General features: G+C 37.2%; 8 protein-coding genes and 1 pseudogene across 9 annotated transcripts; 2 read left to right on the top strand and 7 right to left on the bottom strand.

Annotated features, from left to right (window-relative positions):
• Positions 1-408: 408 nt before the first annotated feature.
• On the bottom strand, positions 409-4436 carry LOC137743263 (mediator of RNA polymerase II transcription subunit 13-like; annotated as a pseudogene).
• Positions 4437-6153: 1717 nt separating this feature from the next.
• LOC137743324 (uncharacterized) lies at positions 6154-9213 on the top strand. The gene is made up of 11 exons (XM_068483192.1): positions 6154-6459; positions 6564-6594; positions 6724-6737; positions 6828-6878; positions 6986-7055; positions 7372-7441; positions 7546-7613; positions 7752-7875; positions 8220-8259; positions 8553-8620; positions 8939-9213. The coding sequence occupies exons 1-11, from the start codon at positions 6226-6228 to the stop codon at positions 8949-8951; spliced, it is 783 nt and encodes a 260-aa protein (XP_068339293.1). The 5' UTR covers positions 6154-6225; the 3' UTR covers positions 8952-9213.
• Positions 9214-12717: 3504 nt separating this feature from the next.
• Positions 12718-15028, bottom strand: LOC137741483 (mitochondrial dicarboxylate/tricarboxylate transporter DTC-like). Its single transcript, XM_068481189.1, has 5 exons — positions 14744-15028; positions 14348-14409; positions 13618-13958; positions 13227-13387; positions 12718-12991 (listed from the first exon to the last, which is right to left on the bottom strand). The coding sequence occupies exons 1-5, from the start codon at positions 15005-15007 to the stop codon at positions 12935-12937; spliced, it is 885 nt and encodes a 294-aa protein (XP_068337290.1). The 5' UTR covers positions 15008-15028; the 3' UTR covers positions 12718-12934.
• Positions 15029-17859: 2831 nt separating this feature from the next.
• Positions 17860-19395, bottom strand: LOC137741822 (mitochondrial dicarboxylate/tricarboxylate transporter DTC-like). Its single transcript, XM_068481536.1, has 3 exons — positions 19097-19395; positions 18346-18560; positions 17860-18241 (listed from the first exon to the last, which is right to left on the bottom strand). The coding sequence occupies exons 1-3, from the start codon at positions 19389-19391 to the stop codon at positions 18185-18187; spliced, it is 567 nt and encodes a 188-aa protein (XP_068337637.1). The 5' UTR covers positions 19392-19395; the 3' UTR covers positions 17860-18184.
• Positions 19396-23519: 4124 nt separating this feature from the next.
• On the bottom strand, positions 23520-26720 carry LOC137741821 (mitochondrial dicarboxylate/tricarboxylate transporter DTC-like). Its single transcript, XM_068481535.1, has 6 exons — positions 26454-26720; positions 26105-26188; positions 25551-25612; positions 25004-25365; positions 24014-24228; positions 23520-23909 (listed from the first exon to the last, which is right to left on the bottom strand). Exons 1-6 carry the CDS (start codon positions 26568-26570, stop codon positions 23853-23855), a joined length of 897 nt encoding a protein of 298 aa, XP_068337636.1. The 5' UTR covers positions 26571-26720; the 3' UTR covers positions 23520-23852.
• Positions 26721-34130: 7410 nt separating this feature from the next.
• On the top strand, positions 34131-37285 carry LOC137741742 (tubulin alpha-5 chain-like). The gene is made up of 5 exons (XM_068481463.1): positions 34131-34369; positions 35255-35469; positions 35554-35753; positions 35958-36466; positions 36774-37285. Exons 1-5 carry the CDS (start codon positions 34257-34259, stop codon positions 37084-37086), a joined length of 1350 nt encoding a protein of 449 aa, XP_068337564.1. The 5' UTR covers positions 34131-34256; the 3' UTR covers positions 37087-37285.
• A 1773-nt stretch (positions 37286-39058) lies between these two features.
• On the bottom strand, positions 39059-40339 carry LOC137741565 (ethylene-responsive transcription factor ERN1-like). The gene has a single exon (XM_068481261.1). The coding sequence runs from the start codon at positions 40154-40156 to the stop codon at positions 39314-39316; it is 843 nt and encodes a 280-aa protein (XP_068337362.1). The 5' UTR covers positions 40157-40339; the 3' UTR covers positions 39059-39313.
• A 1239-nt stretch (positions 40340-41578) lies between these two features.
• On the bottom strand, positions 41579-50093 carry LOC137742085 (uncharacterized). Its single transcript, XM_068481830.1, has 20 exons — positions 48712-50093; positions 47937-48140; positions 47224-47328; positions 47018-47083; positions 46760-46924; positions 46293-46367; positions 46055-46209; positions 45557-45692; positions 45413-45482; positions 45177-45304; positions 45031-45087; positions 44231-44416; positions 44008-44100; positions 43728-43813; positions 43572-43638; positions 43414-43480; positions 43198-43334; positions 42797-42888; positions 42606-42672; positions 41579-42146 (listed from the first exon to the last, which is right to left on the bottom strand). The coding sequence occupies exons 1-20, from the start codon at positions 49936-49938 to the stop codon at positions 41982-41984; spliced, it is 3348 nt and encodes a 1115-aa protein (XP_068337931.1). The 5' UTR covers positions 49939-50093; the 3' UTR covers positions 41579-41981.
• Positions 50094-52184: 2091 nt separating this feature from the next.
• LOC137742133 (uncharacterized) lies at positions 52185-60625 on the bottom strand. Of its 2 annotated transcripts, none has more exons than XM_068481894.1 (20): positions 59201-60624; positions 58616-58819; positions 57808-57912; positions 57630-57695; positions 57336-57500; positions 56845-56919; positions 56605-56759; positions 56074-56209; positions 55927-55996; positions 55718-55845; positions 55567-55623; positions 54669-54854; positions 54485-54577; positions 54208-54293; positions 54056-54122; positions 53896-53962; positions 53681-53817; positions 53377-53468; positions 53187-53253; positions 52185-52797 (listed from the first exon to the last, which is right to left on the bottom strand). In XM_068481894.1, the coding sequence occupies exons 1-20, from the start codon at positions 60425-60427 to the stop codon at positions 52633-52635; spliced, it is 3348 nt and encodes a 1115-aa protein (XP_068337995.1). In that variant the 5' UTR covers positions 60428-60624; the 3' UTR covers positions 52185-52632. The 2 variants fall into 2 exon arrangements, 1 of the variants encoding a protein (XP_068337995.1); XR_011069362.1 differs by having other exon boundaries at positions 52744-52797; positions 53351-53468; positions 59201-60625.
• Between the last annotated feature and the right edge of the window lie 323 nt (positions 60626-60948).

Genomic DNA, 60948 nt, shown 5'->3' with positions numbered 1-60948 from the left:
TTTTTATCAAAAAACGTGAGCTATATCACGGTTTCTTAGCGATTTTGCAAATTTGAAAAAAAAAAAAAACGTCGTAAAATCAACTTGCTTTCACCTTCACTTTCACCTCACCGTGGAGTCATTAAAATTCATGTACAAGTTTTTGGTATCATGTTGAGAAAGATTACTGTATCGGCTGGTATGGATATATGACAACTAAACCGAAATTTGAGAGTATCATGTTGCAGTTGCAGTGCCCCTTTCCTATGCTTCCCGTCTATTCGAGTCTTGTCACTGCGCTCCCAAACAACGAGAACGCACATATAACATACATGTGACATAATCATTCTGCAATGAACTGTTGTCTTTTTTGTTTAGGTCGTAGGTTCAAAATCTCATGTGCCAAAGTTTGTTGTGTTGTCGAATAAAAATAAATAAATCGAAACTCTAATCACGCCTTGATTTATTTGTTACAAACTATTCATGCAGAACAAGAGGAACACATTGATAATCTCCCTCCCAAGTACCTTAATCTTCATATTAAACTGTCCTTCCAACTGTTCATATACATCATGATAATCTACCTATTTCTTCCCAGGCTGCCTATTTTCGTTTACATCCATTTGGAAAAAGATGGCTATGAATTAGCAGGCTAAAATTACATCTAGAAATCCCCAATTTACAAAAATCGTCTATAGAAGTACTACACTGTCAACTTTCAGGCCTTCGAGAGTTCACTTGGTCATTTCATACCTTAACATATATATATTTACCAATAAATGGCCAAGTGATTACCCGCGGTCTTGATTTTACCCCCTCTAAGCCTTCTCTTGATGCCTGGACAGCTCCTTATCAGCAAAATGCAAAAGCCTCCTCAATCTCAAAACCATATCGCAATGAAATGGCAGTGCAGTTCGCCTCTCTAGGTACACTGGACTCACAGTCATCCATGAGAGTGCATGAAGCTCTGCCGCCAGAGATTCCAGAATGACATGAATCTCAAACTCCAACTCTCTAGCTTCCGAGCTTGGACTCCTTCCCGCTTGTTTGGTATTACCCCTCATGAGTTTGTCTTGGCTAAAGCTATTGCCTCCATAATGATCAATAAGACTGACCAAAAGAGATGAAGGCCATTCTTCTTTGCTCCTCCAATCTCTCCTCACAGTAGGTGCAGCTTTGGAAACCACAAAACAAGTAGAAAAGGGGATAGCAGAGCCTTTACTGTGAAGGAGATGGGCTACTGGAGGTGATTCGGCAGTGAGGCATGTGGGCAGCTGAAGAGGTGTTGGCGGGAGGAATCGCATGCTCGGTGATGGGATCAGAATGTAAGAAGCAGGTTTGGAACCAAGAGACTTCACGGGTGTGAAGCCTTCCAGATATGCTGCGGAGCCCACACCGACAACACCTTGAGCTCCTGCACAGAACTTGGAGTCAATATTATAATCAAACTTCACATTAACTTCTCTGATCCGCTTGGCAGATAAATAAATAAAAGGTTTGAAGTGTCTCAGAAACAAACTCGCGTAATTTAGATAACTAAACTATTTCCATAAGACATTTTCTCTTGTTTATGTTGATCTATAGAACCCTGGTTCATATTGCATAAGAAAAAGTCCCAATTATTGCTGTTAGCTTTTGTTCTAATACTTCTTTTTCCCTCTTTTTTTGAGACACGCAAAAGAAATAAACAAAGAAGAGGAGCACTTTGTTAAGCAAACGGAAAGATGCATATGGTGCTGTTCCGTTCAGTTTAAAACTATTATCCCAAAAATACTAACCAAGTTCATGTATTGGGCCTTAAAGAATAAAGCATCACCATCATTATGTAATATTAGTTATTGGACAACAGAATGAGGACTGGAAGAAGTAACTGACCCGGAGATTGTGTATCTGCTTGAAAAATAAGATGCAAAGAATGATCAATTGCAATTGTAATAAAGCTGATACTTTGCACCCACTGAATAAAACTCCTTGAGCTGTCCATTAACTGTGTGCCCACGAGCTGCTTTCTGACAGAAGGTTGTCCTAAGCCACCCTTCATATATCCAGATATTTTTTAGTGAGAGCTGCCATACAGAGGGCCAGGTGAAGAAGGTAGGGTTCTTTCTTGAATCATACTCATTTCCTGCTGTTGCATGGAATGCCCTTACTACTAGCAGACATCCCATCAGACAGAGATCGCCACAGTTGCAAATTCAACACCGATACCAATTTGAGAGTAGTGAATAAAAGCTGTGAATGAAAATTCACAGCATCGGTGAAAGTGATCTCAACATACAAGATGTACAAATAATAACCAAATTGATTGCAATTACCAACAGAAAAAAAGGTTGACAAGAATACCAACTGCATGTGGGCACTTCATCTCATAATTTAATTCTCACCCATGTAACCACTGTATCTCACATGCAATTGTCACCCTAAAATCCCTAATATAGACTTCGTCTTCCATCACAGTTCATCTTCAAAAATTAAAAATCTACTCGATACATTGCAGCTTTGTAACCGCACCAACACACAACTTCAACTTTAAAACAGAAAACCATAAGAACTTTGAAACGTAAAATGATGGGAATGAACTCAGTATACCTTGGTATTCAAGTTCATAGAAACTTCCAATGCGTGCAATCACAAAGTCCCTTGGCTTGGCAACACTGGTATCAGAAGAGCATGCCCGCAATATCTGACAGCCTTGCTGCAGAACTTGCACAAAAAGGCATTCCAACCCCTTTGTGTCTTGTCTACTGCTGATTCCACCAAAGGGGAATATGTGGCTATCAAGTAATTCTCCCCTTGAATCTGTCCAGATACATATTAGCCAACGCCAATCCTCTGTCCATCCATAGCAACAATGTAGGCTTGGAGTCTTATCTGGCTCAGATCCATCTTGGGAGCCCGATCCAGAATCAGCATTTCCACCCAAACTTGTATTCGGCAGAAAGCCTCCACTACTGTCATCTGACAATGGCTTTGAAGATTCTAATGATAAATTACCAAAAGCTAAAGGTGACAATGCACGCTCTAGAGAACCAGGTTCCACAAGAATAAAAAGCGGTTCAAAGATGTAGCGAGTCTCATCTTGAGGAAAAATATCTCCAATTCTGTTGGGATCACAGCTTACTGCTCCACTTCTTGTTTGCCATGAACTATCCCAGCCACCAGTCCTCAAACTAGCATCAATTTCACCCTCTCTTGGAAGGGAATGCCCATTAATTCAAGAGCCAACACAATCCTTCCACATCCCCGGAGTGGTAGAAGGCATTTGTGTGAGGACAGTATGGGATCTACTGGACAGTGATGATCATTGGACCACATCGCTAGATGGTCCTCGTGATATTCGGCGAGCCTTGTTGTAAATAGTAAAAGCAGTTTCCTTGAGAATTACAAGCTCATTCAGTGATGAGCTTGTAACTTTAAAAATGGCATCCACTGTCACAATTTGCAGTACCAATTTAGGAATATTAAACCCAGAAAGTACTAAAATATTTGATATTGATGCTTCATCCACTGTTGCTGAATAGCTTAATGCCTTGGAAACCTGACTGTGCCATAGAGATCTCTTTTCTCTGGCTGATTGGAAAATGACCGATCCAATAGCAACAGAAGATTCAACGACGGTCTTTAGAACTGGAATAGGCTCAGGGAAGGGGCACACAACATAAATCACCTGGATACAAAGAACCAACATAATATAGGATGTTAATCACAAGCAGTTAAAATAGTTTCATTACTATCTTGAGCAATTAGCAGAAAATACAATTTTCAAATAACCATAAAAGTAAGGTAAATTGAGTTTCCAGCGTACTCAGAAGAGTCCCAAATGAATAAGATAGAAAGCTTTGCAACTTAGGATAATCAGAAATTTATCCAAATATAGGATTGACATGAAATTTCCATAATCAGGAAAGGAAAAGAACACGTCTAAATACAACAGTAATTGAAGGCCTACTTTACTCACCGTTGAAGGACCACTACTTCCTTCTTTTGCATTTGTGGACAAGCAGTGACCAAGTTTCAAAGCTTTGAGTGCCTCTGAGAGAGACTTAAGGTAGCTTGTCAGGTCCCAGCCATTTGAAAGAGAAAGAAAATAATCACCTATTGAGCCCAGAGGAGATGCATTTCTGCTTTCTATCTTCATCGCTTGAGGGCAATCAAGTAGGACAAACCCAGGAGATGGCCTTCTCCCAGAGTCCACCTCCATTTGGTTCCCAACAGTCTGGAGTAAATGAGTTCCCAGTTTGCATGTTTCATAAACTGGAGAAAAGGAAGCAAAAGGTAGAACTTAAACACACAGATAAAAAGGGGAGGGGGAAGAGATCATGTGGAAGACAAATATTTTTCTCTTTCTAAACGAGAACACCTGAAAGCACAAATTCACCATAGATAACTGAGTTATGCACAAGCTTTTATTTTCCATTCAAGTAATAACTCCGAAATGTCTCTTTGAATTCACACATTTTCAGGGGTTAAATATGTTGAGAATAAACTCAAAAATGAGATCAGTGTTGTCTTTCTTCTTTTTTCTCTTGCAAAGCTATCATATATAACAGCATTCAAGCCATGATGCAATGCAAGTATGCCATATTAAGAATAAACTCAAAAAAAATGAAACTTTAAGAATTCAAAGCTAATGAAACAAATGAAGAGAACAGGGGCAAATGAACATACGATTTTGAAAATATTCGTCCACATTCCTTTTGAATATGATGGTAAAGCTCCAAAGCTCCTTGCCCCTCAGCTACTAAGTGCCCTTCTTTTATGATACTAAACTCGTATCAAATCCAATCCCCAAACATCTCTCATCTCTGCAAATAATACCAAATGAAAATTCATACACGTTTTCAACGCAGAGAAAAATATAGCAAATTAAGAAAATTGTTTCCACGTAGTGATATATGTATGCATGTAAAGAGCTACAAACCCTAACAACCCGTCTGGTGGCAACATATGGAGAGGGAAGCAAAGTGAAAATTTCAAATTTCAGATACAAGCTGCAAGATTTAGTATGCTTCTCCTTCCCAATTCCGAAGACTCTTGGCAGCGGAAAGATGGAGAAAAAAAGGAAGAAAATTTGCAATAGAAAATAAGCGTCCCTTGTGTGGTGTTTGGCTGCCGGGAAAATTCAGTCGGTGATTTTCTTTCAGAGGGTTTTTCTTACTCAAGTCTCAACAGTCCAAGTGAAATGAATTTTGTATCGATTCAAGTAGAAAGGATTATCGTGCGTCGATCTCATTCGGATCCTATTCCGCACTTATTCGGACAGCTGCGCTAGAAAATCTGAATTTTTGTCGTCGTTTGTCCGACACCTAATGGGTTAACGGTGCGGATCCTGGTTGGTTCGTTACCGATTGTCTAATTCAGAGCTTTGCACGTTTGTACTCTAAATAACTGAAATGCCCAAACTTGCATTGTTCATTTGTACTCCAAAACTTTAGCTAGTTATGCAATAAAATAATAAAGACAACTAACATTTTAAGTTCGACAAAAAATATTTTAAAGACAACTAACATTTTAAGTTCGACAAAAAAAGTAAAAAAAACTAACATTTTAAGTTGAGTGTTGTTAAACTCACTTTATTGTCTTATCATTTTATCATCTTATAATAAAAATGTTAATACTAATTTTACCTTGTAAAATGACAAAAGGATTGCCGTGAATTTATAAATGGGTTATGAGGATGAAATTTGGGAATTGCCGTCCTAAGGCTTGGTCGTGGAATTTGAAAGGAAGTTGAAATGAACTGACGATCTGGGATGATTGAATTATAGAATTCTAACCAGAATTAAAATCGGAAAGGGAGGTTTGGCGGTAAGTTGAGATGCGAGTGTGCTTATCATCACTCTAATGTTTCATTGGATAAGTTTAAGCGTGGTCCAAATTTAAGTTAGCTGTAAAGCGGTCTAAATTTAAGTTAGATGTTCAAAAAGGTCATACAATGAGTCATTCAGTACTACGATCTGATAGTATTTCTTTTCATTCGAAAAGGAGAGGTCTTAGATTCGAATTTCGTAGATGAAAAATTTGATATCAAATTAAGTTGTTCATTATGTGACTTACCCGAACTCTCCTTTCCCTTAATATAAAAATACCAATGTTCTAAAAAAAAAAAAAAGATCATACGAGGTGAAATAAAATTTTCCTATAAATAACCGTTCACTTTCAGCGTGGGTTTTCTGCCGCGTAGCATAAACTCTCACTCTCTCAAATTTCCCAATTTTTTCTAGCAGAAAAGCAAAAATTAAAAAAATGCACGCACTGGCAAAGCTGTGCAAGAATCTCCCTCGCCCTCTCTTTCTCCTCGCTCCGAGAACCTTAACCACCCTTACTTCTTCTTCTTCTTCTTTATCGCACTCACTAACCTCACCGGGCTGTGATTCCACCATCACCCACAGCACCAACACGTGTTTCACCGGAAGAACTCTGCTTCGCTCTCCTTGGTCCGCCATTCAACAACGCGGAGCCGTCGTCCACGGCGGCGATGTAAGTTCCTTAATCTCGTTTAGGTTTTTCGTGCTATGAATTCGACTATTTTGAGTTGCAACTGTTGTTTGTAATCATGGGTTGGGTGATTCGTGATTCTGCAGGTAAAACCTGGAAATGTCATTGCAAGGAATGGTGGGTTTGGAATTTCATTGGGTTTAGTTTGAATCTCGTTCAAAGTTTCAATTTTTACTAACCAAGTTTGTGAATTTTGAAAATATATTGCATTGCGGTCGGGGTTATGGTTTGCAATACCTTTTCCAGATCGCATTTACCAGGTGAGTTTGCTGATTATCTACTTTAATGGTGATTAGTGTTGTTAATTAGTATTCTGGAGTTTTATTGATGCATAATTTGTTGTTATATAGGTGTTAAAGGCGGATCATTCGCATGAAGGAAGAGGAAAAGCGGTAGTTAAGGTGTTTTTCTGACGTTATCATTATTAGGGTGTTGGTCACAAGCTGTGATTGTAATTTATGTTTTTTTTTCAATCATGCTGATATCTTAAGCTGTGTTTTCGTTGCAGGTGGAGGTTCGTGATGTTGACTCCGGGAACAAGACATCCTTACGATTGTTGACGGATGAGCAAATTGATAGTACGAAACTTTCAACTTTGCAAATTCCTATTACTAGTTATGGTTCAGTTTTCGAAGTTCAATGTTAGCATTCTCTGGTTGTCGTATGATCTTAGTTTCTTGGATATTTATTTATGCATTGCGCGTCATAAATTGTTTTACTGTTTCGTGCCATTCTTAATGTCTGTTTTGATAATTTTGAAGCGAACGTGCTGGGTTGTCACTGTATTTCCAGTTGGCTGAGTTCCTTTAATCTTAATCATGTCCCTTTTTTTTTGAGCTATTATAAATGTGTGTGCTTAAGTTAAGATGATAAATCTCATATGGATTGCTGCAGAAGTATTTGTTGAATCAAAAACTTACGTTTACATGTGCACAGATCGTGATGGCATTGTAGTATTGATAGAGTGAGTTTTATATAATATTAAAATTTTCTTCTGGCATCGCCTTCGGTTCACTTTCTTCTGTTACTTTCCCTTAAATAATGTGTACTATTTATAATTCTTTTCAGCCCTGATACACTTGATCAACTTGATGTGCCTGAGGACTTGTTTGGAAAGAAGGCTAAATACCTACAAGGTCTAAATTTATTATAGTACATGTTACTCTCTGTTCACTTATTTCCATGATATTTTTTTTATTTTCTTTTCCTTAGTGTCCGTATACCAAAATATTATTGGTTGCCATGTATCTAAAATATGTTATCACTGTGAACAGAGGAAATGAAAGTGACAGTGGAGCTGTATAATGATAAACCTTTATCCGTTAAAGTTCCAAAGCACGTGACATGCGTTGTCAAGGAAGCACAAAATCCTGTGAGGGGGACTGCACAAGCACCTAAGTATGTTTTCATTGTGGAATATTATCTGTTTTTCAGACTTTGTATCTCTAGTTGCTTTCTTTTTCAGTATCAGTATATATGGAATTTAGTACTTTGTGAGTATGCAAATGAATGAAAGAAAAAAATCCTGCAATTCCTAAACCATTGATTTCTCAATTAACTTGTTAAACTAAAGCTTGCTATGATAAGACCTTTTAATCATCATTGACTTGGCTCCTCCTACAAATCTTGTAGCTAAATTCTGAAGCGGTTTCCAGTTCTCATCTTGACACTACTGTACGCTGTAATTTTATTATATCATTTGTGTGCTTTTGCTATTCCCTTGATATTTCTCTAAAATGCAGGGAAATATTAGCTGTGATGGAAAACGGCTTCACTGTCAAAGTAAGACTATTTTTTCTGAGTAGTTTGATATTTAAATTTATTCATCTTTGTAGCTAATATTACAAAATAACATTAGGTATTTGCAAAACCTGTAGCAAGCAATAAACTTAGAATAGGACACATTCCAAATTACGGCTTTCTAATTTGAAGGGGGATATTTTTGTTGGCATTCCTAAACCTTGTTCTACCATCCCATGGTGCATTGAGGATATTCCATAGGTTTTATGAATCATATATTGCATTATTGTTTGTGTTTAATATTTTTTGTAAATTTTCTTTTCAAACTTTCCTAGGTACCACCTCACATTGTAGAAGGTGAAGCTGTGGTGGTTGACACCGATGACGACTCTTATGTTAAAAGGTAATTTTATACTCATCTTTATGGCATGTTTCACATATTTCAAGTTCTATTTTCTGGCACAGTTAATATAGGGTAAGCATTTTATTTCACGTCTGCTTGAAGTGTATCTATTTTTTTTTTTATTTTTTTTTTTTAAATGTTCATAAGATGAGATTTTTTTTTTTTTACGTTCTAAATAGAATGATGCCGATGATTGAGATGTTGAAGTTAATGCTATAATGTTATTATCCCTCTGTATAATTGTAACTCTCCTCGTGCACTGTGAAGCGTTTCTGGATTTTGTACCAAGTCTATTCTCTTATTTCCTTTTGGTATCAGGGCCAAGCCATAATGCTTAATAGCATTGCTTCAATTGGATGGAGAGGTGGAAATTCTATTGGCCACTGTTTAAGATGAGTTGCTCAACTTCATGATAATTTTTACCATCTTGATGTAGCTGATTCAAAGTGATGTACATTTACTCGTACAACATAGTTTGGCAGCAGAAATGATACCGCTCTTTCAGCGGGATGATAGTTTTGCTCGTTGACTTGATGAACACATGTTTCTTGGTGCAGTTTAGTTTATAAAAAAAGGAAAAAAGTTTCACATTATTATTAAACTACTGTTTTGCACTTTTATGATTTTATGAGAAGGGAAACGAATTTTTATCATATATGCTGATAAGCTCTTTCATCAATGTTCCACTGAAACTTCGTGCAGAATTCGTTTTAATGTTAAATCTGATTAGCCTAGTGGTTCAAGACAAGTTGTTCATATCTGGTAACCAACCGGTTTATTGGAGGCAAACCCCTTTTAGCACGAAATATATGACCTCTGATGTTCTTCATCACCTCGGTATTTTGGCTACTCGCAACAAATCAGATTCACTGTTCATGAAATTTGACCGTCCGGACCAAAACCTTGTTTGAAACATGACATCAGTGGCCAACCTTATGATACACGGCAGTATTTTTGACATTCATATTTGGTTCTAATCTCGGAAATAAAAACATGATGAAGTAAATAAGATTCTAATCTTGGCAAAAATACAAGTTTTAACATATCTGCTTCGAAAAGAAATGTTATCAGACCAAGACTTAATTAATTAAGATCTAAACCAAATCAAATCCAATCTGATTCCACAAGTTCCTGATTCTTTCATTGGGGATTGTGTGATTGTATCCCTGTTGCATGACATCCCCTACATACTCACAAAACAAAGGGGAAATGAAACATGACATCAAAAGGAAAGCTTGACTACACGTTTATGTGCATCTTGTTGCAGACTTCTAGTATTCAGATTGCCAGTCCAACTGACACTTCGAGATTCCAAATCCTTTCTAAATGAAACCAGGAAGTCTCCAAAATCATGCAGCAGAATAACATAATCAACCACTTTCCAATAAATAGACAAATATGCGTGCGTGTTTGCGTGTGTTTGAGATAGAGAGAGCAATAGCGGGAGAGAGAATACCATGGCAGGAGGTGCAACGCGAAAAAAACATGTAGAAATCCTTCAAACAATGGTCGTCTTGATTTTAGAATTTTCAGGACACAATCCAGGGAGCTAGCATATTCACTTTCTTGTTTCGCTATACGGATGTGTTTTGAGTGAAATAGGAACACCTTGAAGATATTGCGGGCATGCCTAAAAATCTCCGGACTGGATGAATGATACAATGTCGGAATTAAAAGTAATTAAGATGGTCTCACCTCCTCTTATACTAACAAAGAAAGGCCTTTTTTTCAGCAACCACAAAGTGGATTCCTGCCACCCCATTTTAGTCTGGTCGACCGTCTAGACAGCCTCAACGTTTTACCCTCTAGAGTAGGGGTAAGAGTCCAAGATGAAGATATAGAAATTGTCCATGTTAAAAAGATATATAGTCATACATAATGTAGAAGTACCATTTAACAGAAGTTATGCTTCCACCTAATTAATACAATAATATTCAACTTTCATATCCAATCTGTTTTCAAATCTGAATGCGTTCAAGAAGCAGTCTCTGCACTTGACTAGAATTTCTATTGTTCCATTGTCTCTTCTTCTTTCCTGATTTCTTCTAAAACACCCCATGTAATCTGCAAAACAATGCACCAACGGGAGCTCCAGCGCTCCTGTCCCGGCACTCTCATGTTTAACTTTCTGGAACTACGTACAAATTGTGCGTATAAAAGTGATAAAATACTCAATTTAACTGAAAAATCATATGGCACTTGAAACAGACAGATAAATAAATGTGTGCGCATTCTTGTGCATGTTAGAGAGAGTGAAAGAGAGAGGTTACCATGACATTAGGTGCATAATTGACAAGAAGAGAAGGAAACCCAGTAAAGAAAGCAAGGGGTCCTCTTGATTTTAGAATTTTAAGGGCGGAATCAAGGGAGCGAACATTTCAAACATGTTCTTACCAGTAAGAACAAGAACACTTGTAAATATTTAGCTCAAATAATGAACTTATTCTTACCAGTAAGAACACTAGTAAAATTGCAGCTCTACTAATTAACGTGTTCTTATTGGTAAGAACACGTTCATGTATGACTTGCATCATGCTTTGTACTAATTTCTAAAAAAATAAGTTTAAGCCCCGGGGTCTACTCTTTCTTAGATCTTTTTTTTTTTTTTCTAATTATTCCAAAATAATAGGTAAAGTGTTAGAAAAAAATGCATGACATAACAAGCCTCGCGGGTTGTCGTCAAAGTGCAGGGCATGACATGTCATGACAAGACATGACTAGTCGCTAACCCTCCCAACGTGACACAACATAACAAGCCTCGCGAATTGTCGACAGAATGCATGGCGTGTCATGACATGCATTTTGCCAACATTCACAACGCTTGTAATAGCGAGGCCAACAACGATATTTTGGCGTGCCACGCTACGAGGGTTGGTCATGCCATGCATTTTCCTAACACTTTTACATGTTGACCCTCGCATCGTGGCACGCCAAAACATCGTTGTTGGCATATGACATGTCACATGTCTTAACAAGCCATGACTTGTCTTAACATGCTAACCCTCCCACCATGGCACGCCATAACAAGCCTCCCAAACTGTTGACAGAATGCATGGCATGTCATGACATGCATTTTGCCGACAATTCATGACGCTTGTCATGTCGAGGCCAACAATGATGTTTTGGCGTGCCATGATGCGAGAGTGGCGTGTCATGCAATGCATTTTTCTAACACTTTGACACGCTAACCGTCACATCGTGGCACACCAAAACATTGTTGTTGGTATGCGATGACATGTCATGGCATGCATTTGCCGATGTTTTGCGCGCTTGACATGCGATGGAATGTTATGGGATTAGGATGTTGTGACATGAATCGCCGACATCTAAATTATTTTGAAATAGTAGGCAAAATGTTGGTGTACCATGATGCCAGTGTTAGCGTAGCCATGACTTGCCTTGACACGCTAACACTCACATCGTGGCATGTCATGACAAGCCTCGCGAATTGTGGACAAAATGCATGGCATGTCATGACATGCATTCTGTCGACAATTCGCGATGCTTGTCATGTCGAGGCTAACAACGATGTTTTGGTGTGCCACAATGTGAATGCTAGAGTGTCATACCATGCATTTGTCTAACACTTTGGCACGTTAACCCTCGCATTCTGGCACGCCAAAACATCGCTATTAGCTCCGACACTAGCCTCGTTTCTAAATTATTTTGAAATAGTAGGCAAAGTGTTGGCAAAATGCATGTAAAAAAAGAATCTAGGAAATAGTAGTTCCCGAGCCTTAAATTAGCTTTTTGGAAATTACTACAACATAGTAGGCAATTATATATGAAGGGTTCTTGCATTTTTTTTAACATTTTGCCTACTATTTCGGAATAAGTTAGATGTCTAAAATGCATGTCACGGCATCCTAATCCCATGGATCTCGGTTCCATTTTCATAGTATACAAAGTTGTCATGTTAAAGCTTTAACACTAAAATCAATCAACATCTTTTCCGGAATCCGTATGCATCCTCATTTGATATGCAACGTGACGTATGAAGAAAGAGAGAAGCACAAAGCGGATATACACCTCTTTACACCAAAGTCTATCTCTCCAAGGCAAGGGATCCAAGATGTAGATAAGAGTCCAAGATGAAGATATAAAAATTGTCCATGTTCAAAAGATATATATAGCCATACATATATAATTTAGAAGTACCATTTAACAGAAGTTATGCTTCCACCTAATTAATACAATAATATTCAAAATCCAAACTGTTTTCAAATCTGAATGCGCTCATGAAGCAGTGTCTGCAGATACAATATGGCAAACCAACTTCAGATCTCATCAATTTTAGGAACTTGACTAGAATAGCTATCCTCCTATTGACTTTTCTCGTTTCCTGATTTCTTCTAAAACAGCCCATGTTACCTGCAAAACAATGCACCAACATCACGCAATCAACCAATTACACAAGGCCAACGGAAGCTCCAGCGCTCCTGTCCCGGCACTCTCATGTTTAACTTTCTGGAACTACGCACATATTGTGCGTAAAAATTTGTAAAATACTCAATTTGAAGTGAAAAAAAATCATACTGCACTCGGGATAGATGGATAGATAAATGTGTGCGCATTATTAATTGTGCATGTTTGAGAGAGAGGTTACCATGACATTAGGTGCATAACTGACAAAAGAAGAAGGAATCCCAGTGCAGAATGCAAGGGGTCCTCTTGATTTTAGAATTTTAAGTGCGGAATCCAGGGAGCTAACATTTCGAAACGCTGATTCGCATGCCACAGCACACAAACCTGATATAGCACTAGCACCTGAGTTAATAATTAAAAGTTAAACACCGCCACTAATTCATTGATACAATAAAACTCGAAACTATTTAATATAATGTTCATCATCAGTTCGAAAAGTCAGTGTTACTGGATTACAACGAGTGTTCAGTTTTAAGATATAAGATGTGCATGATCGACCATATATATTCCAATATCTTTAATTTTTATTAAATTTTAGTTTTGAGAGAGAAAAAAAAGAATTAAGAATGTACCGAGTTGTGCGTCAGATTGGCTGAAACCACAGGATTCCTTGAGATAACGGAGACTTGGATTATAGGAGGCAAGCATACCGAAGTCTAAGCTGGTTCTTGACCTCACATAAGGACCCATTCCTTTTGTCCATATTTTTGGGTACCTAGCTAAACCTGCCAATGTCCAAGGCTTTGCAAAAAAGTTAGGTGATCCAATTTTAGCTCTACAGTAGCCTACATGCAAATACAATGGAACCCTAATACATGTTGCAATTGCTCCAGCAGCCAGCCCACAAGCAGCTTCCTGATGTAACATTGGTGGCATTCCATCGTTCGTAGAAATTGCTTTCCTTCTCAGAATCCTAAATAAAGTAATTAAACCAAACTCACTTTTGAGAGGAAAAAAGAAATTCAATCAAAATAGTCAGGTTAATTGGAGGCCTGCCAGGATACCAACTGGCTTTGACCAAGAGAAAATTAACCTCAGTTCTACTCAAATCTCTGTTGACACGCTTGATTGTTCTAGGGTGTTGAATCATTAAACTTTGAATTGGCTCATTGAGTATCAAAAGGGTTCATTTTGTACCCTAAACAATCAACCGTGTTAATAAATGAAATCAAACTTGAAGAAAATTGAGTACAAAATGAGGAGTTCTTGAGGAGTCATCGAGTCTTTACATATATTGTGTTTATATTGGTGGTATTGGTACAGGCAGGGCTAGTTCTAAAATTTAGTAGAATATATACTTACTCGAATAATCCAAGTAGTTGAGACGCAATGAAAGTATTAGCCAAAATCATACGAGGAATAATCTGCGAACAACAACCAATTTAAAGTTAATAATATTGAAGATAGACTGCAACTGATATCATAAATTAAATTAACATTTCAATATAAATTATTTATATGTAAGGAATATACAGTACACCTCGGACTCCGAAGCTCATTTTCAACCACATCAGACATTTTGTCACAGATCAGATCATCAGAGGCTTGTCAAAATTAGGGAGAAAAAAAAAAACCAAGCTTTTTCATAGATCGAAATGAGATAAATTAGGCAACTTATTTATTTGCTAGCTAGCTAAATAGTTCTCAAATAAATAAACAAAAAAAAAAAAAAAAACAGCTAGGGTTGGAAATTGGAACCTTGATGTTTTCTTTGGAAAACAAATGGAATGTGGGATTGTTTTGAAAGCGAGCGACAGTGTCTGGAGATGTAAAATAGAAGACAGTGGCCGAACTGGCAATAGCGACATAGCTTGTAAAAAACCCAGCAGCTCCACCGTACACAAATGGCTTCACCGACGGCCAGTAATGTTGCATCCACCGTGGATTTGAACCCGCAGGAGGAGGACTACTACCTGATTTACTCAAGGGTTTCATGCCCACATTCTCCTCTCTCTCTTCCATATCTCTCTCTCTCTCTCTCTCTCTCTCTCTCTCTCTCTCTCTCTCTCTTTTATATTCTCATTTTCATTTTCTTTAGAAACCATGAGTTTTCAAGGCCTTGTTTTACACTATGGAAGAAAGAAGGTCTCATCATGCAGCTTCATCTTACACTAACAAAGAAGGTCCTTTTTCCAACAACCAGAAAATGGATTCCCTGCCACCCCAATTTTAACTTGCCTACTCTCTAGAGAGTATTGGCATAAACCAATACTGTACCGAGTACCTACCACCAGTCATGCAACTGGCATCACGCAATGGACATATTGTCTTTTATTTATATTTCGATCCTTTCAAATTTGTGATTTGGTTCCACACCTACAACCTATAGAATTCAGTGGCAAATAGAAATTAGAATCCAGCATGCTCTAGAATTGGCTTGACTAACATGATAACAATCTTTATCAAGAAAAAAAAACCATGAAAAATTGCAAATGGCAAAAATAATTGGGCTGAGTTCCAAACCGGCCAAATGACACTGAATAAAATCACATTATAAGGGTTTTGTTTGATTCGGTTTCACTCATGGCCTTTTGGAAACCAACCAAATCGATATATATATATATATATATGAAGATGGAAAAATGTTAAAAAAATATGATATTACTGCCTATGATTTTATTTTGTGATGGAAAATGAAATTTATCTTTTCATTATCTTTTAGTTGACAAAGAAAGTTGTATTAATAAATAGTTTACATAGTTGACGATCAAATGGGTTTTGTCGTACATGTAGTTTCCAATATAACTAATGGTCCTTTATAATGATTGTGAAGAATTGGGATGGGATGGAGAACACACGTTCCTAATTATAACCCAACAGAGATCATTGATAACCTTATACGTTTAATGCAAGGTGACCCGGTGCTGCCAATGAGGCTCTGGTATAAAGGCTTTCGTGGAACAATAGCGCCTATCCCATCCAATATGTGGGAACCTTGTTTGAAACTTGAAATCAGTGGCCAACCTTATATTTTTTACATTCATATTTGGTTCGAATATCCAAAATACAAACATCATGAAGTAAATAAGATTCTAATCTTGGCAAAAATACAAGTTTTAACATATCTGCTTTGAAAAGAAATGTCATCAGACCAAAAGCTGGAGGCACAGGGGACGAGAGAGAAGAGGGGAATGAAAAATATAAAGGGAACTTTAACGAAAAACTCTCTGTACTGTTTACTTTAACGAAAAACCACATTTTTACACTAAAAAGTCAATCCTGGTACTATTCACATTACCCTTTATTTTGTTCTTATCATTAAAACTCAAAGTTTTCAAATCATTTTCATTAGTTTTCCTAAATAGAGAACTTTAACGAAAAGCTCATGGTACTGTTCACTTTAACGAAAGACTATAGAATTCAATCTTTATAAATAGTTTAGTCATACAATCATAACACAACAAAACCTGTTACCAAGTTGGTTTCAGTGAAACTTTTCAAGTGAACCCTCATGCATTCCAGGATTTCGGAGAATTTTGATAATTTTTATGATTTTTATAATTAAAATATTATAAAAATTAAATATATATTTCGATTCGGTTTGGTTTGATTTGATTTTTTTCCGGTTATATTTTTTTTCAACCTCAATCTGGTTTTTGGTCCAATTTTTTTCGGTTTTTGGTTTTTTTAACCCACCCCTATTAGGAATAACCAGTTGTTTGATTTTGTTCGTGGACGCAGAGAAATTGGAGTTGATGCCAAGCAAATCTATAGCTAGGTTTAAATACTAAAGGGCCCCTTTATTTTTTCGGAAACTCTTATTTATGCCAGAAAGCATGGGTAGGGTTTACTGCATTTTCGCTCCATAAAGGTATAATTTTTAAATTTAAACTCCATAGCATATCTTCGAATGAGGATACTCTTCGGATTCTCTTTGTGAGAATTCTAGAAATTCGTGAATCATATCTGTTCATCATACGTTTGGTTAGAAATCATTTTAAATTTTTTATGTAAAATTGAACACAAACAGTACCTGACAAAAATTGACTGCATGATATTCGATGAACATATATGATTTACGGATCTCCGAGATCCTTACAAAGAGAATCCGGAGAGAATTCAGGTTCCATATATTCCACTTCATACCTGTTTTGGCTTTTGTGAATTAGCTTTGTATTTATTTATTCTTTTGAGCCTTTTATTATCTGGTGGACATGGATAAAAAAAATTACCCGGTGGACAAGGTCTTCACCATTACATAATTTACATCTCGATTTTAAACTTTTCTCCATTTTCATAAGAATTTAGTGCAGATTATATATCAATTATCGAAAAATAAAGAAATTGAGTTTTATGATTATTATTGTGTTGTTTGCTTTTATGAAGGTTTTCTCAACATTCTTATGGCTTTATTCTATTTAAAAATTTAATCTTTATTTCAAGGATACGTTATCCGAGCGACAAAATTGTCGTTTTAGAGCTTTAACACTAAAATCAATCAACATCTTCTCCAGAGTCCGCATGCATCCTCATTTGATGTGCAACGTGACTTGTGAGAAGAGAGAAAAGCACAACCAAAGTCTCTCTCCAAGGCCCAATTGATTTAAGCTTAGAATTCATTCCAACAAACAGATTCGCTGGTCATTGATTTATGCAGATGCAACGACCGCCCTCGGTCAAAAACATATTTGTTTAAGGGTGTGCTATCCTTCTAATTTTCTACCGTAGATCAGATGAAATGAAGAAGATCAACGGACAGAAATTAACAAGGGATGTGTGGATAGCACACCCCTCTGTTTAACATGATCATGCAGTACAAGCAACACAAACTGTCAACCTGCAGAGCTTCAAACGCCAAACCCCTGCTTATAATGTGGTGTAAAAAATTTATTATTTCGCCTCGACATTCATTCCTTGTCCAATTGTTCCTAACGAGAAGATCCCTCTCGAGTACTCAACTTCAGAATCAATCACAAGGGGTGTAATCCTTCCTACCATTCCAGTCACACCCGAAAAATTACTAGTACAAATATCATAAATTCAAGTAAATCCTACTCCAACTCCGATATTAAAATTCTCAATAATCAGTTAGACTCTGTAGGCGTGATTTTGCAGAAACAGGACTGCAATAAAACTAGAAAACTTATTGTTTGAAGTTTAAACTCAACTCCAGCAGAAATATCCGTCCACGCAGATAAACTACAACCCAACTTTCTTTTCCAACTTCTGGATCTGGTTGATGAAAATCCATGTCATCTGCATAATTTAACGCCAAATAATCAGAATATGATCGAGAAATATGTTGGCACCTGAAAATAAATGGAACATCCCTTGAGGAAGGAAGAGAGCGAGAAGAGTACCATGACGTGGGGTGCAATTCTACCACAATATACCGGAAACCCAGTGTAAAATTTCAATGGTCCTCCTGCTTTCAGGGTTTTCATGGCACAATCAAAAGAGCCAGTGTATGGATACTTCCCCTGGGCATCAGGCTGCATTTTCTGAATTTGGGTTTTCACGTAGTCAAAGGGAAAACTGCAAGCAGCTGCGAAAAACCCTGAAACGGTACTGGCACCTACAAAGAAAAAGGAAGCAAATGTCAATTCACCGGCCATAAGCATAGGCCAAATATTAACCGCGGAATAGAGAGAATGGAATATATGAAATTAAGAGTTAACATTCCCCTTTTGTTGGTAGCCATAAGCATAGGGCAAAACTAGAAAGTTCAATAAACGCTTTCCACGAGGACAACGTAGGATGAAATACCATATAGATCATTAATAAAATGCTGGAGACTAATTAAGTGCGGAATCCAGGGAGCTAACATTTCGAAACGCTGATTCGCATGCCGCAGCACACAAACCTGATATAGCACTAGCACCTGAGTTAATAATTAAAAGTTAAACACCGCCACTAATTCATTGATACAATAAAACTCGAAACTATTTAATAAAATGTTCATCATCAGTTCGAAAAGTCAGTGTTACTGGATTACAACGAGTGTTCAGTTTTAAGATATAAGATGTGCATGATCGACCATATATATTCCAACATCCTTAATTTTTATTAAAGTATAGTTTTGAGAGAGAAAAAAAAGAATTAAGAATGTACCGAGTTGTGCGTCAGATTGGCTGAAACCACAGGATTCCTTGAGATAACGGAGACTTGGATTATAGGAGGCAAGCATACCGAAGTCTAAGCTGGTTCTTGACCTCACATAAGGACCCATTCCTTTTGTCCATATTTTTGGGTACCTAGCTAAACCTGCCAATGTCCAAGGCTTTGCAAAAAAGTTAGGTGATCCAATTTTAGCTCTACAGTAGCCTACATGCAAATACAATGGAACCCTAATACATGTTGCAATTGCTCCAGCAGCCAGCCCACAAGCAGCTTCCTGATGTAACATTGGTGGCATTCCATCGTTCGTAGAAATTGCTTTCCTTCTCAGAATCCTAAATAAAGTAATTAAACCAAACTCACTTTTGAGAGGAAAAAAGAAATTCAATCAAAATAGTCAGGTTAATTGGAGGCCTGCCAGGATACCAACTGGCTTTGACCAAGAGAAAATTAACCCCAGTTCTACTCAAATCTCTGTTGACACGCTTGATTGTTCTAGAGTGTTGAATCATTAAACTTTTAATTGGCTCATTGAGTATCAAAAGGGTTCATTTTGTACCCTAAACAATCAACCGTGTTAATAAATGAAATCAAACTTGAAGAAAATTGAGTACAAAATGAGGAGTTCTCGAGGAGTCATCGAGTCTTTACATATATTGTGTTTATGTTGGTGGTATTGGTACTGGCACGGCTAGTTCTAAAATTTAGTAGAATATATACTTACTCGAATAATCCAAGTAGTTGAGACGTAATCAAAGTATTAGCCAAAATCATACGAGGAATAATCTGCTAACAACAACCAATTTAAAGTTAATAATATTGAAGATAGACTGATATCATAAATTAAATTAACATTTCAATATAAATTATTTATATGTAAGGAATATACAGTACTGCTCGGACGCCGAAACTCATTTTCAACCACATCAGACATTTTGTCACAGATCAGATCATCAGAGCCTTGTCAAAATTAGGGAGAAAAAAAAAATACCAAGCTTTTTCATAAATCGAAATGAGATAATTAGGCAACTTATTTATTTGCTAGCTAGCTAAATAGTTCTCAAATAAATAAACAAAAATAAAAAACAGCTAGGGTTGGAAATTGGAACCTTGATGTTTTCTTTGGAAAACAAATGGAATGTGGGACTGTTTTGAAAGCGAGCGACAGTGTCTGGAGATGGAAAATAGAAGACGGTGGCCGAACTGGCAAAGGCGGTGAAGCATGTAAAAAACCCAGCAGCTCCACCGTACACAAATGGCTTCACCGACGGCCAGTGATGTTGCATCCACCGTGGATTTGAACCTGAAGGAGGAGGACTACTACCTGATTTACTCAAGGGTTTCATGCCCGCATTCTCCTCTCTCTCTTCCATCTCTCTCTCTCTCTCTCTCTCTCTCTCTCTCTCTTATATTCTCATTTTCATTTTCTTTAGAAACCATGAGTTTTCAAGGCCTTCTCTCTCTCTCTATCTCTTATATTCTCATTTTCTTTAGAAACCATGAGTTTTCAAGGCCTTGTTTTACACAATGGAAGAAGGAAGGTCTCATCATGCAGCTTCCTCTTACACTAACAAAGAAGGTCCTTTTTCCAACAACCAGAAAATGGATTCCCTGCCACCCCAATTTTAACTTGTCTACTCTCTAGAGAGTATTTGCATAAACCAATACTGTACCGAGTACCCACCATCAGTCATGCATCAGGCATCACGCGATGGACATATTGTCTTTTATTTATATTTCGATCCCTTCAAATTTGTGATTTGGTTCCACACCTACACCCTATGAATTCAGTGGCAAATAGAAATTAGAATCGAGCATGCTCTAGAATTGGCTTGACTAACAAGATAACAATCTTTATCAAGAAAAAAAAAACCATGAAAAATTGCAAATGACAAAAATAATTGGGCTGAGTTCCAAACCGGCCGAATGACACTGAATAAAATCACATTATAAGGGTTTTGTTTGATTCGGTTTCACTCATGGCCTTTTGGAAACCAACCAAATCGATATATATATATGAAGATGGAAAAATGTTAAAAAAAAATATGATATTACTGCCTATGATTTTATTTTGTGATGGAAAATGAAATTTATCTTTTCATTATCTTTTAGTTGACAAAGAAAGTTGTATTAATAAATAGTTTACATAGTTGACGATCAAATGGGTTTTGTCGTACATGTAGTTTCCAATATAACCAATGGTCCTTGGTAATGATTGTGAAGAATTGGGATGGGATGGAGAACACACGTTCCTAATTATAACCCAACAGAGATCATTGATAACCTTATACGTTTAATGCAAGGTGACCCGGTGCTGCCAATGAGACTCTGGTATAAAGGCTTTCGTGGAACAATAGAGCCTATCCCATCCAATATGTGGGAGCCTTGTTTGAAACTTGAAATCAGTGGCCAACCTTATGATACGCGGCAATATTTTTTACATTCATATTTGGTTCGAATTTCCAAAATACAAACATGATGAATAAATAAGATTCTAATCTTGGCAAAAATACAAGTTTTAACATATCTGCTTCGAAAAGAAATGTCATCAGACCAAACGCTGGAGGCGCAGGGGACGAGAGAGAAGAGGGGAATGAAAAATATAAAGGGAACTTTAACGAAAAACTCTCGGTACTGTTTACTTTAACGAAAAATCACATTTTTACACTAAAAAGTCAATCCTCGTACTATTCACTTTACCCTTTATTTTGTCCTTGTCGTTAAAACTCAAAATTTTCAAGTCATTTTCATTAATTTTCCTAAATAGGGAACTTTAACGAAAAGCTCCTGTTATTGTTCACTTTAACGAAAAACTATAGAATTCAATCTTTATAAATAGTTTAGTCATACAATCATAACAAAACAAAACCTGTTGCCAAGTTGGTTTCAGTGAAACTTTTCAAGTGAACCCTCATGCGTTCCAGGATTTTGGAGAATTTTGATAATTTTTATGATTTTTATAATTAAAATATTATAAAAATTAAATATATATTTCGATTCGGTTCGGTTTGATTTTTTTTCGGTTATGTTTTTCTTCAAACTCGGTCCAGTTTTTGGTCCAATTTTTTTCGGTTTTCAGTTTTTTTAACCCAACCCTATTAGGAATGACCAGTTGTTTGATTTTGTTCGTGGACGCAGAGAAATTGGAGTTGATGCCAAGCAAATCTATAGCTAGGTTTAAATACTAAAGGGCCCTTTTATTTTTTCGGAAACTCTTATTTATGCCATAAAGCATGGGGAATTAGGGTTTACTGCATTTTCGCTCCATAAAGGTATAATTTTTAAATTTAAATTCCATAGCATATCTTCGAATGGGGATACTCTTTGGATTCTCTTTGTGAAAATTCTAGAAATTCGTGAATCGTATATGTTCATCATACATCGTTTGGTTAGAAATCATTTTAAATTTTTTATTTAAAATTGAATACAAACATTACCTGACGAAAACTGACCGCATGATATACGATAAACAGACATGATTTACGGATCTCTGAGATCCTTACAAAGAGAATTCATGGAGGATTCAGGTTCCATATATTCCACTTCATACCTGTTTTGGCTTTTGTGAATTAGCTTTGTATTTATTTATTTATTCTTTTGAGCTTTTTATTATCTGGTGGACATGGATAAAAAAAAATTACCCGGTGGACAAGGTCTTCCTCACCATTATATCTCGATTTTAAACTTTTCTCCATTTTCATAAGAATTTAGTGCAGATTATATATCAATTATCGAAACATAAAGAAATTGAGTTTTATGATTATTATTGTGTTGTTTGCGTTTATGAAGGTTTTCTCAACATTCTTATGGCTTTATTCTATTTAAAAATTTAATCTTTATTTCAAGGATACGTTATCCGAGCGACAAAATTGTCGTTTTAGAGCTTTAACACTAAAATCAATCAACATCTTCTCCAGAGTCCGCATGCATCCTCATTTGATGTGCAACGTGACGTGTGAGGAGAGAAAAGCACAACCAAAGTCTCTCTCCAAGGCCCAATTGATTTAAGCTTAGAATTCCTTCCAACAAACAGATTCGCTGGTGATTGATTTATGCAGATGCAACGACCGCCCTCGGTCAAAAACATATTTGTTTGATGTGCAATCCACACATTTTTTTACTTCTCACACACCCCTTATTAATTTATGCCCGTTGATCTTCTTCGTTTCATCTGATCTGATCAAAAACATATTTGTTTAGGGATGTGCTATCCACACACCTTTTTTTTACTTCTCACACACCCCTTGTTAATTTATGTCCGTTGATCTTCTTCGTTTCATCCGATCTGACGGCCAAAAATTAGAAGGATGTGAGAAGTGAAAAAAAGTGTGATATCACACCCCTCTGTTTAACATGATCATGCAGTACAAGCAACACAAACTATCAACCTGCAGAGCTTCAAACGCCAAACCCCTGCTTATTATGTGGTGTAAAAAATTTATTATTTCGCCTCGACATTCATTCCTTGAACAATTGTTCCTAACGAGAAGATCCCTCTCGAGTACTCAACTTCAGAATCAATCACAAGGGGTGTAATCCTTCCTACCATTTCAGTCACACCCGAAAAATTACTAGTACAAATATCATAAATTCAAGTAAATCCTACTCCAACTCCGAAATTAAAATTCTCAATAATCAGTTAGACTCTGTAGGCGTGATTTTGCAGAAACAGGACTGCAATACAACTAGAAAACTTATTGTTTGAAGTTTAAACTCAACTCCAGCAGAAATATCCGTCCACGCAGATAAACTACAACCCAACTTTCTTTTCCAACTTCTGGATCTGGTTGAGGAAAATCCATGTCATCTGCATAATTTGACACCAAATAATCAGAATATGATCGAGAAAATTGTTGGCACCTGAAAGTAAATGGAACATCCCTTGAGGAAGGAAGAGAGTGAGAAGAGTACCATGACGTGGGGCGCAATTCTAACACAATATACCGGAAACCCAGTGTAAAATTTCAATGGTCCTCCTGCTTTCAGGGTTTTCATGGCACAATCAAAAGAGCCAGTGTATGGATACTTCCCCTGGGCATCAGGCTGCATTTTCTGAATTTGTGTTTTCACATAGTCAAAGGGCAAACTGCAAGCAGCAGCGAAAAACCCTGAAACGGTACTGGCACCTACAAAGAGAAAGGAAGCACATGTCAATTCACCATAAGCATAGGCCAAATATTAACCGCGGAATAGAGAGAATGGAATATATGAAATTAAGAGTTAACATTCCCCTTTTGTTGGTAGCCATAAGCATAGGGCAAAACTAGAAAGTTCAATAACCGCTTTCCACGAGGACAACGTAGGATGAAATACCATATAGATCATTAATAAAATGCTGGAGACTAATTACAGGGAAACAAAAATAATATAATATACTTTCACTTTTTTGGCATAAAATATAGTTTCAATTTGATAATGCGGATACAAAGGGAAGAAAGAGAGAGTGAGGTCAACACTCAAATAGAATAATTGGAAAAGCAAATATCATCGATGAACACAAAAACTGTATGTGGGCCTAGGGGTCAAGACAAAATTCAGGAAAATTTGTCCAACTTCTCTACAGACCCAACTGATGACAATGTTGTTCGATAATAAATTTTGGACCCGTGAAAACACAGAGATGTTTTGACTATGTAGGTTTAACTCTACAATGTTCATTCCAAAGCTTTCCTCACATAAAGCAAAACCTGCCTTAATATATGAAGTCCATTACTCTTCTTTCCATGTTAACAAGACCGAATATTTTCATTACTCACAAAAAGAATCGGTCAAAAAGAGTAGACTGAATAAATGCTTCGGATATCAGTAGAAGTTAGAAAAATCAAGCTAATTTCAATCACATCCCAAATAATTTAAAACAAAAAAGAATCACCTTTTTATACTACTTGCAAAGAATCTTACCCAAGATAGTAGCAGCTTCACCAAATCCAAGGGAATCCTTGCAAAACTCAACACTTTGATCATAAGAGGCAAGCATTCCCATGTTCAATGCCATTGCTCTAACTACAGTAGGGCCTGCACCTTTCCAAAGTGCCAAAACCCCTTCATCTGCAGTAATGCGATAGAGAGCATGGAAAGCATTTGTGTAGTTCCGGCGCTGAGCAGCAGGCAAAGTAGCATCAGCTTGCATACGAATGAGTGCTAAATCTGCTGGACTTCCAACAGATGCTCCAATGGCACCAGCAGTTAGCCCACACAAGGCTTTCTGGTATAGAGGTAGGGGCTTCCCATCATTGGCCTCAATTGCTTTGTTTGTCAGAATCCTAAACAGGTTTATCAAATTCAGATTAACAAGATGATAAAAAAACAATTTACATATAAATCATCATATCACATGATAAAAGTACTTAAGAAGATCTACAAAATCAAACTAAACAAAAGCAAATCTATCACTAAAACAATTCAAATGCTTTCAAAAGCTCACTTCTGGATTTTGCAAAAGACTCACCTGAATGATCCAAGACGAGCTGTGGTATATGTAGCTTGTCTTAGTAGTCCAGCAGAGAGTCCCTGCTCATAGAATTTCAGTTTAGATAAACTATCATTGTAACACGTAAACTTAAGTCAATCAATCAGCACATACAACATCAAGAACTTTAAGTCAATAAAAAACATTCTTCTACGTTCCGAACCTCAAATCTGACAATTCCTTAGATTGCATTAGGATTCGGGAATCAGAGAGAAAGGGTTTGGACTTTGGAATACAATTTTAAGTTTAAATTGGTTGGATGTTATATGAAAGACAACACTTTTTAGTCAAATACATGGATGAACTAAAACATAAGCAGATGATGAATTTGATAACGCCTTGGTCAAATGTGTTATTCGAAAACCTATATGAAGTGATCATTCTGAACGAACTTATCTTTAACACATCTTTACCGGTACAAATTCAAATCTAAACACCTTACAAGCATCACTTGATTTGAAATATCATTCAACACTGGATCAACAAGATATACGAAAAGTACTCAAATTCTAATCACATTTTAAGAAGTATACCTTATACAAAGCACCAACACCTTCCTCTTTAATCATGGTCCTGGTGACCTGGGCAGCTGATCCCTGACCCAATTGAATTCTCACCTGTACCAGCCAAGATAACACGAACCCAGAAAGCATGAGTTCCAATTAACCAAATTATAGCACAAATCAAAACAAAAACTTTCAGAAAAAAAAAAAAAAAAAAAAAAAACACTAAAAAATTCCAGATCTAAAAATCATCAAGGAAACCCGATTTCAGCTCAAAAATTGAAGTGGAAATCAATAAAAACGAAAGAAAAGACATGGGTTCAATCCAAATCTCAAAAATGTAAAAAAAGATTCAAACTTTGACAGTCCAAAAACTCACCTTGATCATATCGATTGGCTGGATGACACAGGTAGCAAGCATACCAGAGGCTCCGCCATTGACGAAGGGCTTAATGGTTGGCCAAACACCAGATTTGGGCGTACCTTTGTCTCCCATAATTTGGATTGGAAGTGAAGAAGTGAGGAGCTCGAAGAAGGGAGAGAAAGGGCGGAGGCTGCTTTTGCTTTGGAGTCGCAGAAGATGAGAAAACAGAGGCAATTTAACAGACTTAGCTACTCGCACTCTTAACAAACCCTCTGCCTCCTTGCTTTCCTCACGACATGAAAATTATTTTAATAAAAATGAAAAATCAAAATGGACAAGCTTGTCTTATGACCTCACAAGTCTAGTAAATTACAATGGTAGAACTACTTTGTGCCAATTGTGATTTATTATTGTTTAAGCACACTCTAATATTTTCTTTTAGTGAAAAAAAAAAAAGTGATTTTCTATTTGTATAAAATAATTAAAAGTCCATGACCATCGTTCTAATTATCTTCTTTTTTACATAGATTAAAACCCACACGAAGTGTGACTCTGGTTTCTTCTTATAATACAAAAATTCCTCTTAATAATAAGAAAACTTGTCTAAATATTTTTCGTTAAATTATGAATGAATTTTTATTAATTTTCCCTCAAATTAGTCCCCCTTACAAGTTACAACTACATTGGAAATATTGTGAACGGTTATTTCTAACATATAATTAAGTTGGCGCTTTTGAAGAGATTGCTCCATTGTTTTCATCTAAAATATATAAAACTAATTCTATAGTAAACAACTAAAATATGTTTGTTTAATTCTCCAATTGGTATAGAAGATGCAAACCATATTTGATGTGCCAATAGAACACTAGGAGTATATTCAACTGAACTTTTATTACTTTTTAAATTCAAAATAATACCAAATCAGTATGGTTTTTTTTTTTTGTTCCATATTTTATTAACTTAAAAACAAACTTGTTTGTAATAAAATAATTAGTTCTAATGTGTTGGCGAAAGAGAGTAGGTTGGGAGTCAAATTTGACTGGCCAAACTAAAGAGAAGAATTGGGATCATGAGTTCTCCCTTTCCACATTTTAGTAAATATTCTGCCTAAACCCATGAGATGATAGAAGAGAATTGATTAAGTCAAAATAGTTGCAAGGGTATATTTGGCTATAAAGATAGGGTGGTGTTATTCGTACACCCTTATTAATTTTTCTCCATTGAACTTCTTCATTTTATTCAATTGAACGGTCAGAAATTGAAAGAGGTGTGTAAGAGGTAAAAATTGGCGTATGGATAGCACCACCTTGAAAATATATACAAAATAATTGATGTAGGTTATGAAACTCTTGTACTGGTTTGCTCGTAAGCTTTAATTTAAAGTGACTTAACGTAGTAATTTCGTTGTGCATGCATGTTAGACAACGGGATCAAACATTGTCAAATGTGAAACTATAATAAACTACATTTGAAACACGTTTTAAGGATGCACAGAGAGCAGCCATTTCATGAGTTGTGGTTGTTGTTGTTGCCTTTCTATGTATTCAAAGAAAGCTCACGAATGTAGCAACATTGACTTTCTGGTAAGAGTCTGATAAGGAAGGAAACTCAACGGCATTTGCTTGTCTTAGAAGACCACATGCACTCCTACTTTGTATTATATTATATTATATAGATACAATCGAAGCAATGCAAAGGGCAAATAAGTAATTAACTTACTTTTCGCCGTAAAGCAATAGTCATGGAGACGTTAAGAATATTTTTTTTTTCATGTGCAGATGCACTGCATATTACAAAAAGATTAATGAGGATTTTCTCCGATTCTCTCTTTGTGAATATCTTTGAAATTTTTAAATCGTGTCCGTTTATCTTATATTGTATAATTATAAATTATTTTAAATATTTTTATTTAAAATTAAATATGAACAATACTTAACAAAAAAATGACTATACAAATATGATAAACGAACACAATTTAAAGATTTCTGAAATCCTCACAAAGAGAATCCGAAAAGAATCCTCGTTCCAAAAAAATCGATATTTTCAGGGGAATTCGATGCCTCCAAAATAAATGGTCATGTTGTGAGGCTATTTTGGTAATTTCCAAATAAGGATTGGTGCTGCCCATCGTCCGCCTCAGGAGGACCTCAGCTTATCCAACCAGCCAAGCTGCCATAGGATTATTCGCAAATATTAAATTACATAACTGTCCAGGTTAAGATATTGGAGCCTTTTTTTGGGTCGACTCTCTCTCTTACTCTTGGGTGAAATATTAGAGCATTTAGTAACCAGTCATCACCAACGTGAGGAGTTTGATTTTTGTGTGAACAACATTTGATACCATCCTTACGAGAATCCGTAATGTCACTTTCAATAATGGGGCAGTGTCATCAACATCAGTATATTCTCATAAACCTTCGGCCTTGTTCTTCTTTCTTTCTCTCGATCATAAACTATGGGATCTAATATCTAATGTTTGTGTAAATGTAAAGTTGATTAGCCAACACTGGTACCTGCTATTTATGATACGAAAAAATATTTTAACTTCGAATCTTTTCTCATTTACCGATCAAGAATTAAAATCTACATATGAACTAAGCAAGATTATTTATCATTAAGATGCAAGCCGACCTTGCATGCAAGAAGCCGAAAAAATTCCTTTGCATTGATCATAACATCGATCACTTATGTATAAACATGTTAGATGGATGTTGTTGATGGTGTGATAATGTGGAGAGTTGTCTCACATTGAAAAGTTAATGACGTTGTATATATGCTTATAAAGAGATGGAGCACTCCTTAGTGGAAGCTCAATTTTTTTCATAGTATCAGAGTAAATTAAGTCACCCGTATTTGACTCAGCCCAGTCCACGTACTCCAACATCACTCAATATATGTTTTGTCTATGTTGCTTAAATGACCCTACATGTAGGAGCATGTTAAAAGCCCGACTTTTCACATTGGGGAATTAAGGAACATCTTGTAAAGTTTGAATACTTTCCTTATTGTACAGTTAAATTAATCTCAATGCACTAAGAGCATCTTCACTCGTTATTGGAGGGCATAGGCAATGAAGTTGCCCTCACTATTTACTCTACCTGTTTGGAAGGAGAAAAGACAAGGGAGATTACTATTCACAAATATATATTTTATTTTGTTAATGTTTTCTTTGTCTTATTCCCACATGTCATTATTTGTCATAGAATCTTGGTTCTTTTTCCTACATCAAGTAGCATTAGAGCAGGTTATTCGTTGCGGTTGAAGACCATGCCTATGATTTACAATCTATTTGAGAGGACACTGTCGAATAAATTAGTTTCGTTGATTGGAATTTACCACCAATTTACGATGAGCACGTTGATGAAGACGAAGTGAATAATCATTTTGTGAATGAAGTTGATGAGGATGGTAGCGAGCCTTCCATGCGTTAGATGGTAAGCTGTGACAGCTATTTGTGTTATGGATGCTACAAGAAGCTTTCAAAGTACTCCAAGCATGATGCAAATGGAGATGCTTCAAACCTACAAGGAATGGATGATGGCAAAGGGCTACTGATGTCCCAAATGAATTTTGAAAAGAATTTCAGGCAGTCTACAATTTTTATGACTTCAACATGGATGGAACAAGGCGGTGTCCATCCTTCCTCAAGCCTAGCAGTGATGCTTAAAAAGGCCACTCATGTGATAAGTTGTGGTTATGAAGACAAAACTGAATGGGGTTTCAAACTAGGTTGGATTCATGAATTTATCATAGATAACATTCTAACGGGTTTAGAGATGCATTTTCGTGGTTGGAGGTCATTTTCAATCAAGAAGAAGGAACTAAGGCCTACAACGTTTGGAAGACTGGGGAAGTGGTGTTTTTGTGAATATTTTGTGGCTTGGAACATATGATTGCCGTGAACTTCATTTTACTATTAGGATAATGTTAGGGTGACCAAATTTGCAAACCAAATGATGTGGTTGTAGATGGTTGAATAATTAATTAAGTGTCTAACGTGCTTGTTTCTTATTGGTAACACTTCATTTAGTTTACAATTTAGTCTACAAAATTTGATCTCTCTAGCATTACTTTTACTACTATGGTTGTTGTGGAAGAATCTGCAAGGTCATCCTGTAGATTGAGGAAGACCAAATGAAACTTGAGGGCGATTTTTCTTTTAAAAGGATAGAATGATGCGGGAGCCAAGGCATAAGGAAAAACAAATTGAAAACTTCTCATTGACATTTGAAATTCAAGTAATAAAGGCATTTGAATTTATTTTTTGTGACATAGGAACTTGTTAAGTCATTTTTAGAGTTTCTTAGGAAGTTGATGTATATTTATGTTACTGTATCTTTAGTTCCTTTAAATATTGATGTATTAGAAGCCTTTGGGGACTAGACTTGAACGAATTAAAATATATTTTGCTATGTGCAATTGAAGTGAGTGATTTCTCCTTTCTCAATCAAGAGTTTGGCTTGGTCGTGTCGAATCCACGATTAGTAATGTTGAGCAAGCTCCGTTGCCCCTAGTTGAGCAAATCTCAGGTCATCTATCCTTCGTCTATCATTTTCTACATCTATTATTGCCGTAGATTTTTGTTTAATTTGCAAGTATGTCGTATGTCGAACTTTGTAAGATTTTTTAAGTGTGAACTTTGTAACTTTTTTAAATATTTTTTTTGGTAATTTTTATGATTTTTCGGAGTTTGATTAACCCTAACCGTTGATTTTTAAAATTTTTTTTTTGAAATCAGAGGCTCTCAAAGCGCCATGTGGCAGCTGCAAAAATTTTCATTTTATTAACCATTGGAAATCCAACGGTCCAAATGAAAGTACAGTTGAAAATATCAAACGGTCTGCAAGCATTGCAATTGTGTTGTCACGTGGTGTGGTGGGCTGTGCTGTCACATGGTGGGGCCCAACCTCACCGTTCTTATTGAAAGGGCGCAAGCCCTTGCTCCAATTGACTCTCCAACTTTGGACCCATGGAGGAGGTTTTTCTAGGTTGGAGGCAATTTAACCCAATTGCAAGGGCAATATAGAGACAGGTGGACATGCTCTAATATGCAAACACTAATTCACTAGAATAAAATAACTAGAATCGAAGTTTGCAGTGTATGCTGATCACCTGGATCAGTAGTCATACGTGATCTGTGGCATGGTTGAATTATTCGTGATGGGGAGATTATATATTTATACAAGTACGTATACCTTACGTGTTCGTGATCATATGGCATGCGCCATGCAAAGTCTTTTCATAAAAAAATCAGTGACTCACACAGCTATATATCAGATTCCCCAAGTTGGTAACTGCTTGGACGGTTGGACCTAAAGTTTCATACCCCGATCACAATCAAGGTTCTTAATTAGGTTTTAATTAAATCGTGGAATAAAATTACATTTAATACTATCCGTATAATGTATGTAGTAAATATATTAAGAATTTTTTAATCAGCCAAATGAATAAGAAAAGGGATATATTTTCCTAACATTACTGGCCAAACCAAGCTGCGAGCTTCCAAAACAGTTAGCACTCTCTTGGTAGTGTGTGGGCGCATGGAGTGATAAATAGATAATGTACTAGTTTGGAGATTCAAGCAACCAAAATTACCAATCCGAAAAAGCAATCTGCTCGAACAATGAGAAATTGAGATTTTGTCATAAAATCATTTAACAATATAGAAAGTAACTCAACTACTTATAAATAAATAATGTGTAATCCCATATTCTCAACATTTCTCACTCAATAATGTATATACTGAATCTAAAGAAAACCAATTATAATGATTCATAAATTTTCTTTCATTGTGCAACATACTAATGGTTTGAGTAAATATATGACACTGCTAATTCCAAGCTCGGATAAAAGAAAAGAGAAAATGCATTAGGTAATCGATGGTCGACACTTCGTTTTTACGTCGAATCCCTATAATACTAATGGTTTGCACACAAGCTCTATTGGTTGGTTGGTCCCTTTGAATTATGATGCTTACTACTGTGGCGCTGCCCAACTTCAACTCGTGTATGGTACATGTGGTCCTCAACCTCTAGATTTTCTCTCTGAAACAATGCATGAGTGCATGCAACCTGTGTATATTTGCAACCCCGCCCGCCCCTTCTTATTTGATTGTGTGTGTTTTCCTCTTTTAAATTGATTTATAACTTCAATGTCGAAACTTTCAGTCAATAAATACAAACATATACGTTTTCATGCATTAACCAACTATTATGCCAACTATTGTATAGTAATAGAACCAACGAAGCATAAAATATCTATGGGTTCCAAAAATAGTGATAAATAAGAGGAGGAAAAGTTGGTGCAAGTGCATCCAGCAGTAACAACAGCTAATCACACTCGAAAGACGCTTGGGTTGCTGCACATGGACAGGCTGGTGCGCCAACTTTTCAACTTACCCATATTGCCCTTCCAAAACCAACCCCGATTATAGTACTCTTTTATTTTTTATTTTTTATTTTTTTCTGATATGGAATGTTTTCAAAACGATAAAAAATAAAAGTGAGTATTACACAATGTTTGACAAAATCATTTTAATTTAGGATGGTGCTATTCACACACACTTTTTTATTTTACACATAATTTTTTTTTCAATTTTTGGTATTTAAATCAAAGAAATTGAAGAAAATAAAAAAAATAGGGTGAATCGATGCTAGAGTAAACCAGCGAATCAATAATGCTAGGGTTGAAGATTTGAGAGAGAGAGAATCGGGTGGCTAATGGGTGTTGCCTTCGGTAGCTTACTCTTGCTTGGGTGGAGAGGCTAGGGCATTTGAATTATTTGACAGCATTTTTCTGATTTAGTTATTGGTTTGTGTAGTTTTTTATTTATTTATTATTAATTTGCAAACATATTTACATTTTTTTAAAACCGTAATAGGATGAATCACATTGACTTAACAGAGTAAAACACAAGGATTAAATCGATCAAATGAAAAATACAAGGATTAAATTAGCTAATGGAATAAAATACAGGGACCGTTTAACATTTAAGCCTTACTTATTTTGAATCAGTCTAAAACTAGTGTATGATTCATTGTAGTACAAGTGTGAGACCATTATCAAACGAAGAATTCGTTGATATAAGCTTGGGGAACGCTGATGAAAAATTGCGACGATATAGCTACGGAAATGGAATTAGCAACGAAATCATGCTAATAAAAGGGTGAATCATGCTAATACAAGGGTGAAACGATTATCCGATGAAGACTTGCTTGTGAGATGGATACCAGGTTATGATTAGGAAACAATAAAATGCAAAGGAAAATATGGGAAATAAACATATAATGTGTGTATTTAAGTGTTCAATGAGTCTCTTACAATTTATTGGAAACAATAAAATGCAAAAGGAAATTTATCTATTTTCTATCTAAGTGAATTGCAACCTAGGCAGATGTGTAGACGGGTCTAGATGGGGCTAGGCGGGTGCCTCAGCAGGTCTATGCGTATTTTCTTAATTTTCAAACATCTAGGCATTAATCGAGTATTTTCTTAATTTTCAAACATCTAGGCATTAATCGAGGCAGTAACCAGCCATTTAACGCTTAGACAGAGATTTTTAGAACAGTGGTTTGGGATCCAGGTTTAGGCTGGTGCCAAATGGCAGCGGGAGGAGAGCTGTCTCTTTTTATCGTAGCGGACTTCAAATTTTTGTCCATTCCCATTTGATCGAAAAAAGGGCAAAACACACACACAAAACCCACAAGAATAGCAAAACAGGGGATACCATATCATAGCACGCAGAGAGAAATAACAGAGATAGCGAGAGACTTCTGCTGTTCATAAAGTTTCAATTTTTATCGAAGAAAAGGGAGAGAAATGAGAGAAATTATAAGCATTCATATTGGGCAGGCTGGAATTCAGGTGGGGAATTCATGCTGGGAGCTCTACTGCCTCGAGCATGGAATTCAACCTGATGGGCAGATGCCCAGGTTGGTATTTTTTTCCTTGTTTCTTATCATTTCTACTGATATTTCTATTTAAATATGCACTTTTCTGTGGATTTGTTTGTTTATTTTTGGTGGGTTTCTCAAATGTTAGTCGATGAATGTGTTTTTTTATTCTGACTTTATTATTTGGAAAATTAAAATAGGTAACTTTAACAAATAGGTGTTTGCGATCTTCTTTTGTATGAATTTCAGATGTATGATTGTTGTTATCTGTTTATCTGGGGGTGTATCTGTTGATTACATTGATATTTTTTGGAGTTTTAGGTTCTTTTGAGCGGTCTTTCATGTACTTTTGATGGAGCTGAAGAATCAAGCATGAATTTTCTGAATGTATTCGATGGGGAAGCTAAAAGTTAACATAGAAGAAATAGAATTCAATTCAATTTAATCCGATTGATCGTATGCATTTGCTTTCTTTGCAAGGTTGTTGTAACCGATACGTCTTGAGTCGGGTGTGCTTAGAGATAGTATCAAGGAACTAAACACGAAGTTCTATGGTTTTGGGACATAGTTATAAACCTATAACAACAAAACTTTGTTGATCTTCTAATAATAAGGGTAATGTTAGGTAGACCAACTATGTAGATCAAATTTTGTAAACCATGACTTGGTTGTTGATGATTGGATTATTACTTAAGTTTTGATTAACGTGCTTATTTTCTATTGGTGACACATCCCATGGATTGCAAATTGGTATAGAAAGTCGTTATACCTAGCAGTACTCCTAGTAATAAGAAAGTTGATCTACTTAAACCCTAATAAAGCTTTATTGTTTTTCTCCTTCTGAGTTTAATGTTTGCAATTTAAGTCTGAATTTGAAGATGATTTGATTGCCTGATGGACAGTTATGGTTTTGTGTCTTTAAAGTGATACAACAGTGGGTAGCGGCCGCGATGCTTTCAATACCTTCTTCAGCGAGACTGGATCAGGCAAGCATGTCCCTAGGGCCATATTTGTCGATTTGGAACCAACTGTTATTGATGAAGTAAGGACTGGGTCTTACCGCCAACTCTTTCACCCCGAGCAGCTCATTTCTGGAAAGGAAGATGCTGCTAATAATTTCGCAAGAGGACACTATACAGGTAATGGATACTCTTCTATCTTTCATTGATGAATGCTTTTATTATGTTAATCTCGTTGATTTGACCTCTGGTTGTGCTCTGCAGTTGGAAAGGAAATTGTAGATCTCTGCCTTGATCGAGTTAGGAAATTGGCTGATAATTGCACTGGTTTACAAGGATTTTTGGTGTTTAATGCTGTGGGTGGTGGTACCGGTTCTGGTTTGGGGTCCTTGCTGTTAGAACGCTTGTCCGTGGATTATGGAAAGAAGTCAAAGCTTGGATTCACCATCTATCCTTCTCCACAGGTACTTCATCCACAAATATTATGATATTCGACTCTCCTCAAAAAGTCTATGCAGTTTCTTATGCAGAAGAATGTTTCTGTTTATACGTTATCTTATGATTTCATAATTATAATGCATCTTTTTTAGAAAAACAAAAAAGAGAAAAAAGAATATAGGGGCCGTTGATATGGAGCTCATCTGTGCCTTAATTCTTGTGCACTGCAGGTTTCAACAGCAGTTGTCGAGCCTTATAATAGCGTTCTCTCTACTCATGCTCTCCTTGAACACACCGATGTATCTGTGCTCTTGGACAATGAAGCTATCTATGATATTTGCAGAAGATCTCTAGACATCGAGAGACCAACGTACACCAATTTGAATAGACTGATATCACAAGTCATATCCTCCTTGACAACATCATTGAGATTTGATGGAGCCATTAACGTTGATGTTACAGAGTTCCAGACTAACCTTGTACCATATCCCCGCATTCATTTCATGCTTTCCTCATATGCTCCTGTTATCTCAGCTGCAAAGGCATACCATGAGCAGATCTCTATTCCTGAGATCACAAATGCAGTTTTTGAGCCCTCAAGCATGATGGCCAAGTGTGATCCCCGGCATGGAAAATACATGGCTTGCTGCCTAATGTACAGGGGTGATGTAGTTCCCAAGGATGTCAATGCTGCCGTTGCAACCATCAAAACAAAAAGGACTGTGCAGTTTGTTGACTGGTAAGAACAATGCCTAAAGAGGAAAAGAAAACGACGAAAAATACTTACATATTTTTTAAATCATATCTAATGTTGTTGAAGAAACTTACTTTGTTCAAATGCCATAGTCTCAACTCTCGAACATCAGTACTCACAGTAGGAACGGAGATTTATTTATGATGCTGAAATTATCTTGATGCCATGTTCTTTTCATCTTTAATAACGAGTTTTCTTTCAGATAAACAGTTTAACCATTTGTGCATCATCCGTCTGAATTATGGTCTTCGTATATGTTTTATCTGACAAGTTTGGTGGTTCAATTCTGCAGGTGCCCAACAGGTTTCAAATGTGGCATAAACTATCAGCCTCCAACAGTTGTACCAGGGGGTGATCTTGCCAAGGTTCAGCGAGCAGTGTGCATGATCAGCAACAACACTGCTGTGGCTGAGGTGTTCTCACGCATTGACCACAAATTTGATCTCATGTATTCCAAGAGGGCATTCGTTCACTGGTATGTTGGTGAGGGAATGGAAGAAGGAGAGTTTTCAGAAGCTCGTGAAGATCTGGCTGCTCTAGAGAAAGATTACGAGGAGGTTGGTGCCGAAGGTGTGGATGATGAAGAGGGAAGTGAAGATTACTAGTGTTGTAATGCAAGAGAAACAGTGTTTTATCATTCATCTTCAGCTATCTCTGTTCCTTTTGTTGTGTCGTACACTCTCGTGCTGTGAAATTGTGACAATCGTCACTATGTTCTGATTATGTTTTTTTGTGAAGTGACATTTCTGAAAAACCTGAATGTTTATGGTCCTCTTTCAAAGATATTTTACGTTGTATGTTTCCCAGATGTTTCACATAGAATTCGGTACTAATTAAGCCATCTCCAACCGAAGGAGGGTCAAATAATTTCTTTTAGCTCTATAATCTGGTAAGAAATTATATTTTAATGAACAATGAGGTCATATTTTATATCATCTCCAACTGAGGGGGTCAAAGGGTCATAGGTCAAATATAATCCTTTGATAAAAAATCATCTCCAACCGAAAGGATCATAGGCTAAACATAATTTATTATTTTAAATAAATTAATATGGTTAATTAAATTAAACTAGTATATTAAATAAGGTTTTCAGACATATTTTGAGTGCCACTTGTCCACAAATGAATAAGTTTCTGGATTTCTTATCTTTATATAATCTTAATAATTTTTCGAATAGGATTTCGAGTAACACGTGTCGCTAAAAAGATTAACTCTCTAGATTTCTTATTTTTATGTAATCTTAATAATTTGTTGAATAGGATTTCGAGTGCCACATGTTGAGATGTAATTGGTTGTGCAATTTTAGATATGATTCTTATTTATGTGGCACTTTTTATCTTCAGCTTCAATGTTGTAGGAATGGTGTAGGTATTTATAGGAAAAAAAAATTAGATTTTTTTTTTTTTTATAAATTCATCCAAAAAAAAAGATTTCAAATTCCAACGGTAACTTGACATTAGCTAGCCATTGCTAATTGGTGTCATGTTGACACCAGGTAGCCGTTGGCATTCAAATGGGCTTAGCTAGAGGGCTGGCACAATGTCAAACTTGACATTCTGGAGTTGGAGGGCCGGCAAAATGTCAAACTTGACATTCTGGCACTGGAGCAAAATAAGGGCTGGCAAAATGTCAAGCTTGACATTCTGGTGCTGGAGGGTTGGCTGGCTGGCTGGCTGGAAATGGCCAGCCCATTGCCTGAATTTGGGGTTTGGGCCCGATGGGACCCACAAACCCTTTGGCCTAGCCCTTAGTTGGAGACGGTTTTCGTGTCATTTGTAGCTATTTTTAGCCCTATGACCCTTTGACTGGGTCGGTTGGAGATGGCCTTATATGACGAAATTTGTTTGGCATGTTGTTTCCCCATTTTTCCTTCAAGACGGTTTCATGGTATAACTTAATATCATTCATTGGTACGCCATCCACTGTCTTGAAATACAGTTACATGTTAAGGTGAACCGGACACGTGAATTTTTTTTGTATGATAGTTTTGGAAGAGGAGATTCGAACTTGGGATCTCTTTTAACATTGAGAGACCGGGAGCTTGTACTTGTTTTAAAATGTGGTTCGTTGATAAATTTTCGCTTTCATCAGTTTGCAGCTATATGATGTTTTAACAACAGATAAACCTGGTTGATTAGTCATGGTAATTTTGTCCTGTGGTCGTTATATAGCTGTGAACTGCACCAACTGTTCTCATTTCCGCTTCTTCATATTAATTGAACGCCTTGTAATATCGCGTTAGAAATTGTGGATCGAACATAATTGTTCTACATCAGATAAGTGATTCTCCAATATCGATATATTACGGCATGTTTACTTACTTGGAATGGAGGAGGTCGTGAATCAAGAAGGGGAAAGTAGGCATGAGAATGGGATTAACTAGCAACCCTGTAGTTGATATGATCCCTAATTATTCAGGTAACAGATTACGGATTTTAATGTATAACCCCCACTTTTTTTATATTCCATACGAGTTAGTAAACACAGGAGAAGTAAGGAATCAGAATCATTTCAATACCCATGTTTTAGTAAACGCAGGGAAGTCGGGAATCAGAATCATTACAATACTCATTCCACGCAACTTCTCAGGATGTTCTTCCTTTTGCATCTTAATTTCATGCTACCAAAAATCAATGCAATTGTTAATCAAACTCAGAGAAAAGCTGAAACTCATCTGCAATAGCAGATAGGAAGTACAAGCTATTGATATCATTCAGCTACCTACACTTCTCATGCTTTCAAAAGAATTACACTAAACATAAACTCTCAAGACTAACCCCTCAATTCACTCATTTCAAAAGAATAAAACAATACTCAGAATGGTGAAGGCCATCAGCCTAGGCAGAACGGTTGAGAGAGACTAGGAAGATCCCAGAGAGCATCACCGGCATTGTACTCATTGTCAAAGTACTCATTCACTGCATTCATTGTATAAAATGAAGCCGACATCTGCCTTTCTACCTCCAAGCACTCAAATTCCGTCACCTCTGGCTCTACTGCAACACTAGGTTGCACCGTCACAGCATTGCCTTTCGCTAAATCCATCCCTTCATGGGTTATTGGAAGCTGATCAAACCCAGTTAAGAGTGGCCACTGGAGACCAAAATGGTTACGAAACAACCCTGGTTGAAGATCATCAATGCAGTTGCTAATGTCTGGTCTATATGCATCATCAAACACCTGAACATTTTTCTGGCTTTTGCAATTAGGCAGAAAAGTTTCACTAAAAGTAGCAATGGAGATAGCTGAACCGTCACTGAAAGAGGTATATTTGTTACTAGTTCTAGTACTAGTAGCTGTAGGGGTGGAATTTAAGCTGTTGGGGGTGGAACTTACAGGGCATTGCTTCAAGCTCTTTTTCTGGTTGAGGAGGTTTCTGATCTTCAAGGAAAGTGGAGAGTTAGAAGGGACATGAGTGGCGAAGTTGGTTCGGGTATTCGAACCCCGAAGAAGGTAAGCAGCCTCGTCGTAAGCTCGAGCAGCTTCCTCGGCAGTCTCAAAGGTTCCAAGCCACATTCTTATCTTCTTTGTTGTGTCCTTGATCTCTGCAACCCACTTCCCGGATGGCCTTTGTCTCACCCCGACGAACTTGCACTTGGATTTGGTCCTCTCTTTGAACTTTCTTTGTTTGTTGGCTAAGACTCCCTTTTGCTGCTTCGGGGCTTGATGTTCCATGGAAGAGGCTGAAAGTGAGAACTTTAGCTTGTTTGAGAATACTTCTGGAAGAGCTAAAAGTGATTTCAGATAATCAAAGAGCTTTTAACAGCGTTTGATAGAAGGAAGAGAAAAAAACTAAAAGTGCTTTTGGATTCTAAAAGCTCCCACCCCTGTTGGTCCCTCGGGGCTTCATGTTCTATAGGAATGTTTGAAGCGAAGTTGTGAATGAATGAAAGAGCAAAAATGGGTGTGACTTGTATAAAAAGGTAGAACAGGGCAAAGGTTCTGTTTGGTAGTAATGGGAAGCTCGTTTTCTTTCCCTTGTCAGCAGACTCAGCACGTCAATTTGTATTTGTTCGTTATTAAGGATGACTGATCTCTCAATGCTCACTCTAAATCAATTACATTGTTAGTAGCATTGATGGATAATATTTTAATAGCAAAGATGTCGATCAATTATCTATATACTATTAACATTATCAACTATTCACATGATTTGTGTTTTTCGCTTGCTTGACTGGAAAAGTCGTTACACATGAAGCTGCGTGTTAACAGTAAAGAATGGACTTTGCATGTGCTTACAAGTAATTGAAATATAACTTAGGTTGTCAATTGATTTTATGATGAAATTTCAATTTCTTCAATTCAGTCAACTCTATTCATGTCTCATCCACATGACATCCATGACCCACCCCAACGGTAACCGTAAGGGTTTGGGTAGTTGTCGTGGTCACTCCTCACCACCACCAAGGTCCAAAGCAGTTGGTCAACGGAGAGAGAATCGAAAGTCGTGGGAGCACGAAGGCATGACACATGGAGCACGAATATGGTCCCCTCCAAATGAATTCATAAAAAATAAAAATAAAAAAAATAGAAACGACAGCTGGCATTGCATTTGTATCGAAAGAATTTGAGGTTTGATGGCGAAGGAAGGAATCTGATGCTGCATGCTCTCTTTTGTTTGGTGGAATCCTTTTTCAGTATTACATAAAACATACCAAATACTTGACTTGCATTGCATTTATATTCATAATAAAAAAGATAAAACGAATAACCAAACGAATAGATAAGATTCGAAGGTCTCAACTCATAACCAGCGTTGGATAGAATTGGATTGCAATGGATTGTCCGAGCCTCGAACGCTTACTTCTCAGGCTCTAGGGTCCTTGAGACGGGTTCAATTCTGAGACTAGCTCTCTTTGGTTGCGGGATTCCAAGAACTCCTAGATATCTTTGAGGAACAAAGCTTTGTTCTTGGCACTGTTTCTCGAAGAAATGGAACCAGACATATCATCGTCTTTGGGTGCTCAAAAACTCTTGCACTCCTCGAGGATGACTCAGAATTACCCTAAAGTGTGATAGCCAGTTCACATCCAACACAATAGCATACCATTGAAATATACCATAAAAGCCAATTTTATTGCCTTTTGGGGATCAAAATTGAAAACATAACGAAAGAATCGCCATCGATAATTTCATCAACAGATTCTTACAACGCAGGTATAGGAAAATACAAAACAGGATGAGACCAAAACTCCCACGAGAATTTTCTCACCAACAGCCCTCATAACCTCGGGCACCAACAAAAAAGAAAATGAAAGAAACCCTCACGAGCAGGAACAAGTCTTCTTTTCTTTTAGACTCAAAATCGCCACTATAAATTAACACTTTCATATACACCCTACAAAAAATGGTTTGACCAAACCGCACCAATGACTTCCACGCTGAATCGATGCTGACGGGCCGCTGTAAAACTTTTCACATAAATGACTGATGGGAAACATAGCAAGACAGGGAACAGTGCATCTGAAAGCAGCAATGTGCACAATGCAAGCCAAAGTATTTATGAGGAGAGGATGGATTGCAGAGCAAGCTGTTGCTGGGGTTGCAAGGACGACCACGTTGAAGCCAATGTAGCTGGTGGCAAAGTCTGCTGAAGTTGCCTTAGCAGTTTAATCATTCGGTTTGCAGTCTGTTCAGTTGCCAGATCCTTACCGGCACATAGAACCTACACGAATAATCATAACCCTCAAAGTAAATATTCTGGAAAGCTTGAAAACATATTACAAAAAACATGCATTTACTGGAGCCATCTGATTGCCTGCATTGTTTAAGATATCAATTAGAAGAGAAAAAGAAAGCCTAGATTTAGGTTACAGTTATACTAGTTCGTTAATTAGTCCCTAAATCTTGCCACAACGGAAAAATGGCTCAATTGACCAAGGTGTGCACATATCTGTACCATACATACAATAAATGATGTGCCTATAATTGCTTCACCTCAATAATAATCAGTACATAAGATAATTGCTTCACCTCAATAATAATCAGTACATAAGATACATATGTTCAAACTGATGAAATAGAATATTGAGAAATGTATTAATGAAAAAACATCGATTTTGATCATGATATATGACACAGAAATATAGCTTAAGAGTGCTAATTTAGTTTCTAGATTACAAACCTCTGCAAACACTGCAACAATTTTGGGAAGATACTGATTGTTGGGACCCAAAAGTTCCCGATCAGACCTGTAGATGGATTACAAGGGTCACCTCTATGAATTCGTTTGGTAATGATATTCTGAAAGTTAAATATACGAAAAGGCAACAAGTAACAGAACAAGGCACAAGTACAAGAAAATTGAAGCTCTACCTCTCTACCATAGAACAAAGTTGGTCATGAACAACTTTGGCTTCAACCAAGTCACCTTTAATCGGTAAACAGTTCAGCCATGCAGGAATGACCTGCAAAATGCCGAAAGGATGACAATCCATACCACCCCCCGAAAAAAAAAAAAAAAAAATAATGGAACTGACAAAAGAAAGATTATTAATCTTAAAAGTGATAGTTGGCAAGATATATTATAATAAACTATAGTGTTGCACTAAATTGAGGAACGTGCGCACAAAAATTATATTAGAGAGCGCTACACAGCACAGTAGTCGTATACTCATAGTCAAGACTCCTTACTTTTGTGCGTATATTCCACAACAACACCAATGAAAGAATTTCTGATCAAACCATATGACAACAGAGAAAATAAAAGTTAGTACCTGAGCTGCATCAATACTGTCACGGTGGAATTGGCTAATTTTTCCTAAAGCAGAAACAGCATTATCATATGCCATTACATTTTCAGATTGTTGGGCATTAGGATGCTGAATCACAGCGTTCAGCCTTGATAGAGCCTCTGTATAAAGCCACAAGAAAATGTTACTCACAAACATACATAAATGTTTCATCTATTTAAGATATTCAAGCAGAATTACCGCCAACAAGAGGTTTAATTATTGCTCCACCAAACTCTGAACAAATACCAAGTCCATATACAGCTGCCTGAAAAATAAAAATAAAACAAAAACAACCACTTAACACTAATGTCGAAGAGCAACCTGATGCCTATTGAAACAGTTTGTTGAGATCAGACCTGTCGAACATCAGGGTTTTCGTCATTGCAAGCCTCCAACAGAAAAGGAAGAAATGTGTCATAATATCTGATCCAACCAAATCATAACCAAATATGAGTACAGAAAACAAGAACTACTCAAAGTAAAATCTGAACGTTTCTATTAAAAAAACTTACTTTACAGCTGCTTCACGACACTGCTCTGCAACTTCATCAAAGATGCATATTGCAATCCTTCTCTCTTCAGGTGTTTTATCCTTGGCCTGTGTTTAGAACCCGAAATGAATAACATAGTTAAGAAGACAAACAAATTAGCTCAAATATAATGGCTGACAAAAAAATTAACATTCTACTTCCTTGAAGTGAAGCTTTCTAAGGAGCGTTTGAGTAAACATAAACAACTAAAATCCTAAAGTTGGAACAGAAAAAAAGGCTGCATCCGTGAGACGAAACTTACCCACATAGGCATTAAATATGATGATAGCTCATCAAAGAAAGGCAAGAAAGAGGCTTTGAACGTTTTAATCAATGTTCCAATGATTTCTCCCACCTGAAACAATTAAAAAATGTGTTGAAGAGAAACAGGACAAAAAGTCCCACACTGCATATGCTGGCCCAAAAATTAAAAAATCAGCAAATTGCTGACAAGCTACTTAGAGATTGTGTTAAAAAAAACTCACTTGATCAAAAACTTCTTCCTCTTGTTCATTTTCCTCTTTAATCAGCTCCTGTTCCTCAGCATCAAAGTCTTCTGCTTTGGTCCTTTCTGCTCTCTCTCTTTTTCTACTAGAACTGGCAGTGATCACCTGCTTTATCTCCTCCACGATGGATCTCACCTGGTTTTCATCTAAAAGTGGTCCAGATGTCTGAAAGCAAAGATACAAGGCGCATGAATGGGGCCATACACAAGAAATGATGCACAATATAAAAATGAAAACACAAAAACAAATTTTTGTCTTTTGAACAAAGCTAATTCTGATTAACTCAACAAAACATTTCTCCCAAAACAGTTGGCTCATTCACTGCTTCCGTGCAAACTAAAATGAAGGATTGGCTACTACAAAACAAAGTAAGTAGTACTATATTGCAGTGACTGCCAGCATTTCCAATTTCAAGCCCAAAATCTAAAAGGCAGAGATTTAATTATAAAAGTTCTTTCAAATCAAACCAATGATTTTCACTATACTGCAGTGACTGCCAGCATTTCCAAGTTCAAGCCCAAAATCTAAAAGGCATAGATTTAATTATAAAAGTTCTTTCAAATCAAACCGATGATTTTCTTCTGCAATGAAAAGAAAATAAAACAGAAGTGGCATAGCATGGAACATGATTAGTATCCAGTACTCAATTAAAAATTTAATCATGAGTGTATTGACAACTTCTCTACAACGAAAAATATAGCAATTCCAGCACTACTGAATTGGTCAGTTGGTGCGGAATGAGTGCAAAAAGTAAATTTCTTCAAGAATAAACGACGAACCTGTAAGCATTCATTTAATGCATCCAATATATTCGCACAGATTTCAGTATCAGGTTCCTGCACACAAATTGCAATCTCATACTTCAGAGAACATATAAATCATTACACCATGGTCAAGGAGGCTTAAATGAAAAACACTGAACAACCTTATGTAACGCTTCCACCAGAGCTGGAACAATGTAGTCAGACAATTGCTTTATATATGTTTCATTACGACCTTGAGCCTGCCCTTTCTCTATTGCTAATTTTGCAGAACGCAGTAGCTCCGGCATTGCTAGAAACAAAAAGTAGATATCTCTTTATTAAGAAACAGAGCAAACTCAAACAAAATTTGTAGAGGAAAGAGAAAATAAAAACATTGAGTATTAACAATTAAGGGTACCTGAAACAGCTGCCTTTCTAACTTCTTCATGGAAATAAAATTTAAGAAGTGGAACCAAAGTTGGGGCAACCTACACAAATATGACCTTTGTAAGTATGCAACCAAAGTCGGACAAAAAAAAATAATCGTGACACTATTGGATACCTGATCAATCCAGGGAAAGAATCCTTCCTTCAGCTCATCAGCATAGCAACACAGCATATTGCAAGCTGTAGCTTTCTCCTCCAAGACACTTGTCTTGATTCCAATCCTTTTATCTCCAAGAGTAATTGTTTCCATACTGTAACACAAAAGCAGCTTTTAGCAAGAGAAGAAGTAACACAGAGCTACATAACAGCACTATTTCCAGATCTTGGTATCTTTTACACTCATTCACCAAAACTACACCTCAAACACTCTAAATCAGTACATTGATAACTGAACCAGATAATTATCAAGTATAGAAGCATATAAAAAAGTTGATGTGGACGTTAAAGACACTGGTTATCCATGCAGTGAAAGTTTCTACACTAGATTCAGGTACTTACATATCAAACTTTAGGAAGGATACCAAGAAATAGGTAGTGATGCAACATTTGAGATATCTTACATGCCCGTTGGTATTGAACTTACGTAAAAAGGGAAATGAGAAAAGTTTCAGACCTATCATCATCAGAGTCATCAATATCATTTTCGTCATCTGCAGATGTGATGGTTACATCTGGCTTAAGTTGAGCAGATTGAAGCAAAGGAGGCATTACAACACTCATGTATGGGAGGAAATCTTGTCCTAAGCACTTGCAGAGTCTAGCCCAGGCCTACAACATTGTAGATAAAATTTTATTGCAAACAATAAGCATTAGTACAGTAATTTTAGTGCACTTATAAGATAAGGGCATACTTGTAACATGTAACTTGTAGTTGGATCATCCGTCTCCAAGTGAGATCCTTGCAAAGCCATCAGCACTTCCATGACCTTCAGATGAACAGTAAACACCAGTCTGTGATTAGAGAATTTGGCAGCAGCATTTTTCTATTAGGTTTTTAGATTGGCCAAAATGGCAGCGGCATGTTCACAGGTTGAAAGACTCAGTTTTTAATCTCCCAACTGATAAGCGGAAAAGAGCTGAAGCATATAACTTGAGCAAAGGAGAGTGCAGATGAGGAAAAGAACAGGTCAATTTCGGAATTTTGATAAAATAAAAATTCTATTGGAGGTATTAAGGTATGAAATGGTTCAAAATAACAAAATATAGATCTGCATGAACAAGCACCTTAAAAAATAACATGAAACCATCATCCATCAAATAGCCATTCATATCCCAGGTCCAATAAAGTAAACGTAGTTTCAAATGTATAATGCCTTACCTGCTTAGCGTCTTCCCTGAATTTCTCTTTTCCAACTGCCATTCCAACCAAACTAATACACTCCATCGATTTGGCACGAAGCATGCGATTAGACTTATCAGTGGCATTCACCAAGATAGCCTTCAGGTAAGGCATAACTGCATCATAGTATTTTTGAAAATGCTCCTACACATCCCATTACCATCAAACTTAATCATCCATAAAATATATAAAAAAATAATAATTTCATGTATAATATCACATATTATAATACAATACCTGAGATGAATCAGCAACGGATGCCAAAGCAGTCAAGGCACCCTCTTGCACCATTTGTTTTCCATTCTGCATGAAACGTGAAAAATCAGACACAATTAATAAATACTAGTTCAAAAGCATGTAATTAAGTAAAGTTTTACATCATGAATAGGGTGTTTGTATATACACATACACACACGCACACACATAATCTTGAGAAGCATTACCTGCAGAAGTACAAGCAATTTACTCACTACTCCATCCAAATACGGTGTTAAAATATCCGGAGTGCAATTCTCACTGAAATTCAGCACTGCTGAAGCAGCATGTGCCTGCAGATAGCAAATTACAAAAAAGGAAGCAATGAATAGATAATCTTGCACGTTTAATTACATGATCTTGATAATGAGCTGAGTAAAGCACCAAATGATCACTATCCTCCAAATTCAGAAAATAAAGAACCTCATATGGAGGATAGCTTGCAACTATAGATGCCAATGGTAGCTCACAAGTCGCAACAAAAGGCCAACGATTAGTTTTCAAACTGTACTTTTCAAAAAGTCCATACTTAAAAAAAATGTGACAACATCAACCACAAACATGCAGTCAAGCACATATGACTTTTGCGTGGACTCATTCAAACATCCCATTAACCAGAAACAGAAAGTGAACTAAATAAGTAACGGCTCTACTGAAGTCGAGGACATAAGATGACTAGCAACTTAGAACATTATACACACTAGAATGCTCTACAGTACACAACTTGTAAAGAATCCTTAAGATGAGAAAGTGCCAGTCAATATAGTCTTGTGGTCACCCTCTAGTGCATGACGAAGGTGACCTGCATTGCAGGATACAAATCCATACCATTCAAATAATAAAACTGAATATCAAGTCAATTATTTAGAAACAGGATCGGATGCTACGATCAGGTACTAACCTGAACACGAGGGTTCTGAAAATCATCCATAGCTCCAGCCAATGCCGGGAGCACCCGTTGGTGATACTGAACTTGCAGATCTGGGCCCAAATCAGTAGACAACTGCCCAATTGCGTTTATCGCTGCCCACCTTACACGAGGATGTGGATCTTGAAATGAGTTCAAGACCATTGCTACCACTTGCTCCAAATTTTTAATCATTACCTGCAAATAAAATAAAAATGAAAGGAACAGACTAATGGTCGTCATTAACAAAATAAATGGAAATTCATTTAACTAGAAAGCTGCACAAAAGTACTTTATAGCTGTACTATTCACTTATTTAAGGATATAAAAGTGCCCCCTCGGAAACTGCATAGTAGGAATATACAATCGCTTATGTAAGATGCAAACATCTTACATAAGTGTATTGTATCTGGCCTGAAAGCTTTTCATTCATATTGTGCAAGTGTGAATGTGACTATCAAACCGTACAAACATTGAATAATTTCAAACGAATGTTTCTCATTACATATCTAACCTGTTATCCATTCGAATTCACACAATAGCACATTCAACACGTGTCAAAAACCTAGGCTCTTTTATTACCAAAACTCAACTCTATTACTTCAACAGAAAAGGCACGTTAAGTATTCAAAATGTGGTTAAAGGCGGAACCATGAAAAATTGGACAAGCAACTATCCCAAGCATAATGTCTCTAACTAATGACAATCAGTTAACCTGGATATACAATTTCACAAATAATTGCACAACTATTAAAATAAAAATTGATACCTTGGCACAACCCTCAGCAATCTGAGCCAGGGCAATCAATGCAGCATGGTGCTTCTGCCACTCAGGGGCAGCCAAATATGCAGGCAATTGCTCAGACGCCACGGGAACAATGGTATTCCCACCCAGGGATATGGCAAGCCTATCCAAACACTCCTGCCCAACACTGTAATTACCAGTCTCACCCGCATCCTCATCTTCACTCTCTGCCGCATGCCATGCCGGTTCGTCCTCAATATCCAGAAGCATTTTCATTAAAATGGAAAATAATCGGCTTATAAACTGCGGCAACTTCCTCATCATGCCAGGAGCACGCTCTCTGGCCTCGGCCAGAGTGATGACGAACTCAATGGCCAAGTGCCTTGTCGCTTCTTCCAAGGAATCGGCCTCAGCAATCTGTAACATAGCCCCAACGACTTCCACAATCTGCCGCCTCAGGAACCTCGGCTCGGTCCCAGCCAACTCAATCAATAATTCAAGAGCGTCCTGAGCGGTGGCCTCGTTCCCGTTGTTCAGAGCCTCCATCAACGTCTTCATCATCGCTGGCAACAGGTCCTGAAACCTATCCCTATCCGCAGAGCTGGTCAAACACTGAATGAAATTGATGACAGCGTTCAAAGCCGCGATCTTCACGTCGGGGCTCGGCGAATTCCCCAGGCTATGCAAGAACACGGCGTGCAATTCCTTTATGTGCGGCACCATGGTGTCGCCGATGTACTGCGATAACTGAGCGAATATCAAGAACGCCGCTTCTTGAAGCTTGGGCGAATCGGACGAAACGCAGTGGAACATAAAGGGCAAGAGCTCCGGCCACCCGTTATCCGGCAAAATCCCGGAGGCCAGCTCGGAAATCGTATCGCATAGCTTCTTGGAGATAGATTTGGTGTCCTCCTGCTGAATACACGTGAGCAGAACGGTCTTCAGCGTCGATTGGGTCGTGGGATTCAATCGGGGCCAGAGGTAAGAGTCGTCGCGGGTGAGCTGCTTGCGGAGGAGAATCGCGGACATGGCGCGGGCCTCGGCGGCGGGGGAGAACTGGAGGAGGTGGGCGAGCTTGAGGGAGAGGGAGTCGGGATCGGTCTGCTTGCAGAGGTTGAAGAGGAGCTCGGCCTGGGAGCGCTGCTCGTTGGCGGAAGACATGAGGTGGGAGATTAGGGTCTGGAAAGGGGCCGGGTCGGGGCCGAGAATGGTCGCCAGTTGGGCTTGCTGTAAGTGAGTCGACTCGGCCATCGGAACCAGGTGCAGTTGTTTAGGGTTCTTGCCTGCTCTGCGCTGGGTGTGGATTGGAGTCAGTGGTGAACCCGCGAAGAGAAGATGCCCTTTCTCTCACTTTCTCTCTCTAGACTTTTGAATCAAATCAAAAGTTGGGATATTTGGGGAGTTTAATTGTGCGGGGGATTAAAGTAGGAGCCGGAGCAGAGGAGTGGGGCTCCTAAATAAAGGAAGAAATGCAAGGAATTATCCAATGGATGATTAGCTGGGCGTGGGTCGGTTATCAATCATGATTTATGACTATAATTTTCCCACCAAAATTTATTTTTGGAGGGAAGGGAGAAGGGACTCATTTTTTTTTGTTTAATATGGTATAAAATTATAATTTGAAAATTTTAAGTTTTAACGATAAAGACAAAATAAAAGGTGAAGTGAATAGTATCAATATTAATTTTTTAATATAAAAATATGATTTTTCGTTAAAATAAACAGTATCGGATAGTTTTTCGTTAAAGTTCTTTAAAATCATATCTTGGAATTTTATTAATTATCAAAAAAATATATAATTTCTGTGGAAAATAGGTGGGCCAACCAGTTTATAAAGCAAAGCCCAACTTTTTCATAAAGTCCCTTTGATTGGCCGTCTTCCTAATTCTGAATTTTTAATTGTTTTCCCATTTTTCAACAAAGCAAAACAATATTTTGAGTTAAAAAGGAAAGGATTTCTAAACATTTATTTTCTCCTCAATAATAGGTCCATAAACGAAAATGAAAAACCGAAACGGGGTTTGAAAATTTTAAATTTCGGAGCGAAATTGTAGAGAGGGGAAATGGTAGGGTTTTAGTATTTAAACCTTCCCTTCTAGTTTCTTTCTACTCCCAGTTTAATTGCCTCCACCTCCACCAGTCCACCTCCGCAGACCAACCACCGGCATAAAATCAAGGAATTGGTTTCTCAAGGTAATTCCTAAACCCTAATTTCAGTTAATTTCGTGCTATTCCGTCATCGCAATTGCTTGATCTCTGACATTAGAATTGTGTTTTGGAATGGAGATGGCAAGGAGCCAGCGGACATTGAGTCCCTGCTGCAGGAACGATTCAAGGCTAATGAACCTACCCGCCGATATCCTTGACGACATCCATTTAGGCTAGCCAGTTAGTTATGCGGTTATGAAAAGATGCAAAATTGCATATGCCTTCATCCATTCAATATTGAAAAATGCTAAAGGGAATCTTTTAAATAAGAATCACTCTACTACCTAACAATTTAATGTTAATTTTTATATCAATATTATAAAATATTGTATCAAAAATATAAGATGACAGAAAAGAATTGATGTGTTTATTTTTAAAAAAGCTTTTGTTGTACTTTAAGAAAAACAAAAGTTGGTTGCTGAACAATTAGCAGGAGTTCCTGCGAAAAGCCAATGTAATTGCTCTTGGTTTGACACTTTATTCCTTTTTTTTTTTTTTTCCGGCAGAATTGTTCGTTTTGAAAAGTATCCTTCTAACACAATGCCCTCTCTTACGAGTCTCCTTCATTCCTTATTTTGTAGAAAATTACTCATTCATTTATATAAGGGGTATTCTAGGCCAATAAATTTTTATCAAACAGAATTTAGTGTTTTCTCTTTAAATTGAAGCAGCCTTTTGATGGAAAAATGTAATACCAAACAAAGTCTAAGTATGCGACTTTTATGGTTCAAGTAAACATCGGTTTTGGAGTTTACGGATAAATTGTCTCCATTTAGTATTAGTCTATTTCTAAAAAACAATGTATAAATCTATCGCGTGACACATTAAGATTACTATGTAAAGCACAATAAATATTTGATGTACATGAGAGATGGCACTAATTATCCGATTTCTTGCGTCTCATTCTTCTCATATGTACCATAACTTACGTGTACAAGTTGAAATGATGTTTCCGATTTTAAAAGTAAAATTTTCACATGAGAACTCGAAATTTTCAAATTCGAATATTTTTTGCAAAATTAAAATGCAAACAAGAATTATGATGGTTCTAATCCAAATTTTTCTGAAGTATTCCAAACTCAAAGCTGTTTGTATCATGAAAACAAATTGTGTCGAACTAAGATTTGTTCATACTCAAAATGTTGAGAAACAAGCTCTGCGAATTTACAGACCCGCTCGGTGACTACTTTTTTTTTTCTTTCAAATTTTAAACTATTCTTCAATTAGAAACAGAGGAAAATGTGGGGGAGATGAGGAAGCTCAATCCAGCACAACACAACACAAGAGCATCTACCACTGTAAAAAGCATGGCCAAATTTATTGCCTTTTGCGATCAAAATTGCCAACACAATGAAAGAATCAACCTCTCAACCTCTAGTCAACAGATTCACACTATAAAAAGTAGGCATAGAATACATTAAAACACAAGGAGATCAGAAATGCAACAAGAATTTGTCGACCAACAACACTCCCGAACCTCAGGCGCGTGCCCACAAAAACAACCCTCCCCAACAACAATCACCTACACTTCTTTTCTCTTAAGACTCAAAATTGCACTAATAATTAACACCTGCATGTACACATCTTACCAAAAGGAGTATACGATCAAATCGCAATGATGACTTCCACGCTTTGCAAAACCAACCTACGGGAACCATCTTAAGGAGAAGAATTGGTGACATAATTACCACACAAGACAGGATCCGTGTATCCCAAAGCAGAAATATGCACAATCACTTATGAGGAGAGGATAGATTGCAGTGCAAGCTGTTGCTGAGGTTGCAAGGAGGACCACGTTGAGGCCAATGTAGCTGGCGGCAAAGTCTGCTGAAGCTGCCTTAACAGATTAATCATTCTGCTTGCAGTTTGTTCCGTTGCTAAATCCTTACCCGCGCATAGAACCTACGAGAGAACAATCATACACTCCAAAGTAAATATTCTCACACTCTTGAATATGTATTACAAACAAAATCAACAAGGGACAATATCATTGTGAAAAAAAGTTTACAGCTATCAGCAAGGCCAGTAAAACAAAGCAAATTAGGCAAATAAATTTTGGTAAACTTGTACTTTATCACATCAGTTAATCAATCCCCATATCACAACTGATGTGCCTATAATTTCTTAACGCCAATAGCAATCATTGAAAACACACACATCAAAATAAATAAATGAAACAGAACAATGAGATATGCGCGTTACTGAGGAAAAGAGAATATCAAATATCATGATTTTCTTAGTGTGTAAAATACTTGGCATAGTAGTGCTAAATCATTTTATAGATCACAAACCTCAGCAAACACGGCAACAATTTTGGGAAGACACTGATTGTTGAGACCCAAAAGTTCTCTGTCAGACCTGCAGATGGATTACAAAGGTGCACCTCTAAATTTCACCGGTAATGTTGTTCTAAACTTCAAATGCAGAAAAGGCAACAAGTAATAGGATTACGCACAAAGTAAAACACAGCTGAAGCTCTACCTCTCAACCATAGAACAAAGTTGGTCATGGACAACTTTGGCTTCAATCAAGTCACCCTTAATTGGTAAACAGTTCAACCATGCCGGAATGACCTGCCAAATGACAGAAAGTTGTCAGACCATAATGCGAAGAAATAAAAGATTTGAAAGATAAATTTCAATAACTCTTGAAATAAAAGTTAGGACAAAACAGTAGTGTAATAAAAAAGTTTTCTGAAAACACCGTATAGAGCACACACTGCATATAGTGACAACAAAACAAATGAATTTCAGATGTCACAACATAAATAAATAAAGTTTAGTACCTGAGCTGCATCAATACTGTCACGATGAAATTGACATATTTTTCCTAAAGCAGAAACAGCATTGTCATATGCCATCACATTTTCAGCTTGCAGGGCATTAGGATGCTGAATCACAGCATTTAGCCTCGAAAGAGCCTCTGGATAAAGCCATCAGAAAGTGTTACAATAAGCAATCAGAAATATTCCAACTCTGTAAGAAATACAAGCAGACTTACCGCCGACAAGGGGTTTAATTACTATTCCGCCAAACTCTGAACAGACACCAAGTCCATATAGAGCTGCCTGAAAAGGGAAAACAAAACCAAAAAGAATCACATAACACTTACGGGAAAAAAGCACCCTTATACATTTTAAAATAAATTGCTGAGATCAGACCTGTCGAACATCAGGGTTATCATCATTGCAGGCCTCCAATAAAAAAGGAAGAAATGTGTCATAATATCTGACCCAACAACATCAGAACAAAAGATAAGTTCATAATAATATGAATTACTTCCACCCAAACATTTCTAATAGAACAAACTTACTTTAAAGCTGCTTCACGGCACTGCTCCGCAACATCATCAAAGATGCATATAGCGATCCTTCTCTCTTCAGGTGTTTTATCCTTGGCCTGTTGATTTGGATGCATTATTTAAAAAACAAAGAAACTAACTTGAAATCAAAGATTGACAAAACAGAACATAAGATTTTACAAATGAACATTCTGGTTCCTCAAAATGACAATCAGAGGGAATGATAAGCAAATACAAAAAAAATAAGTTGGAATCTTAAAGAGGGAAGCTTCCTTGAGACGAAACTTACCCACATTGGTGTTAGATATGATGTTAGCTCGTCAAAGAAAGGTAAGAAAGAGGCTTTAAATGTTTTAATCAGAGTTCCTAAGATTTCTCCCACCTGGAATTAAAAAAGGTTGTTCAATTAAATAATGAAAACATCAGCAATATCATTGATGGGCTACTTAAAGATTGTATTTGAAAAAACTTACTTGATCAAAAACTTCTTCCTCTTGTTCATTTTCCTCTTTAATTAGCTCTTTTTCCTCATCGTCAAAGTCTTCTGCTTTGGTCCTTTCTGCTCTCTCTCTTTTTCTACTTGAACTGGCAGTGATCACCTGCTTTATCTCCTCCACAATGGATCTGACCTGGCTTTCATCTAAAAGTGGTCCAGCTATCTGAAACAAAAGATGCAAAGAATGCATTAAATGGTGTCATATTCAAGCAATGATAAAGATGGAAATTCCAAAATGAAGTTATTGAATTTTGAACTAAAAAGTATGAATATACTCAAATAAAACATTTTTCTAAGACAGTAGGGTAACAACTATATAACCGTATTACGGTGCATTAACTGTCTTCAAGTCAAAGTTTAATATAAAAAAATATAATAATATACTAGTCTTATTATAGTTACTGAAGTTTTTTTTTTTCTTTTGCAAGAAGTTAAAATTAAACAAAAGTGGAAAAACAGGGTAACTCGAGTATCCAGTATTGCATTCAGGATACATAGACCACTGGTCCAAGCCAACATTTTTCCCTCGTTTCTCACAACTGCGGGAATTCACTGGTTTCATCCCGGATCTTCCGAGTATCGGGTACCTCTCCGAGAGACCAGTAAAGCTCACCCGATAGGGTGACCCTTGCTGGAACAGTACCAAAGCATCAGCTCTAGCTTACCAACCTTCCAATGGGAGAGACACCGCGCACTCTAAGGAGGCAGGCTCGATCCCAGGTCAGAAGCGTAAATCACTTTGGTGCGCTGTGCAAGGTGCCCAACCCAGGTTTAGCTATTCCATCACCACAGAGCTAAACTCGTGCAGAATAAGTACCAAAAGTTAAACCAGGCCTCAAAGGAAATTTCATAAATTTCTTTAAAATGTGGCATACCTGTAAACATTCATTCAATGCATCCAAAATATTTGCACAGATTTCTGTATCAGGTTCCTGCACACAAATTGCACTCTCATTTCATACTTCAGAGAAACATCATATCATTACACCCTGATCGAGGAACCTTAAATGACAAACAATAAACAACCTTGTGTAATGCTTCCACCAGAGCTGGAACAATGTAGTCAGACAATTGCTTTATATAGGTTTCATTACGACCTTGAGCTTGCCCTTTCTCTATGGCTAATTTTGCAGAAAGCAGCAGCTCCGGCATTGCTAGAGACAAAAAATAGATATTTCTTTATCAAACCTCCAACTAAATGTTTATCAGAAGGAGAAAACCCAAATAAAGTATACCTGAAACAGCTGCCTTCCTAACTTCATCATGAAAATAAAATTTAAGAAGTGGAACCAAAGTTGGGGCAACCTGCACAAATATGACATTTTTAAGTATCATTCATAGGAAGCCGGTAAGAAAAATAATTATGATACACCATGAAAGACCTGATCAATCCAAGGAAAGAATCCTTCTTTCAACTCGTCAGCATAGCAACAAAGCATATTGCAAGCGGTAGCTTTTTCCTCTAGGACACTAGTCTTGATTCCAATCCTCTTATCCCCAAGAGTAATTGTTTCGATACTGTAATGGAAAAGCAACATTTAGAGAGACAGCTACTAAAGAGCAGCATAATAACACTACTGCTACATGTATTTATCTTCTCCATTCAATTACTCTAACTACACCTTCCAAACTTTAAATTGCTAAATTGGTACATTACACAAATAATCATCCAAAGGTTCAAGAAGAGAAACATCATATATGGATGTCAAAGCCATTATGCTTATCCATTTTGCGGCATGTAGATAATGATGTAAATGTGGTAAAAGTGATATGAACCAACAATAAATCCAGATGCATTTATAACAAACCTTTAGGAAGGATAGCAAGAAATGGCTAATAGTATCACATTCACATACATTATACATGGCTGTTGGTATTGAACTTACATAAAAAAGAATGAAAAATATTCTAACCTTTCATCATCAGAGTCATCAATATCACTATTGTCATCTGCAGATGTAATGGTTACATCTGGCTTAAGTTGAGCAGACTGAAGCAAAGGAGGCATTACAACACTCATGTAGGGTAGGAAATCTTGTCCTAAGCACTTGCACAGTCTTGCCCATGCCTACACCATTGTAGATCAATTTTTATTGAGAATACTATGTTTGAAGTATAGTAATGTTTGTGCAATTTAAGAAATAAGAACATACCTGTAGCATGTAACTTGTAGTTGGATCATCTGCCTCCATTCCAGATCCTTGTAAAGCCATCAGCACTTCCATGACCTTCAAAGAATTAAGGGTATGATCAATCTGTATCTATATATAACTAGCTAACTTAAAAGTTCAAACACAAAAAACAAGAAATTGGCAGCATATTCCAAACAGGTTTCAAATGGCAGCAAAATTTTAACAGGTTGAAGATTCAATTTATCATTCCCATACAAGAAACAGAAAGAGCTTAAACATATAATTTGAAAACTGTAGAGTGAAAAAGGAAAAGTTACAATTCCAATGAAATCAAATTTCTATTGCGACGTGAGGGGCTTAGGGGAAATGAATTAAGAAACCAAAGCTTCAAAGCGTCCATACTTTTCCACCCATTCCATAACCAGTGGTATGCAAGATAATTATTTCAATACGAACTCCAAAACGAGGAGGCTCTGATACAGTGAAAATGGATACAAGATAGAGTGTCTTACCTGCTTCGCATCATCCCTAAACTTATCCTTTCCAACAGCCATTCCAACCAAGCTAATGCACTCCATCGATTTCGCACGAAGCATGCGGTTAGACTTATCAGTTGCATTCACCAAGATAGCTTTCAGGTAAGGCATAACTGCATCATAGTATTTTTGGAAATGCTCCTACAAATCCAATTACCATCAAACTTAATCATACATAAAAAAAAAATTTAAAAAAAAAAACAAATATATATATATATATATATATATATATATATTAAACAAGAATAACGCATTATATAGAAACAATACCTGAGATGAATCGGCAACAGATGCTAAAGCAGTAAGGGCTCCCTCTTGCACCATTTGTTTGCCATTCTGCATGAGACATGATATTTAAAAGAACGTAAACTAATACTAGTTCAACAAGATTATTATTATGCAAGTGTTTTTATTAGATGAATATGTTATTTTCTTAAGAAGCACATACCTGCAGAAGTACAAGCAATTTGCTCACTACTCCATCCAAATAAGGTGTCAAAATATCCGGAGTACAATTCTCACTGAAGTTGAGCAATGCTGAAGCAGCATGTGCCTGCAGATATCAAATTACAAAGAGGATGCTAATGAATAGATAATCTAGCACATGCAATAATACGGTCCAGATAATGAGCTAATAAAATGGGCATGTCATATTATATCAAAAGCAATCACCCTATATTACAAATTCAGGATATAAAGCAACTCAAGCTCACAAAACTAAAGCACATGACACATTGTTTCCTACTGTACGTTGCAAGAAATAGTGCTCACGAATGAAAGCCTAATTGTTTTTTCACTTCAACATAATAAGACTGCATTAATACAAGTCTTTTTTTTTTCTTTTTTTCTTTTTTTTGTCAAATCATTAATACAAGTTTACATCCCAGTAAGTAAGATGTAGATTCTCGCATCCCAAAAAATAAAAGATTAACAGGACAGAAAGCAATGATTCTAAAAGAATGACACTTTCCATAAGTAGACGTCAGGTGAGATACACTATCTAATTATATTATTGATTAAAGCAACTTTATACACACCATAATGCTCTACAGTGCACAACTTGTAAAGAATCGTTAAGAAGAGAAACTGTCTGTCAGTATTTGTCTTATGGTGACAAGGTCAACATGAACCATACCATTTTTGGTAAAGAGTGTTAGTTATGGTAGGTTAAGGATGACACTAGCATGGAAAAAACCAAATCCTTCACCAATTCAATTAATCAGAAAGAGAACCAGAAAACACAATCGGCAACTAACCTGAACACGGGGATTCTGAAAATCATCCATAGCTGCAGCCAATGCCGGGAGCACCCTTTGGTGATATTGAACTTGCAGATCTGGACCCAAATCTGTAGACAACTGCCCAATTGCATTAATCGCTGCCCACCTTACACGAGGGTGGGGATCTTGAAATGAGTTCAAGACCATTGCTACCACTTGCTCCAAATTTTTAATCATTACCTGAAACGCCAAAAACCAAAATATTAACAAAAAGGTAGATGAAAGTTGATTTTAACTGGAAGAAGCAGCATGCTGCACAAAAGCTTTATCTGCCGCTGTACTTTTCCCATAGTTGATGACGTAGACGTGTGTGTATGTGTGCAAACAATTTACCCTACACTTTAATTGTATCCGGAATTAAAACTTTCATTCATGTGTGTCAAGTGTGAATGAAACAATAACCATTGACAATCAAGGTGTATATTTCCCAGATTCTATCATTTCAACTGAAAAACATCTAAAGTGGTTGAACAACTAATCCTATTGTAGTGTAACTAACCAACAACATTTAGTTAACCGGGAAATAGTATTCATGAATAACAATATGATAACAATCGATACCTTGCCACAACCCTCTGCAATTTGAGCGAGAGCAATCAAAGCAGCTTGGTGCTTCTGCCACTCAGGGGCAGCCAAATAAGTGGGCAACTGCTCAGACGCCACGGGAACAATGGTATTCCCACCCAGAGATATGGCAAGCCTATCTAAACACTCCTGCCCAACACTGTAATTACCAGTCTCACCCGCATCCTCATCTTCACTCTCAGCTGTATGCCATGACGCTTCGTCCTCAATATCCAGAAGCATCCTCATCAAAATGGCAAACAATCGGCTTATGAACTGCGGCAACTTTCTCATCATCCCTGGAGCACGTTCCCTGGCCTCAGCAAGGGTGATTACAAACTCAATTGCCAAGTGCCGGGTTGCTTCTTCCAAGGTGTCCGCCTCGGCAATTTGTAGCATTGCCCCAACAACCTCCACAATCTGCCGCCTGAGGAACCTCGGCTCAGTCCCTGCCAATTCAATCAACAATTCAAGAGCGTCCTGTGCTGTGGCCTCGTTCCCGTTGTTCAAAGACTCCATCAGCGTCTTCATCATCGCCGGCAACAGGTCCTGAAACCTGTCCCTATCGCCAGAGCTTGTCAAACACTGGATGAAATTAATGACGGCGTTCAAAGCTGCGATTTTAACGTCAGGGCTCGGCGAGTTCCCCAGGCTGTGCAAGAACACGGCGTGCAACTCCTTTATGTGCGGCACCATGGTGTCGCCGATATACTGCGATAACTGAGCAAATATCAAAAACGCCGATTCTTGAAGCTTGGGCGAATCGGACGAGACGCATTGGAACATGAACGGCAGGAGCTCCGGCCACCCGTTATCGGGCAGGATTCCGGAGGCGAGCTCGGAAATTGTATCGCAGAGCTTCTTGGAGATGGATTTGTTATCCACCTGCTGAATACAGGTCAGGAGAATCGTCTTCAGCGAGGATTGGGTAGTCGGATTCAATCGGGGCCAGAGGTAGGAGTCGTCGCGAGTGAGCTGCTTGCGGAGGAGAATGGCGGACATTGCTCGGGCCTCGGCGGCGGGAGAGAACTGGAGGAGGTGAGCGAGTTTGAGGCAGAGGGAGTCGGGATCGGTCTGCTTGCAGAGGTTGAAGAGGAGCTCGGCCTGGGAGCGCTGCTCATTGGCGGAGGACATGAGGTGGGCGATTAAAGTTTGGAAAGGGGCGGGGTCGGGACCGAGAATCGTCGCCAGTTGGGCTTGCTGTAGCTGAGTCGACTCGGCCATTGCTGCAGCGAAGTCGAGAGTTGCAGGTAGGGTTTTTGAGACTTTGGGTGTGGATGACGAGGAAGGTGGCCGGCTATCTCCCTCTTCTCACTCTTTCTCTCACTTAACTTTTTCGAATTTAGGGTTTTTTGGGTGTCGACTGCGGCGACAGGGTACGGTGCGTTTAGAGTGGGAGTGGGAGTAGGAGAGTGGGGCTCCCTCGTTGGCAAAAGACCGCGTTCTTGTACATTATTCTTTTAATTTAAATCATTAAAGAATGCGTTTATCAAAATTATGCTTGATCGTTTGTTAAATTCTAAGTTTTGAATATCCTCGTAACAATTAAAGTGCAAACAAAACTAATTTAACATAATGTATTTTTATATCACTAAATATTATCAATTTATGTTATATTTAATATTGTTAATTTAACAGAAATGCTTATGAATATTATTCATTTCCATTTTCTCATAACAATTCAAGTGACAAAAATTAATTAATTTGACTAAATATTTTATTAATTTAACATAAATCGTAGAAAT

The sequence above is a fragment of the Pyrus communis genome, chromosome 8 (genome assembly GCF_963583255.1).
Source record: "Pyrus communis chromosome 8, drPyrComm1.1, whole genome shotgun sequence".
NCBI lineage: Eukaryota > Viridiplantae > Streptophyta > Magnoliopsida > Rosales > Rosaceae > Pyrus > Pyrus communis.
Note: the sequence above shows the minus strand (reverse complement) of the source record. Positions and strands in the feature narration are given on the sequence as shown.

What these genes read in the sequence shown, in the direction of transcription:
- LOC137741483 (XM_068481189.1), bottom strand. Translation starts at nt 15,007, where the DNA reads ATGGAAGAGAGAGAGGAGAATGTGGGCATGAAACCCTTGAGTAAATCA. An exon ending in CCAATCTGACGCACAACTCG is followed by an intron (nt 13,388 to 13,617) that starts GTACATTCTTAA and finishes TTATTAACTCAG; the next exon opens with GTGCTAGTGCTATATCAGGT. An exon ending in GTTATGCACCTAATGTCATG is followed by an intron (nt 12,992 to 13,226) that starts GTAACCTCTCTC and finishes ATTGTTTTGCAG; the next exon opens with GTAACATGGGCTGTTTTAGA.
- LOC137742133 (XM_068481894.1), bottom strand. Translation starts at nt 60,427, where the DNA reads ATGGCCGAGTCGACTCAGCTACAGCAAGCCCAACTGGCGACGATTCTC. An exon ending in TTCAGAATCCCCGTGTTCAG is followed by an intron (nt 57,913 to 58,615) that starts GTTAGTTGCCGA and finishes TGATATCTGCAG; the next exon opens with GCACATGCTGCTTCAGCATT. An exon ending in TTAGGGATGATGCGAAGCAG is followed by an intron (nt 56,920 to 57,335) that starts GTAAGACACTCT and finishes AATTCTTTGAAG; the next exon opens with GTCATGGAAGTGCTGATGGC.
- LOC137741822 (XM_068481536.1), bottom strand. Translation starts at nt 19,391, where the DNA reads ATGTTACATCAGGAAGCTGCTTGTGGGCTGGCTGCTGGAGCAATTGCA. An exon ending in CCAATCTGACGCACAACTCG is followed by an intron (nt 18,561 to 19,096) that starts GTACATTCTTAA and finishes TTTTCTTTGTAG; the next exon opens with GTGCCAGTACCGTTTCAGGG. An exon ending in GAATTGCACCCCACGTCATG is followed by an intron (nt 18,242 to 18,345) that starts GTACTCTTCTCG and finishes TAAATTATGCAG; the next exon opens with ATGACATGGATTTTCATCAA.
- LOC137741565 (XM_068481261.1), bottom strand. Translation starts at nt 40,156, where the DNA reads ATGGAACATCAAGCCCCGAAGCAGCAAAAGGGAGTCTTAGCCAACAAA.
- LOC137742085 (XM_068481830.1), bottom strand. Translation starts at nt 49,938, where the DNA reads ATGGCCGAGTCGACTCACTTACAGCAAGCCCAACTGGCGACCATTCTC. An exon ending in CCGTTGCTGATTCATCTCAG is followed by an intron (nt 46,925 to 47,017) that starts GTATTGTATTAT and finishes TGGGATGTGTAG; the next exon opens with GAGCATTTTCAAAAATACTA. An exon ending in TCTTTCCCTGGATTGATCAG is followed by an intron (nt 45,483 to 45,556) that starts GTATCCAATAGT and finishes ATATTTGTGTAG; the next exon opens with GTTGCCCCAACTTTGGTTCC.
- LOC137743324 (XM_068483192.1), top strand. Translation starts at nt 6,226, where the DNA reads ATGCACGCACTGGCAAAGCTGTGCAAGAATCTCCCTCGCCCTCTCTTT. An exon ending in GACGGATGAGCAAATTGATA is followed by an intron (nt 7,056 to 7,371) that starts GTACGAAACTTT and finishes GGATTGCTGCAG; the next exon opens with AAGTATTTGTTGAATCAAAA. An exon ending in GAAGGCTAAATACCTACAAG is followed by an intron (nt 7,614 to 7,751) that starts GTCTAAATTTAT and finishes CACTGTGAACAG; the next exon opens with AGGAAATGAAAGTGACAGTG.
- LOC137741821 (XM_068481535.1), bottom strand. Translation starts at nt 26,570, where the DNA reads ATGGGAGACAAAGGTACGCCCAAATCTGGTGTTTGGCCAACCATTAAG. An exon ending in GTGTTGGTGCTTTGTATAAG is followed by an intron (nt 25,613 to 26,104) that starts GTATACTTCTTA and finishes TTCTATGAGCAG; the next exon opens with GGACTCTCTGCTGGACTACT. An exon ending in TGAAGCTGCTACTATCTTGG is followed by an intron (nt 24,229 to 25,003) that starts GTAAGATTCTTT and finishes TTCTCTTTGTAG; the next exon opens with GTGCCAGTACCGTTTCAGGG.
- LOC137741742 (XM_068481463.1), top strand. Translation starts at nt 34,257, where the DNA reads ATGAGAGAAATTATAAGCATTCATATTGGGCAGGCTGGAATTCAGGTG. An exon ending in CCATCTATCCTTCTCCACAG is followed by an intron (nt 35,754 to 35,957) that starts GTACTTCATCCA and finishes TGTGCACTGCAG; the next exon opens with GTTTCAACAGCAGTTGTCGA. An exon ending in ACTGTGCAGTTTGTTGACTG is followed by an intron (nt 36,467 to 36,773) that starts GTAAGAACAATG and finishes TCAATTCTGCAG; the next exon opens with GTGCCCAACAGGTTTCAAAT.